The sequence below is a fragment of the Haliotis rufescens genome, unplaced genomic scaffold, assembly GCF_023055435.1.
Source record: "Haliotis rufescens isolate VD_foot unplaced genomic scaffold, xgHalRufe1.0.p SCAF_17, whole genome shotgun sequence".
NCBI lineage: Eukaryota > Metazoa > Mollusca > Gastropoda > Lepetellida > Haliotidae > Haliotis > Haliotis rufescens.
Window position 1 is genome coordinate 8,415,978 of NW_025963857.1, and position 72,089 is coordinate 8,488,066.

General features: G+C 41.3%; 5 protein-coding genes across 10 annotated transcripts; 3 read left to right on the top strand and 2 right to left on the bottom strand.

Moving 5' to 3' along the window:
• The first annotated feature begins 2,930 nt into the window (after window positions 1–2,930).
• On the top strand, window positions 2,931–15,981 carry LOC124134430 (GLIPR1-like protein 1). Of its 2 annotated transcripts, XM_046499274.2 has the most exons (9): window positions 2,931–3,276; window positions 4,282–4,506; window positions 5,508–5,643; window positions 6,691–6,794; window positions 8,089–8,201; window positions 8,696–8,790; window positions 9,045–9,068; window positions 13,108–13,176; window positions 14,768–15,981. In XM_046499274.2, the coding sequence occupies exons 2-9, from the start codon at window positions 4,297–4,299 to the stop codon at window positions 14,875–14,877; spliced, it is 861 nt and encodes a 286-aa protein (XP_046355230.2). In that variant the 5' UTR covers window positions 2,931–3,276; window positions 4,282–4,296; the 3' UTR covers window positions 14,878–15,981. The 2 variants fall into 2 exon arrangements, with proteins under 2 accessions (XP_046355230.2, XP_046355303.2); XM_046499347.2 differs by lacking the exon at window positions 13,108–13,176 and having other exon boundaries at window positions 2,932–3,276.
• Window positions 15,982–18,170: 2,189 nt separating this feature from the next.
• Window positions 18,171–34,570, top strand: LOC124134172 (GLIPR1-like protein 1). 4 transcript variants are annotated; one of them, XM_046499071.2, is made up of 7 exons: window positions 18,171–18,377; window positions 27,369–27,594; window positions 28,332–28,461; window positions 29,645–29,748; window positions 31,982–32,100; window positions 33,108–33,202; window positions 33,635–34,570. In XM_046499071.2, exons 2-7 carry the CDS (start codon window positions 27,373–27,375, stop codon window positions 33,745–33,747), a joined length of 783 nt encoding a protein of 260 aa, XP_046355027.2. In that variant the 5' UTR covers window positions 18,171–18,377; window positions 27,369–27,372; the 3' UTR covers window positions 33,748–34,570. The 4 variants fall into 4 exon arrangements, with proteins under 4 accessions (XP_046355027.2, XP_046355106.2, XP_046354872.2 ...); XM_046499150.2 differs by lacking the exon at window positions 18,171–18,377 and adding an exon at window positions 18,846–18,987; XM_046498916.2 differs by lacking the exon at window positions 18,171–18,377 and adding an exon at window positions 24,822–24,928.
• Window positions 34,571–38,056: 3,486 nt separating this feature from the next.
• LOC124134050 lies at window positions 38,057–47,315 on the top strand. Of its 2 annotated transcripts, none has more exons than XM_046498712.2 (5): window positions 38,057–38,407; window positions 41,848–43,341; window positions 44,149–44,316; window positions 45,390–45,488; window positions 45,642–47,315. In XM_046498712.2, exons 2-5 carry the CDS (start codon window positions 42,064–42,066, stop codon window positions 45,927–45,929), a joined length of 1,833 nt encoding a protein of 610 aa, XP_046354668.2. In that variant the 5' UTR covers window positions 38,057–38,407; window positions 41,848–42,063; the 3' UTR covers window positions 45,930–47,315. The 2 variants fall into 2 exon arrangements, with proteins under 2 accessions (XP_046354668.2, XP_048253464.1); XM_048397507.1 differs by having other exon boundaries at window positions 38,057–38,403.
• Window positions 47,316–49,607: 2,292 nt separating this feature from the next.
• LOC124123057 lies at window positions 49,608–52,531 on the bottom strand. The gene is made up of 2 exons (XM_046486332.2): window positions 52,423–52,531; window positions 49,608–52,003 (listed from the first exon to the last, which is right to left on the bottom strand). Exon 2 carries the CDS (start codon window positions 51,938–51,940, stop codon window positions 50,321–50,323), a length of 1,620 nt encoding a protein of 539 aa, XP_046342288.2. The 5' UTR covers window positions 51,941–52,003; window positions 52,423–52,531; the 3' UTR covers window positions 49,608–50,320.
• A 4,902-nt stretch (window positions 52,532–57,433) lies between these two features.
• On the bottom strand, window positions 57,434–63,212 carry LOC124122967. Its single transcript, XM_046486223.2, has 2 exons — window positions 62,961–63,212; window positions 57,434–60,391 (listed from the first exon to the last, which is right to left on the bottom strand). Exon 2 carries the CDS (start codon window positions 60,369–60,371, stop codon window positions 58,413–58,415), a length of 1,959 nt encoding a protein of 652 aa, XP_046342179.2. The 5' UTR covers window positions 60,372–60,391; window positions 62,961–63,212; the 3' UTR covers window positions 57,434–58,412.
• Window positions 63,213–72,089: the final 8,877 nt, after the last annotated feature.

Genomic DNA, 72,089 nt, shown 5'->3' on the forward strand with positions numbered 1-72,089 from the left:
TGTGTTCAGGTAGATGCAAGTATACACGTGTTGTGTTCAGGTAGACGCAAATATACATGTGTTGTGTTCAGGTAGACGCAAATATACACGTGTTGTGTTCAGGTAGACGCAAGTATACACGTCTTGTGTTCAGGTAGATGCAAATATACACGTGTTGTGTTCAGGTAGACGCAAGTATACACGTGTTGTGTTCAGGTAGACGCAAATATACACGTGTTGTGTTCAGGTAGATGCAAATATACACGTGTTATGTTCAGGTAGACACAAGTATACACGTGTTGTGTTCAGGTAGACGCAAATATACACGTGTTGTGTTCAGGTAGATGCAAATATACACATGTTGTGTTCAGGTAGATGCAAATATACACGTGTTGTGTTCAGGTAGATGCAAGTTTACACGTGTTGTGTTCAGGTAGATGCAAGTTTACACGTGTTGTGTTCAGGTAGACGGAGGTATACACGTGTTGTGTTCAGGAAGATGCAAGTATACACGTGTTGTGTTCAGGTAGATGCAAATTTACACGTGTTGTGTTCAGGTAGATGCAAGTTTACACGTGTTGTGTTCAGGTAGATGCAGGTATACACGTGTTCTGTTCAGGTTGATGCAAGTTTACACGTGTTGTGTTGAGGTAGATGCAAGTATACACGTCTTGTGTTCAGGTAGATGCAAGTATACACGTGTTGTGTTCAGGTAGATGCAAGTTTACACGTGTTTTGTTCAGGTAGATGCAAATATACACGTGTTGTGTTCAGGTAGATGCTAATATACACGTGTTATGTTCAGGTAGACACAAGTATACACGTGTTGTGTTCAGGTAGACGCAAATATACACGTGTTGTGTTCAGGTAGATGCAAATATACACATGTTGTGTTCAGGTAGATGCAAATATACACGTGTTGTGTTCAGGTAGATGCAAGTTTACACGTGTTGTGTTCAGGTAGATGCAAGTATACACGTGTTGTGTTCAGGTAGACGGAGGTATACACGTGTTGTGTTCAGGAAGATGCAAGTATACACGTGTTGTGTTCAGGTAGATGCAAATTTACACGTGTTGTGTTCAGGTAGATGCAAGTTTACACGTGTTGTGTTCAGGTAGATGCAGGTATACACGTGTTGTGTTCAGGTAGATGCAAGTTTACACGTGTTGTGTTCAGGTAGATGCAAGTATACACGTGTTGTGTTCAGGTAGATGCAAGTATACACGTGTTGTGTACAGGTAGACACAGGTGTATATGTGTTGTGTTCAGGTATATGCAAGTATACACGTGCTGTGTACAGGTAGATGCAAGTATATACGTGTTGTGTTCAGGTAGATGCAAGTATACACGTGTTGTGTTCAGGTAGACACAGGTATACATGTGTTGTGTTCAGGTATATACAAGTATACACGTGCTGTGTACAGGTAGATGCAAGTATACACGTGTTGTGTTCAGGTAGATGCAAGTATACACGTGCTGTGTACAGGTAGACACAGGTGTATATGTGCTGTGTACAGGTAGATGCAAGTATACACGTGCTGTGTACAGGTAGATGCAAGTATACACGTGTTGTGTTCAGGTAGATGCAAGTATACACGTGCTGTGTACAGGTAGACACAGGTATACATGTGTTGTGTTCGGGAAGATGCAAGTATACACGTGTTGTGTTCAGGTAGACACAAGTATACACGTGTTGTGTTCAGGTAGACACAGGTATACACGTGTTGTGTTCAGGTAGATGCAAGTATACACGTGTTGTGTTCAGGTAGATGCAAGTATACACGTGTTATGTTCAGGTAGACGCAAGTATACACGTGTTGTGTTCAGGTAGATGCAAGTATACACGTGTTGTGTTCAGGTAGACACAAGTATACACGTGTTGTGTTCAGGTAGACACAGGTATACACGTGTTGTGTTCAGGTAGATGCAAGTATACACGTGCTGTGTTCAGGTAGATGCAAGTATACACGTGTTATGTTCAGGTAGATGCAAGTATACACGTGTTGTGTTCAGGTAGATGCAAGTATACACGTGTTGTGTTCAGGTAGATGCAAGTATACACGTGCTGTGTACAGGTAGACACAGGTATACATGTGTTGTGTTCAGGTAGATGCAAGTATACACGTGTTGTGTTCAGGTAGATGCAAGTATACACGTGTTGTGTTCAGGCATATGCAAGTATACACGTGCTGTGTACAGGTAGATGCAAGTATACACGTGTTGTGTTGAGGTAGATGCAAGTATACACGCGTTGAAACCTAAACACACACAAACGCCCCCCCCCCCCCCCCCCCCCCCCCCAACAAACACACACACACCGCGCGCACGCGCGCACGCACACACACACACATACACACACACACACACACATACACCACGCACACACCACACACACGCCACACACATCACATGTTGACACACACATACACACACACTTCTCACGTCTATGTAAGCGCCTGCATATACTGCACCAACCACACCTACCCCTGTGGCGACTCATCGTGACTGGTCCATGCGTTGTTGCCGACATGCACTCTATGACGTAGTCACGGCCTTATTTTACAGGGCCGTCATGGCCAGTGGCGACGAGGTATGCTGAATGATTTACGTTTCATTGCGAAACATCTTCACGCGGCATGTTACAACTGTATTTAAACTTGTCAACACATTCAAGAGATTAGAGACTTAGGCGATAAGATATTTCTTATTTGACTCATTTAATCACAAAAATACATCAAACCAAAATTAATCGGTAAATAATATTCATTTCTGTCAATTCGAATTATTCCGGGTACTTATTTAAAACCCAATATACCGCAGGTAATCCTTTCCCACGCTTTCGGCGTTCTAAAATATATATTAAAAAGGCTTACACCCTGACACGACTGACCCATTTACAAATATTGTGAATACGGCGGTAATAACACCAGCCAGGGACAGACAAGCTGGTTAGTCACCGACTCACACTCGGCCCGGCCCGCACAAACACTTCCTTTGTACGAGGACATTAGCTTTCACTGCGGTACTGCTTCAAGTCGCGGCCTATTCATCAGCACAAGTACATTTTGGTTTGGTCTGAGAGATCCTGTTGTATGATATATTTAATTTTTTTGTCCCCGAACAGGTTTTGATTTCAATTTGAAGGATCTGTGAAAGACTGACACCCCGTTCGCGACTCGCATATTGTTGTTGAACTGTAAGGAGTTTACCTTTCGGTGATGTCAGGAGCTGGTTTCAGGGTGGGATGACATTTCCTTGAAGGGAGATTGTTTTGAGTGAACTCTGGATAGATCAAGGTATGTTGTTTTGAGTACAATGAATAGTTGATGATGTACATAGTGTTACTGTCTAGTTCAGAGCTGTATCTGAATTACATTATTCAAATCTCTAAGTATTTGCATTGCAGTCATAGAGAGACGTCTGATTCATATAACGATGGTATTGCTTTACTAATATCTTGTTGTGTTCATCTGATGAGACCTACAACACTGTCATGTTGATGAAATACTTAAAGTCAGTGATAAAGCCAAGCAAAGGTTTGTTTCTGCTGGGATAATTATTGTATCATCGTGTGTTTTGGTTTCATTGTGATATATGTGACATATTGAAGCTTGTCACAAACAAATTCCAGTCTAAACCAACTTAACAGAGCTTACGCTGTGATTTTACGTATGCTTTTATCAGTATCATAGCTAGAGTTGTGTCCCCTACCATCACATGAACGCGGAATAAGCATTTGGTTGTATACTCCCCAGGGAGCTCAGAACGCAATTGGAATGCGTACTGATCCAGAATAATCATGTAATGCTCTGAACATGCGAAATCATATATATCATATAATTCTCTGTCGCTTTTGATAAGATTCGGGAAACAAATATGCGTGCATGTACGTCTATGTGTGTGTGTGGCCGCTTGTAATAGTCCGGACTAATGTCGATTGTATAGTGCTAGCCCACTTAGATACCAGGTCCACTGATACCAGACTGATACCAGACACAGACACTCCGAGCCAACCAGTCCTTGTTTTTTAGCCCCTTAATGCTGAGCGCAAGACAGGGTAACAACAAGTACCACCTTTAAACATATTTTGGTATGACGCGGCCGGGGATCGAACCCCGGATCTTCCGGCCTCCGAGCGGACGTCCTACCACTAGACCACGAAGGCGGTCAATAATAATAATAATAATAATTTTTTTAAATAATAATGACAATGTTAATGAGGAGGATGACGACGGTGATTATGATGATGATGACGTTATGCACATCAGTGGCATGCTTATTACTATTGTTATCGCAATCAGAAGCAGACCAGGACAATGCGGACTGAGACAGCGTTGTGTTTTATGCTGGTTCTCCTGACCGTGGTTGACAGCGTCAGCTTCAGACGTCAGCAGCATGGCAGAGAGAAACGACAGCAGCAGCAGCAGCAGCAGGACTTTGAGGTTACAGCTATGCGGATACAGAACATCCTTGATGCTCACAACAAACTACGGAGGATGGAGATTTCCACAGACATGAACATGCTGGTGGGTGCTTAGACAGCCTGTAAGAACGTGGGGTTCTGGGGCGTGATAGATCGCGAGTAATGAATCTCTGGTGTAAGGGCATTCTTCACCACTCTCCCCTTTCTGTAACCTGCAAAAAGACGCGCCCCCCTACCGATGAATGGTATGTGCCAGAATACAACAAACCAATCAGAATGCGCGTATGACTTAAAGTACTTCGATCAAAGAATCGATCAAAGAATCCATCAAAAATAATTTTTGATTTTGCATATGTGCTTGCATCCAAAACTATATCCAAGATATAGGTATATGTGTTCAATCATACTGTACAGTACCGTAAGTCCCAATGTATTTTAATAGCAATTGGAATACTTATGACATATGGGGAAATATACGTGAATCATTGCGCAACGGGTTGACAATCCATTTAGCTATGCCCGTTTGCGCTTAGACGGAACCCAGTCGCAACAATGGCCACGAGTAGGGCACGAGTGACTATTCGGCTTGTCCCGGAATGACATGAGTTGGTCACGAATGGGAGTAAGGGTCTACTGAATGGGATCGGGTGGTGGGGCTCGGTGATCATGACGTGTCTCAATGCGCGTCTTCGTATCCTGACGGCTTGGACCGTTACTCGTGCTTTCAGTCACTGGTTTGTGCAACCCAGACACTATTATTGGCTGTATAGCTGTGATATTACTGACTGTGGAGTTAAACACTCACTCACTCACTCAGACCGGCTTTTGATAGTGAGATTGGTTTGATGCCGAATTATGCATTATTGTCGATGCTGTTGGGTCCGAGGCAGGAATCCACTGGGCATTCTGAATGTTCAATATATAAAGTACTTTTAGTATTAGACAATACGTGGCATTCCTGAGCAACTCGTTCTTTTCGGGGACAAGCCAAATTCTTTTTAGGTCACGGGAAGATGCGAATGGGTACGAATGAATACGTGGGTGTATTCGGGGGCAGTATATGGAGCACGGAAAGTGACGAAGATTCCCGAATGATTATTTCAGACATGGCACACTGGCATGGCAGCGGAGGCACAGAAGATGGTGGAGGACTGTTTTTGGGCGCAGAGGCCCCGGTCAGAGATGAAGGACTTGGTGGAAGGGTTTACACGGGTTGCCCAGAATATCTACATGTCTCCAAGTACGATAACATTCCTAGTCGAATGAGTGTGTGCGTTAGTTTACTGAACTCCACTTTGAGCAGTGTTTCAGTTATATCACGGCGTGTAAGCTTGGGGTGAAAGGAGGTGAGGTGAAATAGGGTTTAACGTCGCGTCCAGGATTATTGCACTTATATACCGACGTGCATGCACGTGTGTGTGTGTGTGGCTGCTTGTACTAGTCCTGTCTGATACCGATTAATAGTGCTAGCTCACTGAGATACCATGCCGCAGTTTAGCATGAATACCCCACTCAGACACAGTATACTGACTCCGAGCCGACCAGTCCCTGAATTAACCCCTTAATGCCGAGCGCCAGACAGGGTAACAAGTACCATCTTTTACGTCTTTTGGTATGACGCGGCCGGGGATTAAACCCCGGACCTGCCGCTCTCCGGGCGGACGCTCTTCCACTAGACCACGGAGGCGGTCTGAGGTGGAAGGAAAGCCTAAACTGACCCAGCTCTCAGACGTTTACCATTTCAGTGAAACCCACAAGCACCAGAACGGTGCTGACAAACCAGGCATTGTTATTTGGGATTCGAACTCGAGAAAATTTCCAGTGGACATACATGATCTCGATTGTACCTCAACCTTCCTATTGCCTATTCCTCATTCTGAATGACTTTCTAAATTGAGATTGCTATAGCTTATTTATACAATTAACTATATCAGTGTAATTAAAATGGTGGATCCGCCCTTGGTTTCAATAGCTCCCCCTATTCTACCTTTTTACTTCAGATTTTGTTTGTTTTTTGTTTGTTTGTTTAACGCCGCACTCAGCAATATTCCAGCTATATGACGGCGGTCTGTAAATAATCGAGTCTGGACCAGACAATCCAGTGATTAATATCATGAGCATCGATCTAGGCAATTGGGATCGATGACATGCATCAACCAAGTCAGCGAGCCTGACCACCCGATCCTGTTAGTCGCCTTTTACGTCAAGCATAGTCACCTTTTACGGCAAGCATGGGATGCTGAAGACCTATTCTACCCCGGAATCTTCACGGGTCTCTTTACTTCAGACTTGACCAGCATGGAGGCTGTTGCAGCTACGTGGGCCGGTGAGAAACACCATTACCAGTACCAGACGGGTCTGTGCAACAAGATGTGCTGGAACTACAAACAGGTACGTCTTCCCCTGTAGAGTGAGTGGTTGAGTGAGTGGTTGAGTGAGTGGTTGAGTGAGTGAGTGGTTGAGTGAGTAAGTGGTTGAGTGAGTGAGTGAGTGAGTGGGCGGTTGGGTGAGTGAGTGAGTGAGTGAGTGATTGAGTGAGTGAGAGAGTGAGATGAGTTTAACGTCGCTTTGACGTATTCCAGTGTCAGCTTAAGGTTAGGGGAAAGCCCGAATTGATACAGGTCTCAGACGTTGACCACTTTGGTGAAACCCACAAGCATGGGTATGGCGCTGACAGTTTCTTTTGTACAGAGTTCTCGAGTCCACCGTGAACGGCTGACTAGGAGAGTGCACGTGGTTAAAGCGTTCTCTCGTCAGGGGTTCGATTCCCTGAGTACAATGTGAGAATGTCCACAGATGGCGTGTGCAGCTGTAATATAGCTATATCCTGCTTAAATCTGCGAAAACCCATACTCACAGTTACTCACTGTTTTATCAAAGTCGGACGACAGATAAAACGAACCAAAATTATTATGTATTTATATACGAATTCGAAGATAGTGAATTCGAACTATAGGCATCCGGTGCTCATGGGACGATGCGTAAATTTTAACCTCACTTTCCCGAGTTCCATACACCTTGACACAGACGCATGATCAGGTTTATACATCATCCGCTGGTTTAAGTCCAGTTGTATTTCCGGGTTAGAGTAGTATTGTTCCCTAGCAACCAATGATTGCCATAAAAGGTGACCGAATGGTAATAGATCGGGTGGTCGGGCTCGGTGACCCTGTTGACTCAGCACGTGTCATCGTACCCCGACGGCGTGTGTTGTTGTTCATGATATCAATCACTGGATTGCCTGGCAGAGGGTTAGCCTAATGGTTAAGGTGTTCGCTCGTAATGTGTACAGTGTGTGAAGGCCATTTCAAGGTGTCCCACGCTTTGATATTGCTGGAATATTGCTAAAAGTGGCGTAAAACCATACCCACTCACTATGGTAATGGGTTCAGTGTGTTAAGCCCATTTCTGGTGTCCCCCGTTGTGAAATTGCTGGAATATTGCTAAAAGCGGCGTAAAACCATACTCACTCACTCACATAATAGGTACAGTGTGTGAAGGCCATTTCCGGTGTCCCCCGCTGTGATATTGCTGGAATATTGCTAAAAGTGGCGTAAAACCATACCCACTCACTAAGGTAATGGGTTCAGTGTGTTAACCCCATTTCTGGTGTCCTCCGTTGTGATATTCCTGGAACACTGCTAAAAACGGCGTAAAAAAATAATCACTCCACTTTCTGTTGTAGGTAGTCTGGGCAAAGACACATTCCCTGGGGTGCGGCATCCGGTACTGCTCCGACCTCAAGAACGTACAACCTAAACAGGGGGGTTACCTCATTGCCTGTATGTACGGCCCAGCGTAAGTACCCGACCTTGAACTTTGACAGACGCTGACTGTCCATCATCAATGGTATTTTTGGGTAATGTTTTTAATTAAATAATGTTTACACAACGGCGACCAGGTTCTGTAAATCTTTCCTGTGAACCTTGATCAATTGTAATTATTTCGAAAAAAGTCCATTTGACACAGTTCAGTGTATGTTTCACTGTTATAATTATACAAATGCATATCCCGTTCCTTTACACATAATACACATAATCACCTGGTTGTTATCCCGTTCCTTTACACATAATACACATAATCACCTGGTTGTTATCCCGTTCCTTTACACATAATACACATAATCACCTGGTTGTTATCCCGTTCCTTTACACATAATACACATAATCACCTGGTTGTTATCCCGTTCCTTTACACATAATACACATAATCACCTGGTTGTTATCCCGTTCCTTTACACATAATACACATAATCACCTGGTTGTTGTCCTACCCATTCTGTTCCATAACAGTGGCAACATAGGCAACAGAAGGCCTTACACTCACGGGGACGTCCCCTGCAACAACTGCACCAGCGACTTCCCGTACTGCTACGACGGCCTCTGCAGTGAGTATGCACACCCTATTCCGTGTAGTATTTCCGCTATTATCCCGTGAAGTATTTCAATATAGCGGGGATAGGGAGAAGGGGTGTGTGATATAAAGCATATAGTGTAATGTACAAGTTCTATATCACCCTCGTGTTGTATACCATTTAATTACTATTTTAAAGTCATAGTTTTATATTTATGTACTGGTTAAATGTTTTCACCATGTTGAATGTCATTGAATGGTTAACTGAAAGAATGTTGTTGTTTACAGGTAAGGTTGAGCCACCCCCCGAACGTAAGTAAACACAGTCAATAACGTTAGGCAGCAACAACTTGATTATTGGTTCTCCGGATATCATTTGTCCACAGTGTTGAGTTGATGCAGTAACTGTTATTTTTTTCCACAAAAAAAAAGAAATGTTCATGAAAACGAAATTTTATAGTCAGTTGAAGTGTGTATCTTATGTGTACGGTTCATAATAAAACAGAATTCTATAATCGGTATTTAAGCCAGTTGACGGGTACATCTTATGTGTACAGTTCATAATAAAAACACAATTTTAAAGTCAGTATTTAAGCCAGTTGGCGTGTGTATCTTATGTGTACCGTTCATAATAAAAACAGAATTTTAAAGTCAGTATTTAAGCCAGTTGACGTGTGTATCTTATGTGTACGGTTCATAATAAAAACAGAATTCTATAATCGGTATTTAAGCCAGATGACGTGTGCATCTTATGTGTACGGTTCATAATAAAAACAGAATTCTATAATCGGTATTTAAGCCAGTTGACGTGTGCATCTTATGTGTACGGTTCATAATAAAAACAGAATTTTAAAGTCGCGGTATTTAAGCCAGTTGAAGTGTCCATCTTATGTGTACTGTTCATAATAAAAACAGAATTCTATAATCGGTATTTAAGCCAGTTGACGTGTGCATCTTATGTGTACGGTTCATAATAAAAACAGAATTTTAAAGTCGGTATTTAAGCCAGTTGAAGTGTGCATCTTATGTGTACTGTTCATAATAAAAACAGAATTCTATAATCGGTATTTAAGCCAGTTGACGTGTGCATCTTATGTGTACGGTTTATAATAAAAACAGAATTTTAAAGTCGCGGTATTTAAGCCAGTTGACGTGTGCATCTTATGTGTACGGTTCATAATAAAAACAGAATTTTAAAGTCGGTATTTAAGCCAGTTGACGTGTGTATCTTATGTGTACGGTTCATAATAAAAACAGAATTCTATAATCGGTATTTAAGCCAGTTGACGTGTACATCTTATGTATACGGTTCATAATAAAAACAGAATTTTATAGTCGCGGTAATTAAGCCAGTTGAAGTGTGTATCTTATGTGTACGGTTCATAATAAAAACAGAATTTTAAAGTCGGTATTTAAGCCGGTTGGCGTGTGTATCTTATGTGTACTGTTCATAATAAAAACAGAATTCTATAATCGGTATTTAAGCCAGTTGACGTGTACATCTTATGTATACGGTTCATAATAACAACAGAATTTTATAGTCGCGGTAATTAAGCCAATTGAAGTGTGTATCTTATGTGTACGGTTCATAATAAAAACAGAATTCTATAATCGGTATTTAAGCCAGTTGACGTGTGTATCTTATGTGTACGGTTTATAATAAAAACTGAATTTTAAAGTCGCGGTATTTAAGCCAGTTAAAATGTGCATCTTATGTATACGGTTCATAATAAAAACAGAATTTTAAAGTCGCGGTATTTAAGCCAGTTGACGTGTGCATCTTATGTGTACAGTTCATAATAAAAACAGAATTTTAAAGTCAGTATTTAAGCCAGTTGACGTGTGCATCTTATGTGTACGGTTCATAATAAAAACAGAATTTTAAAGTCAGTATTTAAGCCAGTTGACGTGTGTATCTTATGTGTACGGTTCATAATAAAAACAGAATTCTATAATCGGTATTTAAGCCAGTTGACGTGTGCATCTTATGTGTACGGTTCATAATAAAAACAGAATTTTAAAGTCGCGGTATTTAAGCCAGTTGAAGTGTCCATCTTATGTGTACTGTTCATAATAAAAACAGAATTCTATAATCGGTATTTAAGCCAGTTGACGTGTGCATCTTATGTGTACGGTTCATAATAAAAACAGAATTTTAAAGTCGGTATTTAAGCCAGTTGAAGTGTGCATCTTATGTGTACTGTTCATAATAAAAACAGAATTCTATAATCGGTATTTAAGCCAGTTGACGTGTGCATCTTATGTGTACGGTTTATAATAAAAACAGAATTTTAAAGTCGCGGTATTTAAGCCAGTTGACGTGTGCATCTTATGTGTACGGTTCATAATAAAAACAGAATTTTAAAGTCGGTATTTAAGCCAGTTGACGTGTGTATCTTATGTGTACTGTTCATAATAAAAACAGAATTCTATAATCGGTATTTAAGCCAGTTGACGTGTACATCTTATGTATACGGTTCATAATAAAAACAGAATTTTATAGTCGCGGTAATTAAGCCAGTTGAAGTGTGTATCTTATGTGTACGGTTCATAATAAAAACAGAATTTTAAAGTCGGTATTTAAGCCAGTTGGCGTGTGTATCTTATGTGTACTGTTCATAATAAAAACAGAATTCTATAATCGGTATTTAAGCCAGTTGACGTGTACATCTTATGTATACGGTTCATAATAAAAACAGAATTTTATAGTCGCGGTAATTAAGCCAGTTGAAGTGTGTATCTTATGTGTACGGTTCATAATAAAAACAGAATTTTATAATCGGTATTTAAGCCAGTTGACGTGTGCATCTTATGTGTACGGTTTATAATAAAAACAGAATTTTAAAGTCGCGGTATTTAAGCCAGTTAAAATGTGCATCTTATGTGTACGGTTCATAATAAAAACAGAATTTTAAAGTCGCGGTATTTAAGCCAGTTGACGTGTGCATCTTATGTATACGGTTCATAATAAAAACAGAATTTTATAGTCGCGGTAATTAAGCCAGTTGAAGTGTGTATCTTATGTGTACGGTTCATAATAAAAACAGAATTTTAAAGTCGGCATTTAAGCCAGTTGGCGTGTGTATCTTATGTGTACGGTTCATAATAAAAACAGAATTTTAAAGTCGCGGTATTTAAGCCAGTTGACGTGTACATCTTATGTATACGGTTCATAATAAAAACAGAATTTTATAGTCGCGGTAATTAAGCCAGTTGAAGTGTGTATCTTATGTGTACGGTTCATAATAAAAACAGAATTTTAAAGTCGGCATTTAAGCCAGTTGGCGTGTGTATCTTATGTGTACTGTTCATAATAAAAACAGAATTCTATAATCGGTATTTAAGCCAGTTGACGTGTACATCTTATGTATACGGTTCATAATAAAAACAGAATTTTATAGTCGCGGTAATTAAGCCAGTTGAAGTGTGTATCTTATGTATACGGTTCATAATAAAAACAGAATTTTATAGTCGCGGTAATTAAGCCAGTTGAAGTGTGTATCTTATGTGTACGGTTCATAATAAAAACAGAATTCTATAATCGGTATTTAAGCCAGTTGACGTGTGCATCTTATGTGTACGGTTTATAATAAAAACAGAATTTTAAAGTCGGTATTTAAGCCAGTTGGCGTGTGTATCTTATGTGTACGGTTTATAATAAAAACAGAATTTTAAAGTCAGTATTTAAGCCAGTTGACGTGTGCATCTTATGTGTACGGTTCATAATAAAAACAGAATTTTAAAGTCAGTATTTAAGCCAGTTGACGTGTGCATCTTATGTGTACGGTTCATAATAAAAACAGAATTTTAAAGTCAGTATTTAAGCCAGTTGACGTGTGTATCTTATGTGTACGGTTTATAATAAAAACAGAATTCTATAATCGGTATTTAAGCCAGTTGACGTGTGCATCTTATGTGTACGGTTCATAATAACAAGAATTCTATAATCGGTATTTAAGCCAGTTGACGTGTGCATCTTATGTGCATGGTTCAAAAACACAGAATTTAAGTCAGTCGTTAAGCCAGTTGACGATGCGGTTGGTATCGATGATGAATTTAACAATGGGTTACCATTGAATGAAACTACAGGGTTGAAAGATGCTTCGCGGATCCTTGGTCTTGAGGTCTAGATTTACGTTTGTGATACACTGCGATCGTTGGAATTTCATTATAAAAGCACCATAAAATCATTGATGAATCCGAGACACGAATAATCAAATTGTTGTGTCGTTGTTACTATGTCAGTATTAGTCGAAACACAGGTGTGAGATATTTCTTCAAATGCGTGTCTTCAAACACGTTTTTGTTGTGATTTCATATGTCCGATTTTATATGTCGCTGTTCTATCCAGCTAATACTTCGACAACGACAACGACAACGACAACGACAACTACAACGAAAACATCAACGACACAAGGGAGTGAGTGTGAAAGAAAACGCTTGAAAGTAGTTTGATAGAAAATCTTTTTTTTTTGCTGACCAGGACTAGATGATAGAATGTTTGAATTTCAGTAACAACTGCTGCTACTCCTACACCTATTACTACCACTACTACTTCTACTGCTGCTAATACTACAACTGCTGTTGTTATTGTTATTACTCATGCTGGCACTAATACTGCTATTACCACCTTCATTAATATTTCTAGACCTTTTTTCTACTACCCATTGTTGTTATTATTATTAGTATTTACAGATAAAAATAAATAAAGCAGCACAGAGGGTTTGGGTGATCCCGGCACAGACAGGCCGGTTAGGCGGATCATCAGCCCAGGGCCCTTGCCCCCTCTACACGCAGCCCAGACAGTGAATGGGACTTCTTCCAGGAAGCGCTGCCAAGTCAAACCCACCCAGAACTTTTCGGAGAATGTGAAGACTCCCCAACACTGCAGCCTTCTGCATTACCCAGATTGTCAGAGGGGCTGTATTCCTGGTAGCAAACCCGGCTACTCTCCCAATGTCAGTCAACAGATTGGGAGGTACCAAACCTAAGGCACCGAGACCAATTGGGAGTCGGACAACTTGGTACTTGGGATGCAAGCGTGACATTTCGAAAGCGAGGTCCGCATATTTGCCATGTTTTTCCTCAGTCTTGTCAATCACATTAGTGTCAAAAGGAACAGAAAATTCAATGATATTAATGATTTCATTGGATTTATATAAAAAAAGGACAAGGTCAGGTTTGTTGGCCTGGATACGTCAGAGGCTGTATACGGGCCTATTCCAAAGAATTTTGTATTTATCATTTTCCACGACGACCTTCTATATATTCCGGGTCGTACCATGGATGGACCTCACAGCCACAAGCATGGCGAAGACAGTAATAAAAGGGTCGAGCCATTCCATGATGTCGCTTGAGATACTGTGTTTGTGCCAAAGCGGGGCATCCGCTGACAATGTGTTGGACAGTGTCATTAAATCATAATCTACTTTTCATATTTACATTTTGATGCAAATTCACACAATGACGGTTTCGAGTTGGAAGTGACTGGTCCTGAGCAGCAAACAGAAAGCCTTCTGTTTCATTTTTCAGGCCAGACGACTTCATCCAAGCGAAGGACTCTGCAGGGTTGCTGTTCTTTAGTTTATCGATATTACTTCTGTTGTTACCTTGGTTACTACTACTACTACTACTACTACTACTACTACTACTACTACTACTACTACTGCTACTACTACTACCACTACTACTACAAATTTACTACTACTAACTATTCTTACTTTTGCTCCTGATGTTACTGCTACTGTTACTGCTACTACTACTACTACTACTACTAATGCTATTGTTACTACTACTACTACTACTACTACTACTACTACTACTACTACTACTACTACCACTACTACTACCACTACTACTACAACCACCACTATCATTTTCAATGTTACTTCTTTTATTGATACCACTACCACCAGTACTACTGCTAAAACGTAATATCGAAATCCGTTCTTTCAAGATTGCATTTCTAACAAAGCTCACCCATCTCACGTTTACTGTTTCTCTTACTATAGCGACTACAAGAAAGGTCACAGTAGGATCTTCCAGTCGGACCCGCCCATTCATTGTCGGCTACGTCTGCATGTTCCTCCTCGCCCGGCTTCTGTCCCGGGTTCTGGGGTGACCGCAGCCAAAGGACATAGCTACTATGGAACAAATGAACGTTGGTTTTATGTTACCATGGAAACAAAAGTTTTAGATTTTTTTCTTCTAGGACGCCGTCAACCCCCTAATAAATATCAACAGTGCAATGAATATGCCTCGTTAGCAAGTCATGGTACATAGTTATTTTGTGTCCATTCGAGAGTAAGATTTCTTTTCCGGATTTTAATACACAACAAGGGCAGGTAACTCTATTCATACGTCATAACGAAGCAATCCTATCGGTGACACCCTCGTTATCCTATAGGTATTCACGGCTCCAGGACAGGGTATCGCTGTCTGTGTGGAGCTTGATCAGTCACCTGACAACATTTGTGTCCATTCGTGACCAACTCGTGTTATTCCGGGACAAGCCGAATCTTCTTGCAGGTTACGGAAAGGGGCGAGTGGTGACGAATGCATTTGTGACGTTATGAAAAATACGTTATCGCGCAATTTGTTTCCTGTATGCAAAGAGACAGTACAAGTCTTCAGGTTTCACTCGAAGAGTTGTTTTCTCTGATTCCAAGTATCGCTATAGAAGACAGAATAAGTAAGGTTACAAAATCTTTGTTTGCATACGTTTGAGCATACACAAGTATATTAATCTTAACTGCGACATTTTTACTGTTATATAAACTGCCGGGTAACAGAAAATATTCACCTGAAAGTTGGCCAAAATATTACAAACGTCAACAAAACGTTACTTGGCTAAATGTAAGGTATCTTTGAACCTACGTAAACTGATCATGACAATACTATTACATCAGCATCGATTATTGTTTCTTGTTTGTTTCATTTTTTAACCACAATCAAACATGGATGTCTACTTTCTTTTGCCCGGCAGATTATATTCTTTTTGCGCAGCATTTACTTTTTGAGAATATTTGTAGTTTTTTATAGAAATTTTTCTACGTGGAGGACTGCCTTAAAAGATGCAGTAGTTTACATCCTCTAGTTTAAAACGTATTATATAAGTTTATTATGCCTGTATAGTTAACTAGACGAGAAATATGGATGTAGGAGAACATTTGTTTCTGTAAATATGTGCCGAAAGATGTGATATGAATAAATTATTTTTGTTATATTTCATCTTGATATTTTAATAAAACGATCCTGTAACAAAAGTCCCGTAGATCCTGTTATACAAGCACCACAGAGACGTGCTTTTATACAAGCACCGTCTGTGAGACGAACCTGTTCTACAAGACCAGCAGTCCCGTAGAGACGATTATGTTACACAAGCCCCGTAGACACGACCATGTTACACAAGCCCCGTAGACACGACCATGTTACACAAGCCCCGTAGAGACGATCATGTTACACAAGCCCCGTAGAGACGATTATGTTACACAAGCCCCGTAGAGACGATCATGTTACACTAGCCCCGTAGAGACGATCATGTAACACTAGCCCCGTAGAGACGATCATGTTACACAAGCCCCGTAGAGACGATCATGTTACACAAGAACCGTAGAGACGATCATGTTACACAAGAACCGTAGAGACGATCATGTTACACTAGCCCCGTAGAGACGATCATGTTACACTAGCCCCGTAGAGACGATCATGTTACACAAGAACCGTAGAGACGATCATGTTACACAAGCCCCGTAGAGACGATTATGTTACACAAGCCCCGTAGAGACGATCATGTTACACTAGCCCCGTAGAGACGATCATGTTACACTAGCCCCGTAGAGACGATCATGTTACACAAGCCCCGTAGAGACGATCATGTTACACAAGAACCGTAGAGACGATCATGTTACACAAGAACCGTAGAGACGATCATGTTACACAAGCCCCGTGGAGACGATCCTGTTACACAAGCCCCGCAGAGACGATTATGTTACACAAGAACCGTAGAGACGATCCTGTCACAAAAGCTCCGTAGAGACGATAGATGGATAGATACATTTGGTTGACACATCTCTGTAGTAACAGAGACACAGTGCTGGTTACCTGGCAACAAATAAACCGATCATATAAGGCTGCCAAGATTTTTTTAGAAAACGTAAACTTTGTAACTTAACTGCACTAAAACCGAGTTTAAGGTTTAAGATTTAAGGTTGGAATATATTATTCCTGATAAAAAAAAATAGTTTCAGATACAATTTTTGCCGATTCTTGCATTAAAATCCTGTATAGTTATATCATTGGGTGTGTCTTGGCACTATACTCAAGAAAATACGGTATATTAGTTTGTTGTCCCTCTTGTGACTGTCATGCAATTGTACCTCGAACCTAATATCTATCTAAACCCTAACATTGAACATTGAACATGCTTTAACACAACAAATAAAAAAAATATAATTAATATTGGGAAATATTTGTATTATGCATATGAAAAAAGAATTGTTTGATAGGCATTACTTAGAAGTTGGCGGATGACAAGATAGACACAATTTTATCTATAACTTCTTTAATACTGTTAAAAGCGACATTTCGGTATAGATCCTTATACCGTTATCCCACTCATATATGCAATTGTTGTTACTGTTAATCTTCTACTGATAATCCTCCACCTACTATATATATTCTGTACTAAGTCCCTCATTCAGTCTTGCTTGACAACGGTGTAAGGATCTATACCGAAACGTCGCTTTTTACAGTTTTAAAGAAGTTGTTATCCATAAAATTGTGTCTACCTTGTCATGAAATAAGAAATCCATATTTTCCTATGGTATTACACTATGGGGACCTCCACTATGTGATTTACACACATAGATGTGATACACGCTGCTAGGGTTACAGGCCGGCAAAGCCACATTTCGAAAATAGATAGTCCAAGTACATGTGGCTCTCGCGGCAATGGTTATGGTTGCGTGAGTGTATAATGTGGCTCTCGCGGCTATGCTGTCAAAACATGCTTTGTGATTCTAGGTACTAGAGGGAGGGCAGCAACTCTTCTCACCAGCTTCTTCACCTCCTTATCTTCCTTATAGTCCATCACCAGACCTTCTTTCTGCACCCTCCTCCAGATACATTGGGTGAAGTGAAAGAAACACCCTCTAACTAATGTCCCGGGAAATGTTCAATGTTCTTGTCTGTAGTGAAGATGAGGATGTAATTTAAATGTGGGACACTCATTTAAAGGTATCGGTAATCGGATTAATTAATTACCCGCTAGAATAGGTGAAATGCTCTCAGCTGAAAATGTGGCTCTACCGGCAATAGCCATTTCTGAACTGTGGCTCTCCCGGCTAGACACCGCTGCTAGTGGGGTCGAATATCCTCATGATACCCCACTGAGTCATACTGGGGGAATCCCATTGACAGTAACAGCGCCAGCGCTCGGGATGGTGAGCGAGGTGACCCAGGCATTGTGAGAAGGACTCTATTCACACTATTCACACGGCAGGTGGAGATACCACGCTGGGATGTTTACTTAATGCTTAAGAACATATAGAGTAAAATTATTTAAGCATCCTCTAATATATGTCTTCTTTGCTCGGATTCGGCTGTGTGACTGAACCGCAGGTGAGTACGTGTTAATTAGTACGTGACAACGTTATAATGAGGCATGGGCGTAGAGTAAAGCGGTGGATTATTACGTTCTTTGACAAAAGCAACCCTAGTCACGATGGCTGTTGGTCACATCACTGAATAAGCCCTGTGTGGGGTTGTGTGTCGTCGAGTATTGTGAAACTGAAATTAGATCGACTCGTATATATAATGCACTCGATGTACATATATCAAACATGGCGTCAGTATAACATTAATTTTGTACCCAACTTTAACAAATCCAGCTTTCGTACTCAGTCATCATTACTTCTATATGTCACATAAAACAGTCACGACACCTTTTGAAATTCGCGACAAAGGGTATGTGGTAACGCATGTCAATATCGGATATTGCCCGCCGTGATCAACCTGGGCGAACTCCCGTTCCACATTTCAGTGTCAACGAAGCGTGGAAATCAACAAGGTCACGTGACATTTTCATAGCATAAACAAAACTCACTGGACCGTATCAATTCCACGTGAGTTATGAATACCTTACGATCTACATAAAGTATGACACCCTGATTGACAAGGGTATCTGTGGAGGGAAGGTTGTTCATTACGGGTGCCCATGCGTGTTGAACAGGTAGGTGTTTTTGGTTGGTGGTAGAGGCTCTATATGCATAAAAATTATTATATATAATTTATTACTTGCCCGTGATAGTCAGTTGGCCACCAGCGGAAAAGAGGCTTAGTTTAGATTTTCGTTCCCACATTTTCCTGTATACCTTAAACCTTTTCTATTGCATAAAGCAGGTATCTGTACACAACTTTCATTGGGTAGTAAGCTTGCAAGTGTGTGCAGGAATTTTCAGGGGGTCAAAATTGCATAAATTGAAGGAAAAATGCATAATTTGACGAAATTGGCTGTAACAATGTTATTAAGTCATTAAACTATCCAAATTATGTCTTTGATTACAGGTAATATGTTCGGTTATCTGAATTAGGCAAACATTTTGTTTTATTTAACTGTTATTCTAATTCTCACTGGAAACATTGGTAAAAATCATGTTGTTTTACTTCATTTTCAAATCTTGTGAGTAGGTAAAACACTAATTCCATTGAATTGTGACAATAAAACCACTATAACTGGGTATTAAAATCTGCCTTAACCATTGTACTATCCTATACAAAAAACAAAATGAAAATATATTACATAGGGGTTGAGATATTGTATACAATGTTACCCCAATCCCCCAAAACCAATTTTGACGAAAATTGCTTATTGAGATATGGTGGTGGATGATGTTGTTGTAGTGGATGAGTGGGATAATTTCAACAATGCTTAAAAACACAAAAATAGTAAACTCATAAAGAAAAATGATGTTTCAAGTTTTTCTGTGTGCATTTATGGTGGCCATCTTGAATTTCAAGATGGCTGCCATTTTGACCTGTTTTCAAAATCAAGATCTTATATAGTTCTTCAACATGGTCATGTAATATATCATATGAAAGAATTTTACATTGTCTTTTCAATGATGTACACTATTCACTGACTCCTGTGGTAAATTGATCCCCAACAATGAAAAAAGGAAGCATTGAAAGCTAACGACTTCAAACCATACCCAAATTTAGATTTCAATTAAAATGGACATATTTTCACTCAAAATTGTAGATATACAGCACTTTTGTCTGAGCATTTCACTAGTTTATAATTTGAGGTAAGAAACAAACATGAGAATACTTGTAGTATTATGAAGTATTAAAAATAAAATGTGAAATAATGTCATCTCTAGTCACCGTCAGAGAGGTAGGTAATTTAAATTGTTTCTGTTTAGGCATTATACATAGCACAACTGCATCCAAGGGAACATCCCATGATGTTCTTGGCGCAGCTACACCTGATTGAGGAGCATCTGCCTGTTGTGCATTTGCAGGTGAGCAATTCTAGACACAGTGCTGGCAATCATTCCTGGGTCATTGGGGTGGGTTCTATGACATCGTTTGTCCACCTATACCCTTCTGGTGGTGGAATGTCAGCCTTTCCTTTGTGTGCAGAACACCATGTGATGCACTGGTGCTGACATCTGAGTAGAGGTTGTGTGGTGGGAGTTCCTCTAGGTCTCCAACTCTGTGGAACATGTCAGCTGTAAGTGTATTAATGCTAGTTGCAGTCGATGCTGGATTGTACACTTTGATGACAAGTGAGTCTGTCTCTTTCATGTTGAAGACACCAGTTTCTTCTGTTGGTTGCAACAAATATGGTTGTGTGATAAATATGTTCCAGGTCCACAACCTGTGACCGCATGGAATGATGGTAGAGCTGCTTCAACATCTGAGAGAATGAGAGATTGATGTAAATCATCAACTGATATGCACCCATTCATATCTGAGCAGAAAACCGATGTTTATGTTTCAGCTGTACTAACACATCAGTGTTTCGGCTGTGAATGACTCTGTGGTCGTATCCATTGCAGGAGGCATCCATGACATTGATCATCATTCGTGTAGCTGCCTCTTTATGTGTTGACAGTAGATTTGGCATTGCTTCAGACTGATCTGTGGAAGATACTGCTGTATCTGGGCTGCTTAATCCACCTGCAATGATGATGATTTGATGATTATGATGGAGATGCTGTGCCTATGTGTGCAATTCTGTGGTCAAGAATTGTATCAAATTTTGCTTGTTCATTTCAATAAAACTGGACAATGAAGCCAGCAGAAGGATGTCTCATTTATCTATTATTCTTCAAATTTTCTTTGATCGATCACCTCTTTTTGTCCGAGTTGCAGATTTTACTGACTTTGCAACATATTGGTCAAAGCCATCATCGACTTAAGTACAAGTTTCACTGAAGTTCTTCAGCACATTCCAATTGAAAACATCAGCGAAATCTCCAAAGGTCCTAGCTTTGCTTGGTTTGCCTATAGCCTGTACAAGAGCCATGCCAGAGATAACAATGCATGTTGTGTCATCAGTTGATGGTAGCATGAGAATCTGCTAGCAAATGTGATAATGCAGCTTTGTTGTACAAAGCAGGCCATCTGTTGTTGCCAGGGAAGGTGGGGTCTGGGACAGCTCATGTGTTAGAAGATGTGGTACGTTTACTTCTCTTTCACTGTTGGTGGCACTCAGCAACCTTCTGAAAAGTTTTCTTCCTTGCTTAAAGGTATAGGTTTGAGTTGACTTCTTTGATACCTGCATGGTGTACAGTGCGGAACATGTACTGTTGGAAATATTTTCTGATATTTTGTCATGAATACTCTAAGCATTATCCGCCAATCGATTGTCAATGAACTCTGACAAAAGCTTGTCACCTCGATTCATACCATGATGATGTAATATCTTCCTTAGATCAATCTGCAGCAATACCAAATCTACCAAATCAGATATAGATGGGTGCAGGTACTGCAAAGGACCCTCTATTCATACAAGTTCATGATGTACATCAATCTCTCACTCAAGATGTTGTAGCAACTCTACCAGCATTCCATGCGGTCATGGTTGTGACACAACAAGCCAGTTCAGTGGTTATGGCAAGAAGTCGACCTGGAACATATTTATCGCACAACCAGATTTGTTGCAACCAACAGAAGAAACTGGTGCCATCAACATGAAAAAGACAGAAACATTTGTCGTCAAAGTGTACAATCCAGCATCGACTGCATCTAGCACTAATTTTAATACACTTACAGCTGACATGTTCCACAGAGTTGGAGACCTAGAGGAACTCCCACCACACAACCTCTACTCAGATGTCAGCATCAGTGCATCACGTGGTGTTCTGCACACAAAGGAAAGGCTGACATTCCACCACCAGAAGAGAATAGGCGGTCTTCTACTGAGGATGTCATAGAACCCACCCCAATGACCCAGAAACGAATGCCAGCACTGTGTCTAGAATTGCTCACCTGTAAATGCACAACAGGCAGATGCTCCTCATCCAGGTGTAGCGCCAAGAACAAATGGTATGTTCCCTTGGATGCAGTTGTGCTATGTCATGCCTAAACAGAACAACTTACCTACCTTTCCAGAAGAGATGGACTCTGACGGTGACTAGAGATGACATTATTTCACAGCCCTTGACTCTGTGATTTAATTTTTAATACTTCATAATACTACAAGTATTCTCATGTTTTTTTCACTCAAACGATAAACTAGTGAAATGTTCAGACAAAAGTGCAGTATATCTACATTTTTGAGTGAAACAATGTCCATTTTATTAAAATACGACTTTGGAGGTTGGTTAGTGTTGCCAGAGAAATTAGCTTTCAATATATCATTTGTTATATTATTGGGGGATTACCACAGAAGTCAGTGAAAAGACAATGTAATAAAGCTTTCATATGATATATTACATGACCGTGTTGAAGAACTAAAGTGCAGTATATCTACAATTTTGAATGAAAATATGTCCATTTCAATTAATATCTAAATTTGGGTATGGGTTGAAGACATGAGAGAAATTGGATTTCAATATTTCCTTTTTTCATTGTTTGGGGTCAATTTACCACAGGAGTCAGTGAATAATGTACATCATTGAAAAGACAATGTAAAAATCTTTCATATGATATATTACATGACCATGTTGAAGAACTATATAAGATCTTGATTTTGAAAACAGGTCAAAATGGCAGCCATCTTGAAATTCAAGATGGCCACCATAAATGCACACAGAAAAACTTGAAACATCATTTTTCTTTATGTGTTTACTATTTTTGTGTTTTTAAGCATAGTTGCAATTATCCCCCTCATCCACTACAGCAACATCATCTACCACCATATCTCAATAAGCAATTTTCGTCAAAATTGGTTTTGGGGGATTGGGGTAACATTGTATACAATATCTCAACCCCTATGTAATATATTTTCATTTTGTTTTTTGTATAGGATAGTACAATGGTTAAGGCAGATTTTAATACCCAGTTATAGTGGTTTTATTGTCACAATTCAATGGAATTAGTGTTTTACCTACTCACAAGATTTGAAAATGAAGTAAAACAACATGATTTTTACCAATGTTCCCACTGAGAATTAGAATAACAGTTAAATAAAACAAAATGTTTGTCTAATTCAGATATCCGAACATATTACCTGTAATAAAAGACATAATTTGGATAGTTTAATGACTTAATAAAATTGTTACAGCCAATTTCGTCAAATTATGCATTTTTCCTTCAATTTATGCAATTTTGACCCCCTGAATATTCCTGCACACACTTGCAATCTTACTACCCAATGAAAATTGTGTACAGATACCTGCTTTATGCAATAGAAAAGGTTTAAGGTATACAGGAAAATGTGGGAACGAAAATCTTGTTTTTCACCCCTGGCCAACTGACTATGAAGAGATCACCCGTTTAATAAACGTACAGCTGTATTACACATTGTGTAATACCAAAACGCGTGCTTATGTACTCTCGGAACACGTTTCACGAACAAATATTGAAAGCTCTCAACATCCCTTGGCTTATTCAACGACATTGCGTGTAGAGTTGATAGATCACTGAGAGGAGCTTATGCACACTCGATGACCCCAGCAACTTTGTTTCTAGGCTGACGTCACATGGCATTGTTTCGCCGATGGATCTTGCAACAAAATTCCACAATTTACGTCATCGGGTATTGTGACGTGATTGTAAACTTTGAGGTGCAAGGCCCGTTCCACAAGGCGATCGTATTATAGCGCAACGACAGTCGTTAGGCTAAGTTAAAGTATGTGAGTTGCGATAGTCTTAGCCCTACGATAATTTTGTTGAACGGACACCTGAATTCTAAAGGTGGGCCGTTGTATGGTATTAAATTCATACGTTTCAACTACGTGTTTAAAGTATTATTCTGTTAAACTCAATTGGACTATGCCGTGGATCGTGTAGGTGTCAGCCTGTTCATACCCAACAGTAAAATTCTAAAAACGTTATAAATGGCAAGTAATAAATAAAATACTAAACTCGCTCCCGTGTAAAACCAATTTTATGAAACTCGTGATAGTTGTGATATCTGATCTCGCTTTCGCTCGTCAGATACCACAACTATTCACTCGTTTCATAAATTAGTATTACACGGGAGCTCGTTTAGTATTCTATATATCTCCCGGTTAGTGAGTGAATGTGAATTTACGCCGCTGTCAACTCAATCCAGCTCTATCACGGCGGCCTGTAAAATTTCAACTTGGTGTCAGAACAAACCCGTTATTAACTGAACGAGAATCTAGATATTCTGTCAGGGCACATTGTCACACAACCAGCAGGCTGCACAATGGATATACCCCTGATTCACAGCGTATATAAATCAAATATACCTCCCCCCCCCCCCCCCCCCCCCCCCCCCCCCCACACACACACACACACACACACACACACACACACACACTCCCTTCCCACCGACCTCTACTTGATACACGTCACTGCGTTGTAACTATTGTCCTGTATCCTAGGTTTCCGGTGACTGGAAGCTAATTAGTCACACATACATCTACATGTAAACACATATAGACGAGAAGACGAGATCCCAGCTGACAACATGTCGGAGTCATTATCCTAGAGAAACAGAAGCTGTGGTGTAATTATAGAGATATTTTTTTCATGTAAGTCACATGCAGTCAAACTCATGTGATGAACACCTCTCAACCATTTCCGGGTTTGTAATTAGATGCCTGGTACATATGGGCGTGTTGTCGATAACATTGTGTGCAAATACAGACACGGATATATAATCGCCAGTGTGCAGGGATAAACAGAACTGTTTATATAATCAAATACGATCTAACATGAGATCTTAATGGCTATGTACAAGTGACGTATGGAACACGGAAGATAGTTTGGAGCATCACCCGGGAGTTTAACCCCCAGGTTGACAGGTTGACAGGTTGACAGTGACGTGAGTATACATCCCTCGGTGTGTGTGTGTGTGTGTCAAAAATACAATTTGAAACAAATGAAACAAATCATCATCCTATATTCATTAATACCCTTACCACTGACGACGTTGATAATACCACCCTTCTAGACCTATGGTCAGCATGTATGTCTTTGTTGTTTTACGTCATATGTAAATATTCGATTATCGACCGGACAAGCCATGCCAGTTATTGATATTATGAAGTGAGGTGATGTGAAATTGGGTTCAACGTCGCGTCCAAGATTATTGCACTGATATTGCGACGTGTGTGTGTGTGTGTGGCTGATGCCGATTTATAGTGCTAGCCCACTGAGATACCATGCCGCATTTTATCATGAATACCCCACTCAGACACAGTATACTGACTCCAAGCCGACCAGTCCTTGTTTTAGCCCCTAATGCCGAGCGTAACAACAAGTACCATCTTTTAACGTCTTTTGGTGTGACGCGGCCGGGGACCGAACCCCGGACCTTCGGCTCTCCGGGCGGACGCTCTACCACTAGACCACGGAGGCGGTCTGATATTATGACACGCAATTATACGCGTCACCGGGTCTGACCGCCCTATCCATTACGTGGACTAGTTTCTGAGGGCCTAGTCTAACCCGGAATCACCAGGGAGTGAACGTGTACAAGATTTAACGGAGTGAGTGAGTGAATGAGTGATTGAGATGGAGTTACACTGCTTTGAACAGCATTTCAGTTATATCACGACGTGTCGGTTTAATATTGGAGGTGCAGGTCTCAGACGGTTACTACCTTGATTCATCCCACGAGCAAGCACTGACAAACCTAGAAACATAATCGGGGCGAACCCGCGATCACAGATTTCTGGAGAGTCCAAGGGACGCAACTCCGCACAGCTTAATGGAGAGGAACAGTTACTCCATATATAGTTGGCTGGCCTAGTGTGTCACCCCGATGTCTGCTGACCATGCCAACTTATTCTCTGTCTCATTACATAACAGATGGGGGTGGTCTGGTGGTTAAGGCGCTCGTGCGCCCCAAGCGAAGATCCGGGTTCTTTACCTCACATCATCTTCTTTCCACTGGACTTTTATAGTCAGTTAGTGAGTTACCTCCCCTGCCCTTGTCCCACACGGATACAACGTCAATCGTCGTTACGCTGTCGGATATTGTTAAAAACGGCGTTAAACTATACCCAACATCCTCGACCATCCAGTGTGTTATATCCCCATTCCATTATGACTACAAACCCTGGACACAGTCTCCACCGCAGCTTCGTATGTTGACTGGAATCACACAAGGCTAAATCACACCGCTCTTTCACGGTTAAAGGCGATATCATCAGCACTCGACATGTGCATGCCATGTCTAATACAACCGACACATTTTGAAGGGAAAGGATTTCCCTCCAGCTGTCGCCGTATACTCTTCACCCAGGAAAACATCTTTAAACGCTAAAACTTCAATAATAACAACATTTTTCAGATTAGATCAACTGTATCGAGGGCATGCTTGGACTTGGAATCAAGTCGTGATTTTGAATGTAGATCTGTACTCGCGTTCAGAAGCAGCATTTTGATTGGTCGTTGATTTCAAGTTTTTGAGTGAGTGAGGACAGAGTGAGTATGGATTTACGCCGCTTTTAGCAATATTCCAGCAATAGCAAGGCGGCGGACACATGAAATGGTCTTCACGCATTGTACCCATGTCCGGAATCGAACCCGGGTCTTCGGCGTGACGAGCGAACGCTTTAACCACTAGGCTACCCGACTGATCTCATGTTCATGAGCAAGACCAAGAAAAAGATTATGCCGATATGTTAATAAAAGCAGATGTGCGATTCCCACAAAAGCATAAGCACGTGTTTATGAATCACTATCACAGAATGATGATACCAGGTGTTTTTAAAAAGGTGAGACTTTCCTGTCCGACCGTTGGGACAAACACACGAAAAGGCAAGTCAATTTATCACCTAAAAAACCCATCAAAATAGGGAACTGCATCGGACATAATCATTTTTGTCGCTGATGCGTGAAATTTGGAAATAAACAAATTAACATAAGCTGGTAGAGGTAAAATATCTTTTGCTCAAAAAAACAATTCCGGTCAGATTCTCAGTACTGTTATAATCATAAATCAGTCAATGTATGTATTTGCAGGGGGATGGCAACACTAGTGCTCATCGTTGTCGTCCTGACGTGTGTAGTCGGCGTGATGTGCGTCGGAGATGTAGTTGACGTCCCAGAGCAGAGATGGGACACACTATTCAGAAGCAAGAGAAACAGACCTGATAAACGTGGGTTCGACTTGGACGAGAAGATGGCCATTGTAGACCTGCACAACCGCTACAGGAGGAAGGTGCGGGCCACGGACATGACGCTCATGGTGAGGGAAGGGAGGTAACCCGCGCGGCTCTCGTACTTCTATAGATTGGCCTACAAGGGTTAATATTGACAATGGTCGGTTAACGGTTTCCCCCTAAACGGGATTAGTTTAAGGTGAAGGGGTTGATATCATTGGCGATGACTAAATCACCTGTGGTTATGAATACCTTACGGCCTATTTAAAGTAAGATATCGGGATTGACAAGGGTATATTTTCACGTTGGGTGGAAGGTAGTTCTTTACGGGTTTCTATGCTTGTTGAACAGGTAGATGTTTTGCCTATGAGGCAATTTGTAAAATCTATACTGATATTGGCTGCATATATACTAACGCGGAATGCTACTTCTGTACTGGGCACGTGAAGATGATCCGGGTTAGAATAGGTCTTCAGCAACCCATGCTTGCCGTAAGGGGCGACTATGCTTGTTGTAAGAGGCAACTAACGGGATCGGGTGGTCAGGCTCGCTGACTTGTTTGGTGGATCGATGCTAATGATGCCAATCACTGGATTGTCTGGTCCGGACTCAATTATTTACAGACCACCGTTATATAGCTGGAATATTGCTAAGTGCGGCGTTAAACAACAAACAAACAAACAAGCTTCTGTACTGATGCTTGCTTCATCAATATTGATGCGGTTTGTTGCATGAGCTAGATGTAGCTTGATATACTTATACTGGTCTTATTTCCTATATACGAGCGTGTATGGGTTTATACATGAGCTGTGGTGTTACCCAGGTTTGGGACGAGAGCCTGGTCCAGATGGCCCAGGGATGGGCAGACAGGTGCGTGTGGGAACATAGCAAATCCCGCAAGAACATTCTACCTCAGTTTGACTATATAGGAGAGAACCTATATGCTGCAACAGGTAATTCAATTTCAATTCAATTCATTATTGTATAAAAGGCCACAGGCCCATATACAACGGAGTTACATAATATATTTTATAAGATACAAAGTCAAGGTAACAATTCACTTCGTAACAAAAACACATGATGTACGTACAGTGCCAGTAGATGTTGTATTGGAAGATCCTTGCAAGACAATGTTATAGCATTAAAATGAGATAAAGACCATCGCGGTAAGTACTTGTTTCTTAGATTTTCGTATATAGGGCAAATAAACATAAAATGGTATCCATCTTCGACAACAATGTCACAGAATGGGCATGACCTTAGGGACTTCTCAATAGATGAAAATCTCCCTGTGTTAATTTTTAGGTCATTCAGGCCAAGTCTAAAACGAATAATGATGTTACGAAAATTCCTGTACCGTAAGTTTGATAAATAAGGTAGGTCAATATAAATCGATATTTGAGTGCGTGAATGTTTTTACACCGCAGTAAGAAATATCCCAGCCATATATCAACCAGTCGTCGATAACAAGAGCAACATCACGATCCATGTGGGCACAATGACTCAGTAAGCAGGTGATACATTATGACCACCTGTCTTCATTAGGCGGCTTTCTAAAAAAGCATCTTGTCGTGGGGACCTTTTTTGCCTGTCAATGCTTTCAGGGAGCTCCGTTAGCTTCACTTCCTCTTGGCATAATTATACATAGTAACCAGATATAATTCATTTTATGTGTGTAGTCGTATTAAAATAAGGGGCACGGGTAAACACGTTGTTTTATGCGATATAATTCGTTGTGTAGAGTGTGCCCCTTAGTTACCAGAATCCGATGTTTGGTTGGAATCTCCCCAGGGAGCTGAGAATGAATGTTGAGTGCACACTGATCCACTGACCGGGGTAAAAATGCGCTAAGAGCATGCTTATGCATGGAGTACAGCGCCATATAAGCGATTATCATCGTCGTCGTCATCATCATCATCATCATCATCATCATCATCATCATCATCATCATCATCTCAGATTCGCCCTGATTATCAGCCATGTTTTGTCAGCACCATGCCTGTGCTCATGGGTTTCACCAAAGTGGTAATCGTCTGAGATCTGTGCTCCTTCGGATTTCTTCACACATTAAGCTGATTCCGTGACCTAACTTAAATATACAATTATTAATGACAACCCACGTTGCTATGGTTACAGATCTACCTTCAGCTGAAAAGGCAATAGGGAACTGGGCGGACGAGGTCAAGTATTACACGTTTTCCAGCGGATATTGCTCAAAAGTCTGTGGTCACTACACCCAGGTACACAATTAACCTCGATAATACGCACTGTTCGCTTTCTGTAAAAAAATGTCTGTATCTAACGTAGGCCGGATAAACGAACCGTGAAGAAATCTCCGATGAACCAGTTCGTTCCAATACCACGATGTGAGGCTTATTGCAATTAATAGGGTCTGTTTACAATTGATTGGGTCTGTTTACAATTAATAGGGTCTGTTAACAATTGATAGGATATGTTTACAATTGAGAGGGTCTGTTTACAATTGATAGGGTCTGTTTACAATTGATAGGATATGTTTACAATTGATAGGGTCTGTTTACAATTGATAGGGTCTGTTTACAATTGATTGGGTCTGTTTACAATTAATAGGGTCTGTTAACAATTGATAGGATATGTTTACAATTGATAGGGTCCGTTTACAATTGATAGGGTCTGTTTACAATTGATAGGATATGTTTACAATTGAAAGGGGTCTGTTTACAATTGATAGGGTCTGTTTACAATTGATAGGATATGTTAAAATTGATAGGATATGTTTACAATTGATAAGATATGTTTACAATTGATAGGGTCTGTTTACAATTGATAGGGTCTGTTTACAATTGATAGGATATGTTTACAATTGATGGGGTCTGTTTGCAATTAAAAGGATCTGTTTACAATTGATAGGGTCTGTTTACAATTATAGGGTCTTTTTACAATTAATAGGGTCTATTTACAGTTAATAAGGTCTGTTTACATTTGATAGGGTCTGTTTGCAATTGAAAGGATATGTTTACAATTGATAGGGTCTGTTAACAATTGATAGGATATGTTTGCAATTAATAGGGTCTGTTAACAATTGATAGGGTCGGTTTGTCATAGAACACAGAACATCACAAAGTTAAGAGTATGGGTCATTGAACACAGAACATTACATAGTTAAGAGTATGGGTCATTGAACACAGAACATTACAAAGTTAAGAGTATGGGTCATTGAACACAGAACATTACATAGTTAAGAGTATGGGTCATTGAACACAGAACATTACAAAGTTAAGAGTATGGGTCATTGAACACAGAACATTACATAGTTAAGAGTATGGGTCATTGAACACAGAACATTACAAAGTTAAGAGTATGGGTCATTGTACACAGAACATTACAAAGTTAAGAGTATGGGTCATTGAACACAGAACATTACAAAGTTATGAGTATGGGTCATTGAACACAGAACATTACAAAGTTAAGAGTATGGGTCATTGAACACAGAACATTACATAGATAAGTGTATGGGTCATTGAACATAGAACATTACAAAGTTAAGTGTATGGGTTATTGAACACAGAACATTACAAAGTTAAGTGTATGGGTCATTGAACACAGAACATTACAAAGTTAAGAGTATGGGTCATTGAACACAGAACATTACAAAGTTAAGAGTATGGGTCATTGAACACAGAACATTACAAAGTTAAGAGTATGGGTCATTGAACACAGAACATTACAAAGTTAAGTGTATGGGTCATTGAACACAGAACATTACAAAGTTAAGAGTATGGGTCATTGAACACAGAACATTACAAAGTTAAGAGTATGGGTCATTGAACACAGAACATTACAAAGTTAAGAGTATGGGTCATTGAACACAGAACATTACAAAGTTATGAGTATGGGTCATTGAACACAGAACATTACATAGTTAAGAGTATGAGTCATTGAACACAGAACATTACAAAGTTAAGAGTATGGGTCATTGAACACAGAACATAACAAAGTTAAGAGTATGTGTCATTGAACACAGAACATTACAAAGTTAAGAGTATGGGTCATTGAACACAGAACATTACAAAGTTAAGAGTATGAGTCATTGAACACAGAACATTACAAAGTTAAGAGTATGGGTCATTGAACACAGAACATTACAAAGTTAAGAGTATGGTTCATTGAACACAGAACATTACAAAGTTATGAGTATGGGTCATTGAACACAGAACATTACAAAGTTAAGAGTATGAGTCATGGAACACTGAACATAAAAAAAGTTAATAGTGTAGGTCACTGAAATGTAAATATAAAAAAATAAATAAAATTAAAACACTAAACACTGGGCAGTACAAGGTTAAAAGTGTAGGTTACTGAACACTGAACATGAAACCATTTGATTGCAAGGCTCTTACGAGAAACAAAGCAACAATGTGATGTCCGTCTCTCACTTTGTTCACATATGAGCCTTTTCATCAAGGTGATAGTGAAAGTAATTGTTGTTTCCAGGTGGTTTGGGCGAAGTCCTATGCTGTGGGATGCGGCATCAGGCATTGCTCTAGCCCACGAGGTCTGGACTGGGATCAATATGGAGGCGGGTATATCGTTGTCTGCAACTACGGGCCTGGGTAAGTCTGTGGTGAAAGAAGCGTCCCATAAAGGACCCTATGTTGGTCATGTAGTTGAAGCGAGACATGAGTAAATGTGTTGGTAGCCCACATTTTGTACGGAGGTCTATTGCTGAAATGAAAGTTTTTCATATATACCTATATATCGTTATATTCAATTTGCAAGGTTTAATGATCGAGATACTAAGTTTATTTTCAAGACACTGAGATGATTTCTCAGAATAATATTTTGATTGTATGTATGTATGTATGTATGTGTGTGTGTGTGTGTGTGTGTGTGTGTGTGTGTGTGTGTGTGTGTGTGTGTGTGGTGTGCTTGCGTGTGTATGTGTGTGTGCGTGCGTGTATTTTTAAATGTGTGGTGTGCTTGCGTGTGTAAGCGTGCGTGCGTGCGTGCGTGTGTTTGTATGTGTGGGTTGTGCCTGCGTGTGCGCGTGTGTGCTTGTGTGCTTGTGTGAAAATTCGTTTTGAAAAAACGTGGATAAAAGCTCAAAGAAGACCACGTTCACCCAACGATGTCTTATCCCAGGACAGCATCGGAACACTAGCTTCCATTGTTACAGTCAGGAATATAGTATATATTCTATAGAATGGACTATAATTTCAATTGTTATGTATGTTAAACAAGGCCTTACAACTTAACAGACCGCGTTAAGCGATATGGAATCCTGCACATGAAACTCACACGTAAGATCTTAGTCATAATTAAGTGAAATTACAATACAAGTGAGGCGGTCTCGGGCTTGACAGCTCACGGATGCTAGGATAGCCTAGTGGTTAAGTCGCTAGCTCGTCACGCCCAAGACCGTGGTTCGAATCCACTCATGGGTACAATGTCTGAAACCGTACTTTGAGGTCCTGCAGTGACATTGTTGGCATATTACTGAAAGTGGCGTAAAGACATTCTCGTTAACACTCTTACTCGAAACAAGTGTTGATAAAGTGTTGCAAGATATTCTTTTAACGTAAGTTCTCTAACCCGTTCCATCCCTCCGTGTTCCCTACAGAGGAAACATTGTTGGACGTCAACCCTACAAGAGAGGAGGCCCCGCTTGCTCCAAATGCCCCGAGGGATTCAAGTATTGTATAGACGGACTCTGCAGTAAGTAAACAATCTAATTAACAAACAAATAAACAAACAAACACGTCAAGGACGACGGAATATGTACCTAGATCCGAGCGCGATCGAAGGATATTCTGGTCGTGATCTGGCCGCGATCGGGTCGCGTTCAACTGCTGCGACCGGATCGCGACACTTCTTTAATATTTACTCTCACAGTATCAAAAGCATCCATTACTTAAATGCTAAGTGCATCGCATGTATGTAACATTTACATGCTATTCAGCTTTTCAACATTGGTACAGCTTGACTTTAATTCAATAACGATACATTTCTGAAGTACATTTCTTATGAGAATAATTCATGTCCGTCTGTAATACGTTTTGATAAATCAAAGCGTTAGTTTCTGGAGATCGGCAAGTTTAAACTATTTTATCATCTCTGTGGTGTCGTTAACTGATTTCTATTTTTCAGGCAGAACAGAGGTTGCCCCTTTTCCATCCCCATCGACAGCGTCACGTCATCTCCCGTGGTTCCTGTTCATCGCTACGGCGTTCTTGTCGTTGTGGTTAAACGACTCACACTAGGGGTTAAACATCAGAGAACATGTACTTTACATGGTCATATCCAGAACATGACATTGCTAGCTATCCGCTGATTCACATAATGCACTATAAGTGTGAGTGAGTATGGTTTTACGCCGCTTTTAGCAATATTCCAGCAATATCACGGCGGGGGACACCAGAAATGGGCTTCACACTTCACTATAAGAATTAGTCACAAATCATAATGATGATGCAGCGCATAGAGAGACGGAAACAAGTCTATATTATAATGGTTGCAGAGTGTGATATATTGATGACCTCTCTGATTTGAATGAGCTATGCCAAAAGACACAGGACAATGCTTAGAATCAATTTCCGAAAGCAAAACGGTCGTATGACCCATGGGTAGACCTGCATAAAAGCACAAATGTATCCTTTGATTAATATTTAACAGTTCGATGTAAATTGTATCGGACATATATTGCGTCCTTGGATATAATTTCGATATAGATTACCAAGACACGCCAGACAGCCGGAATCTCAGGGGTTCTTCCTTCTATACAGACTTGGAGCAAGGTCATTCCATTAGCTTCACTTAATGGCTGATACAATGTCCATGCAAAGTTAAACTTAACCTCTTAACCTGCTCATCAAAGGCTTCCAATGGTTTTGAGATGTCGTACCTGTCTACGAGTGTAACAAGATAGCTACTGTTTCAACATTCCTTAGAACAAATGTGATAATTGCAACGCCACGAAGTCGCATGGCATATTGTCAACATTTCGTCTTGTTTAATTTTAAACGCCACACCAGTGCCATAAATGATCTGTTATACATTTTAAAATAAACTTTTTATATAAATTAATATTGGTGTTGCTGTAATGTACGTCTAACACCCTCGGCTCAGTATACCCTATTGGAAGTGAGTGAGTGAGTGAGTCCGTGAGTCCGTGAGTGAGTCCGTGAGTGAGTGAGTCCGTGAGTGAGTCCGTGAGTGGGTCCGTGAGTGAGTCCGTGAGTGAGTGAGTCCGTGAGTGAGTGAGTCCGTGAGTGGGTCCGTGAGTGAGTCCGTGAGTGAGTGAGTCCGTGAGTGAGTCCATGAGTGAGTGAGTCCGTGAGTGAGTGAGTCCGTGAGTGAGTCCGTGAGTGATTGAGTCCGTGAGTGAGTCCGTGAGTGGGTCCGTGAGTGAGTCCGTGAGTGAGTGAGTCCGTGAGTGAGTCCGTGAGTGTGTCCGTGAGTGAGTGAGTCCGTGAGTGAGTCCGTGAGTGAGTCCGTGAGTGGGTCCGTGAGTGAGTCCGTGAGTGAGTCCGTGAGTGAGTCCGTGAGTGAGTCCGTGAGTGAGTCCGTGAGTGAGTGAGTCCGTGAGTGAGTCCGTGAGTGATTGAGTCCGTGAGTGATTGAGTCCGTGAGTGGGTCCGTGAGTGAGTCCGTGAGTGAGTGAGTCCGTGAGTGATTGAGTCCGTGAGTGAGTCCGTGAGTGAGTGAGTCCGTGAGTGGGTCCGTGAGTGAGTCCGTGAGTGATTGAGTCCGTGAGTGATTGAGTCCGTGAGTGAGTCCGTGAGTGAGTCCGTGAGTGAGTGAGTCCGTGAGTGTGTCCGTGAGTGATTGAGTCCGTGAGTGGGTCCGTGAGTGAGTCCGTGAGTGATTGAGTCCGTGAGTGATTGAGTCCGTGAGTGAGTCCGTGAGTGAGTCCGTGAGTGAGTGAGTCCGTGAGTGGGTCCGTGAGTGAGTGAGTCCGTGAGTGAGTGAGTCCGTGAGTGAGTCCGTGAGTGATTGAGTCCGTGAGTGGGTCCGTGAGTGTGTCCGTGAGTGAGTGAGTCCGTGAGTGAATGAGTCCGTGAGTGAGTCTGTGAGTGGGTCCGTGAGTGAGTCCGTGAGTGAGTCCGTGAGTGAGTGAGTCCGTGAGTGAGTCCGTGAGTGGGTCCGTGAGTGAGTCCGTGAGTGAGTCCGTGAGTGAGTCCGTGAGTGAGTCCGTGAGTGGGTCCGTGAGTGAGTCCGTGAGTGAGTCCGTGAGTGAGTCCGTGAGTGGGTCCGTGAGTGAGTCCGTGAGTGAGTGAGTCCGTGAGTGGGTCCGTGAGTGAGTGAGTGAGTCCGTGAGTGAGTGAGTCCGTGAGTGAGTCCGTGAGTGGGTCCGTGAGTGATTGAGTCCGTGAGTGATTGAGTCCGTGAATGAGTGGGTCCGTGAGTGGGTCCGTGAGTGGGTCCGTGAGTGAGTGAGTCCGTGAGTGAGTCCGTGAGTGAGTCCGTGAGTGAGTGAGTCCGTGAGTGAGTGAGTCCGTGAGTGGGTCCGTGAGTGGGTCCGTACGTGAGTCCGTGAGTGAGTCCGTGAGTGGGTGGATGGAAGGAGTGATTGGTGAGTGAGTGGGTGAGTGAGTTAGTCCGTGAGTCCGTGCGGGCGAGCGAGATTTTGGGGAATGGGTGATTGTGATTTTATTGAAATTGGTGTAATAATGCTTGAGGGATATACGAATAACAAACACGTGACTGACCATCTCGAAAACCGGAGACATACCCCATGTATGCATGACGGATAATAATTGTGTAAACCAGGTGTCACAATGATGGTTGACAGACGATGAGGGCACCAATCTTGAAGGCGACGTTAAACCCTTTTCAGTTATATAACCACGACCATTCTCATGTAAAGAACAGGAAGTTTTTAAGAGCCCCGCTTCCAAAGTTTGTGAAACTCGTAATCTCTAAACTCGATATATCGATGTAACTGTATATTCTCGGTTGTGTCCTCTCGGTGCTATGGCCCAGGATTCGTCACTCGATGGCTATTTAGATAAACTTGAAGGTGAAGGTCATGGTCTGTAAAAATGGAAGGACAAACTTCAGAACAAGCTTGGCATTGAAGGTTAAAAAAAAGTACCTGTCAGCTCAGAGTCAGTATACTGTGTCTGAGTGGGTGCCCATTTTAAACTGCGGCGTCGTATCTCAATGGGTTGGCACTATAAAAACCGGCATTAGTCCGGCATCAGTGGAATAATATTGAATATCGAACCCTATTTCACTTCACCTCATGCATTCAAGGGCCACGGGTGGCACAGTTGTCTAAGGCGCCGCGATTCGCTGTGCAGAGTTGCGTCCCTTGGGCACGCCAGAAACCTATGATTGTGGGTTCGAATCCCGGTTCGACCCGATTATGTTTATAGGTTTGTCAGCACTATACCGAAATGGTAAACGTCTGAGACCTGCATCACTTTGCTCTTTCCTCCCACATTAAGGTGACACGCCGTGATATAACTGGAATACTGTTAAAAGCGGCGTTAAACCTAACTCACTCACTCATGCATTTAAGATAAAGTTTCTAAGAGATCAGTTTCTAGAGTTTGAAAACCTTCGTTAACTCGACCTCAATAAACTCGACATGTATTTTAAAACTAAAATGCCGGGCTAAAGTAAGTATACACGTGAAATTTGGATTTGACCAAGAAATTACAAATGTTATCAAAACGTTACTAGTCTGAAAACAGTCGTGGAAACACTGCCAACATCAGGTCGAAACAACCACGATACCCATATCAAATACAGTAAACTACGTTTAAAACGAACACGCTTATAACGAACTGACCGATAAAGCGAACTCATTTTGTAGTCCCGGCCATTAATTGTATATATGTTACATGCTTATAACGAACTACGGTTATTACGAACTTAAATTAGTGGTCCCTTTGAGTTCGTTATAACCGTAGTTTACTGTACATCGATAACCCTTTCTTGTTTGTATCATTTCACATTACACATGGGTGTACACTCAATCTTGCCCGGCAGTTCATTAGCTGTAAAGTGTCGTTGAGTCCCCTACCTTGATCCACGTGTATCACAAAGCTTATCTCTTAACACGGAGGGGGCGGTCGGGTAGCCTAGTGGTTAAAGCGTTCGCTCGTCACGCCGAAGACCCGGGTTCGATTCCCGACATGGGTACAATGTGTGAAGCCCATTTCTGGTGTCCCCCGCCGTGATATTGCTGGAATATTGCTAAAAGCGGCGTAAAACCTACTCACTCACTCTTAACACGGAGTATCCGTGAAGAACCCATGCTTGCCGTAAAAGGCGACTATGCTTGTCGTAAGAGGAGACTAACGAGATCGGGTGGTCAGGCTAGTTGACTTGGTTGTTGCATGTCATCGTATCCCAATTGGGTGAATCGATGCTCATGATGTCAATCATTGGATTGTCTAGTCCACACTCGATTATTTACAGACCGCCGTCATATACCCGGAACATTGCTGAGTGCGGCGCTAAACATCAACAACTTCACACGGGGTGCAAAACCTATATATGCTCTGGATAGCCTTTATTATAGTGATAACAATTATTGCTTTACTCGTGAAACATTCGTGATTATTAAATTTATTGAGTAAATATTGAACGCAAAGGATTGCTCCTCGTAAGCATGACTAATCCTTGAACGCGGGCCAGATATCAACACCGGGGATCCGGCCTGACACTGCACGCCAAGGCAATAGCTAAACTGTCCTTTCACTCTCGATCTGTAGAAACCAGGTACAACGACGTCTCTACGTTGTCAACAGATCCGATCATTGTTGGATATCGAACTCAATTACACCTTAACCATGAATACCACTACTTTCTATAGCAGACAGATTTATCCGTTGTCATAAAACGCTTGACTTTGAATAGAGGATCCGCTGTAAGATATCAATATGGCGGAGAAGCATGGGACTTTGGTAGGTGAGTTTACGCTTTAATTTGTGTTGTTTGTAGCGGTTGTAGAAAGTATTTCAGAAGTGAAATATTGAATTAGTATTCGGGGATGAATCGGTTTTCTCTAAACTGTGAATTTAGTAGGGTTACTGCTGTACTATGTGTTTGATTTGTCCTTAGGAACGAACGCCGGAATGTCTTATACATTGTATATTCATGCTTATTAATGGTCGTTGGTATTCATTGGTAGATGCCCAAACCCTATTGTGGCCTAATTAGACGTCATGTTAATCAATTAACTGCATTTACCATATGAACGAATTTAGATGGAAACTTTAAAGTTTAATTTATAACTTACACAAAATAAATAAATACAGTATAGTGGTTAATGATACTGATGTTAATGATTTTCATCACAGGGGGTAAGTGGTCTCTCGTCGCGCTGAATGCCGGGTTCGACTCTCCACAGGGGTACAGCGTGTACCATTGTTTGAGTGGCCGTTATATAGCGGGATTTATCCTGAAAACGGCGTAAATCCAACTCACTCACTCATTTATACACCTGCACGCGTCTTGTATATTATGCAATTGTTCTGTTGTGTGTACGGTTGAGCCATCAAAGCCAGTGACTGAAGATACCGGTAGGGGCTTAATGTTACATTCAACGTTTGACCCTGGTACGGAAAGTTAAACGAATCCAACACCGTGAACACTCTACTCATATTTCCCAAAGTCTAGACGAGTTTAACAATGTACATTAACAACATATTTCCTTTTCTGACAGGGGATTACAGGCATACTGTAGTGAATGTCGTCATATACTCCGACAAAACTGTGTGACCTATTTCACCAGTAATGTTTACGCAACCTCATACAACGTACATGTTAAATGTTAGTCATATTTACTGCACGCTTTTGTAAAAGGCGAGTTTTCGTTGAAAATGTTCATGTAATTTGTAGTTGGGTCTCAAAGGGGAAGTTCATTTTGGTAGTATATAGACATCAACCAGAACTCATAAAGGAGGCCATCGACAGATTTCCAAAAGCTGGAAGGTCTAAAGTAACACGTGACCTCAATGCGTCATAATGTACTTCTCTTTCTGTACACCTTGTGAGATAGGCAGCACTTGAATTGGACATTCGGTGGTTACACTAACTAAAGATAAGACATACATATACATGCATCAGTTGCACAATGCAATGTCTTGACTTATCGTGGGCGGTGGGTAGCCTGGTAGTTAACGCTTCATTGTGGTCTCCCCCGAGCACCAGGGTTCCCACATCTGTACAGACTCTTTATAGAATATTGCTAAAAGCTGCGTGTAACCCATATCACTCAGTGTTCATGTTTTGTTGGCCATATTTATCTTATGAGTGAGTGAGAATTATTTTACGCCGCTTTTAGCGATATATCCAGCAATATCACGGCGGGGGACACCAAGATGGGGTTTCTGGGGGGACCCATGTGGGGAATCGAACCCGGGCCTTCGGCGTGACGGACGAACGCATTAATCACTAGGCTACCCCACCTCCCTTCCTTTATTATGAAATAGCTATTGTTACTATGCGGAATAACTTTCACTCGCATCTCCGAATGACGTAGTATCAGTGTCTAGTGAAAAATTCCAACATTGATTCACTCGAGACATATACTCTATAATGCCTTGTAGCGCACCAGTAAGTAAATGAGTATGTGAAAATATGAATGTTGTTTAACGCCGCAGTCAGCAATTGTCCTAGTACATCACGGCGTCCTGTAAATACTATTGTCTTGACGTGACAAAGCAGTGATATTACGGGCAACGTCCGTCGCCGTCAGGACACGATGACACTCAGTCCACCAAGTCTATGGTCGACTTTAGACGCCTCGAACGATAATATAGGTTACTGGGGATAATTCCAACCTCGTACCCGAGGGGTACTTCGACAAATAGTTCGTACAAAATAATCAGTTCAAGATGTACTCAAATCTAGCTACATCGTTTGAAATTATCAGTGTCCTCCACAAATTATCAGTGTTTGTAAACACTTAACATTCAACGTAACATGTTAAACCTCATGTCACCACAGCGTCACCACATCAACCCCCGCCATATTGCAGGAATATTGCTGAAAACGAAGTAAAGCCATACCACTGACTCACATCATTGTCAGGTATCGCAGGAAGCACGGATGCTGTAGAATGACCCCTGCATATGTATTCATGCATGCCCCCGTAAATAACCGGATATGACGTGCACGGAGGCCAGGTCTGAACCTGTTTCCTTTGCAATGACAACTAAAGGCGATGTCTGGTGGGAAAGTGGTTGCGAAAGGGTCGGGTTCGATTCTCCGCATGGGTACAACGTTTGAAGCCCATTTCTGGTGTATTCCTATTGCTGGAATATTGCTAAAAGAAGCATAAAACTCAACTAACTCACTCATATTGTTAAGATCACCCGGGTTATCTCCCTTAGGCAAGCGTGACTAGCCTATGTCAAAGTCTTGTTTTCCCTCTTGACATTTCAAGTCTACTTTTCTTGACAAAAATACATTCGGTTAAAAATAGAATTGATGGGATAATTTTACATTTATGTAATAACTAACTGAATATGAATTGTTATAATACGTTATTCAGACCTTAAGAATTTTTAAAGGTAGAGATAACTAGCTTTGTGTATTCCCGTATCGTCATATCATATATTATGAATACATATTTGTATTTCTATTACAATATTTATGATATTTCGGTACAAAAACACACAAGTGTAATAATCTTTCTATCTTGTCATCTTAAACTAATGGATGTTTAAGACGTAATTTCACTCAATCAAGTAGCTTTAGAAACCGCGTATGAACACAGTTTCTTAGCGAACCGCCCAATATATCATTTAGCGAAAAATGACCTACAGCCATGTTTCGGTGACACAATGGGAAACCCCTATCTCAGCATATTGGAAATGTTAGTGAATAGTTCATTGAGAAAAAACGCATCGCATTGATGTATGGGGCTTGAAAGTAGTTCTTACTACGTTGCCTCATTTGAATATTTATCGGATTGATTTATTGCATCGATAACACCATCCTGTATACATAACATCATTTATTTGTCGTATTGCAAGATAAATATATCTTAATGAACGTTGATTCACGTTCAATAGAAAAATGAAACTTTGGAATGGATGTTATTAGCAGTTAATGATTATGTTTATTATTAGTGAATAAGTGACTGAAATGAGTCTTGCGCCACAAATCTAGCCCGTCGCCGCTGCTTCATACTCGGTACTGGGGTTGACATCTGACGTAATGACGCGTTCAAGGTCGACCTCGCTACGGGTACTTCCGGTAGATCCTTACACTCGTTTCGGGAACGCCTGGTGTCATCGTTGTAAGTTATTGATTCGTGATTGTAATTGTCTATGATTTAACCACTTCTTGTCATTATTTTCATGTGACCTTTGATGTTTTCATTTCATTCCATTCTTCAGTTCAACTCCTCAAGGGTGAGAAATACACTCCACCGTTTGTCACCCAGACTTCTGAACAGGATGCAAAGATGTAACATGTTTAATGTCACACCATGAGAAACAATTCAAGCGTAGGTAACCGTATGAAGTGAAAAATATACTCTATGAAAAAACATAGAAGCTTAAATAATCAGAAGATGAGAAGCTTTTGTGTTGACAGTAAGACTCGTGTAACTGATGGCTGTGGTGCGTGGTGGGCTCATCTCCAGCCCGAAGTCTCCCTGGAGTAAAGCCGGGGATCTAGGATCAGATGCTTCCTTACCCGAGACGCTCCTCCAGACACCAGAACAAGATAAACGAGAGCCCAGTGTCATATCAGAAGACGCTAGAACAATGAGCTTACGAGGAGACTACCGCGTAACTCCTTACAGATCAAGACGAGAAAGACGAAATCAAACAGGTCCGTATTCGACTCAAAGCATCCCTGCAGTTCGCCGTTTGCAGGAGTCACGTCGGAGGCATCTGGACGACGACAGGTGGAGCAGGGCCACGGGCAGAGGGTCAGATGTCCCGCCGGCTAATTGGCTGGACAACAGAGGGCCAAGTGGACCCGAGTCAGAGGTCAGGAGGTCTCGGAGTTATGATGTCAAGCATATCGGATTTGACCCCGACACAGGGTTGGATTACGTTGAGACGAAAAGGGGGACTAGGAAATACCTTGGAGAACCTTCCAGAAGAGAACCTACTGTGCACCCTCGGTATAGTAATGCCAGAACTGGGACGGTTGCTACGGAGTGGGACTTTGTGGACGACCCTACTATTCGTAGTGAGTATCAGCAGCAGCAGAGGGAGTATAAACCGCGGAGAGAGTTCAAACCAACTCGGGTGTATGCTAGACGATTGTCAGACCCTCCAAGCGTGGCAGGAGTACCAGCCAGTTCTGTGGATAGTGTAGAGAACTTCAAAGGGTCTGATTTGGGTGCAAAAGAACCCAAGCAAGGAGAGTTCGTGCCACATTGGGGATACTACACGGAAACTCCACCTAGCCCAGGTCAGAGTGTTCTGCCTAGACAAGGTTCGGTGTTAGATCCAAATTACAGATCCAGGTCACGGGAACTAGACAGGAACCTTCTCTCGCCGAGGTCGTTGTCAAAGAGTATGGTTCCAACGCACGGATCGACTCTGACCAGTCCTTCAATGAGGGGTTCGGTGAAGGAGCTAGAGTCAGATGAAAGTGGCTTCCATGAACCTACGAGGAAGCACCAGGGTCAGGCATACCCTGGTAGCGGGAACCATGCCTCGCCCGACTACCGACCCAACCCGTATCAGAGGGGTTCCCAGGGAGGTTACCAGAGGGGTGCGGCCGGGCAAGGCTATACCCAAGGAGGAGGGTATCAGCAAGGGGGTGGTCGCACCGTCCGGTTCAACATCAGCAGAGACAAGGGAGGAGGACCAAGAAAATGTGATCCAGCCTACATTTGCACGATACTCGGAGTCCTCAAGCTTGCCGAGTTTGTAAGTGTTCAGCTATGATAGATTCTTTCGCACCTTCGTCTGAGTCACTGAGGTTCTCCGCCGTCTTAAAAATAGTCCAGCCAGATCACGACTGGGGACGCCAGAAATGAGCTTCATACATTGTACCTATGTATGGAATCGAACCCAGGTCTTTGGCTTGGTGAGCGAACGCTTTAACCACTAGACTTCTCCATATACTAATACTTAGTCAACGGCAACATGTCTTTAATATAATATTTTAAAAACTTCTTCGAAGGAACCTTTCCTCTTCTGCTGTTTTCATGTGGACTCAAGCAAACTAGACTTGGTTAGTTGGATCTAGACTTGCCTAGGCTTTTAGTAAAAGAAAATACCTAAAAAATATATATTCCACAGTCATGGTGCAGTACTAGCGACTCAATCGTCAATGATGCTCTCTTAAATACATATCACATAATGATATATCAAATACAACCTCGGTATGCATTAAATTCAAGCGTTATATTAAACGGTGGTCTGTCAGATGTATCGGGTCACACTGGAAGTCGATAACATGAGGAGTTATTGATGACACCATACCACTTGGTCACACATTTGTGACCAGTAGATTCTCTTTTCGTCGGATGTTATGACAAGCATGGGGTGCCGGGGACCTACTCTGATCCGACATCTCCACGGGCTAGGTTTTTAGGGCCGGGCATCAGCCTCAAACTCTAAGACTGTCGCAGACAAAACATTCGTTATTCACAAACATTATAAAATACGTCGTTGCAACATTGAAATATTCTCTCAAGCTTCTTAAAATATGTTTGGATTTGTTGCTTCCAGATCACAAGCGCCATTATCACTGGAGTTAGCCAAGCTGACCCAGACGTTTGGTCGTTTGATGTCTTCATCTTGTTCGTGGGTGTGAGTGGAATGGTGCTAGCTGTAGGCTCATTCATCTTCAGATTGTTTCATTGGGAAGAATCTGCACATCTCGGATGCCTTTGGTTCGTAAGTAAACACTGTATTTTCAAAATACCTAGTTGTGATCTGCACCCAATGAAAGGCAGTCTTGCCACAACTATGTCTCGTCCAAAAATGAATAGACATTGTCATTCAGAACATGAAAAGGCATTATCTCAAAGCCTCATTTTAAAACTGTTAGGGTGAGACTTACGGGGTTATGGATTGAGGTTCATTTTAAATCAAATATCCTTTAGGGTGCCATGAAGCCCTATTGATAAGATGAACAAAGTTATTTTCAATACCAACAGAACCGACTTATAATGTTGTCTGAATAGCTATGTGTGTCGTGTTATAATGATACCTTGAAGAATTAACGAATTTCATATGATCACACCCTCATCTGTTACCTTTGGTCTTTTAAGTTTTCCTCACCGTGGATTCCAGAATAGTAGCAGCTCTTGTCAAAAGTTTGTTTGAAGAACCCACTAAATTGAGGGTCGGACCCATGAAGATCCGGGTTAGAATAGGTCTTCAGCAACCGATGCTTGCCGTAAAAGGTGACTATGCTTGCCGTAAAAGGCGACTAACAGGATCGGGTGGTCAGGCTCGCTGACTTGGTTGTTGCATCTGGATAATCGTGGACACGCCTTGAAATATAAACATTCTCAACTTCCCTTTGAAAAATACCCGTAAAGATCCGGGGTAGAATAGGTCTTCAGCAACCCATGCTTGTCGTAAGAGGCGACTGACGAGATCGGTGGTCAGGGTCGCTGACTTGGTTGATGCTTGTTATCGTATCCAAATTGCGTGGATCGATGAACATGATACCAATCACTAGATTATCTGGTCCAGACTCGATTGTTTACATACCGCCGTCATATAGTTGGAATATTGCTGCGGCGTTAAACAACAAACAAACAAATTGAGGATCGGGTGGTCACAATGAGTGACCTGGTTCATTGTGTGTCATCGTGGCCCATGCGAATCTACCGTGTATATCTGTAGAACATCTATAAGCGGTATTCATACAACAGTATGCGGCATTGAAAGAATACCTTAAAAACAATTGGGTATATGTTTCTGTGTTATTACAGCTCTACTGACCTCTGTATTTGTAGGAGTTTTCCTGTCATCTAGTTGTGGCTATCTTAATGTTCGTGGCAGCCATCCTGTCAACGTTGTCAGCCAGTCTTGCAAGCTCCATCGTTGCACTAACGGTAAGAATGATCTTATGCTCCCACTCTACTGCACATGAATCAATGCTTGCTTGTTAACAATATTTGATCCGTTTTATCCTTGATATATGATATTGTTGTCTATTCATGCCCCACTAATGAAAATCAAACATATCTTTGACATTTTTTTTACAGTTTTTCTGTTTCCTTGGAGCCGGATTGTTCTCTGTGGACACATTCATCCTTGGGTCCGCCGTTGCCAAACAGGGAAGAGAATCAATGGACGGCCAAGGTCAAGGTCGAAACCAAGGGCAACAACCCAGGGGCGGTGGGTACCCGGGGCAACAGCAGCAGGGTGGTCCACAAAGGGGTGGATATCCAGGCCAGGGTGGTCCTCAAGGAGGTGGATATCCAGGGCAGGGTGGTCCCCAAGGGGGTGGTTACCCGGGAGGGCCAAACAAACCTTACCCTCAACGTCGTTGACGACATGACAAGATAGGTTTATGATATTTCTTGACGTATGGAGGGCGGATTGTGTTGCCTAGGTGATTTAGCTCAGTTATTAAGAGTGTTTTCCTCAGTTAACTCAGTGATTAACAATGTTGTACCGAGAGAACACCATAGAGATCACTGATACAGTGAGAAGACTATCAAAGCTTTCTGGCCTTACAGAAAGTATAGATACAGTTGGGGAGAATATGTTTTGAAGCATTGGAGAGAATACGCATTGAAACAGTAGGGGGACTACGTATGGAAACATTCGGGAGTGTACGTATTGATCCATTGGGAAGAATACGTATTAAAGCTTTGGGAGAATACGTATTGAAGCATTGGAGAGAATACGAATTGAAGCATTGGAGAGAATACGTATTGAAACACTGGAGAGACTACGTATTGAAACACTGGAGAGACTACGTATTGAAGCATTCGGGAGAGTACATAGTGTGCATTGGGAAGAATACGTATTGAAGCATTCGGGAGTGTACGTATTGATTCATTGGGAAGTATACGTATTAACGCGTAGAGCATTTCATGGAAGCATTGCTTGCTATATAGAAGCATATATATGTGTATATGGAGGCACTGTGAACTATTAGGAAACTACAAATATATGCTGCTATTGAGCATACATAGGACTGATTATGAACACATAAGTAGGATCTTGACATTGTCAAACATGGCCATTTATTGGAAGAGGCGTGGCTGAAGAGCAACGTAATTACCTATCAAACTGTCACTAAAGAATCATTTCTGATGTGTGTAGTTAATATTCCATTAGTCGCACCCTACATGCCAGGCGTCCCTAAGTCGTGTCAGGATCCGGTGATTATGGATTCGAATCCCAGATTCGCCCCGATTATGATCCTTGGATTGTAATCAACATCCCCATGCTCGTGGGTTTCACCAAAGTGGTAAACGTCTAAGGCTTTCCATCCACATCGATCTGACAGGCCATGGCATAACTGGTATACTGTCCAAAGCGGTGTTCAACAAGACACGCGCACTCTAGACAAGTTGCGCTCAAATACCCATTTAGGTGCCGTTTCTAAAATTGGCTCGAAAAGGTATGATGTACATTTCAACACACCTTTTACGCTCGTCGACTTGACTTGTCATGAAATGCCGGTAAATTCTGGCAATTTACCAACAGTGTGAACATTCCCGTTATTTGTGAATTGTCTCTGTGTCCGTTTATGTTAAAAAGCATTGACGTGTGAGGTGTGTGTGTCTTTATCGACTTCAACTGACATAACCTTATAGTGTCAAGGTAGACATGTAAAGGTGTGTGTATCTTTATCGACTTCAACTGACATAACCTTATAGTGTCAAGGTGTTATTATTTCTGTGATGAATAATTGAAATAAATGTGTGTGAACATAAATGTTTCTTTTTATATGTTCATCGTTGTCTACCCAAGCATCAACATTTACAACCCCTCCCTACAATCTGGATAATCGTGGACACGCCTAGAAATATAAACATTCTCTACTACCCTTTGAAAAATACCCGTGAAGATCCGGGTTAGAATAGGTCTTCAGCAACCGATGCTTGTCATAAGAGGCGACTAACAGGATCGGGTGGTCAGGCTTGCTGACTTGGTTGATGCATGTCATCGTTTCCCAATTGCGTGGGTCGATGCTCATTGTGTCAATCACTGGATTGCCTGGTCCAGACTCGATTATTTACAGAAGGCCGACAAATAGCTGGCATAATGCTAAGTGCGGCGTTTAACAACAAACAAACAAATAAACAAACAAACAAACAAACCCTTTAAAAGATAGCTTGACATATGCATGCACACAACTAGACATACGAATATACCCAACCTATCATGGGCACGCATATTCAAGTTTGAAAAATCAGTGACACAAATGGTGTCCCATGCAATTCTTTATGATCTCCCCGTGTTATTTAGGTGAACAATGGACTTGTCTTTGCATGTGTTTATGACGGGTGCTCACCTTTTCTCGAACACCTGGTATCCTCACTATTTGATAGTGATGCATAAACACATGCTTATGTCATAGTCGGAGATGTAGAATCGACTGCTTTTAGCATGGATATCTTGTGATTATGGAATGGGTGCTTTAATTCATACAGATAGAGCACATAGTCTTCAGGGACCTTCTTTGATATCTGTCATGGCACGTGCATCTATTCAAATAAAGTATATGAACGGTCTCCGATCACCAACTGCTGTCAGATATAATGTTTGGGCACGGGTAGCCCAATGGTCCATTTCGATTTGCAGAGTTGCGCCCCTTGGGCACGCCGGTAACCTATGAGAGTGGGTTTGAATCCCAGCTCGCCGCGATCATGTTTCTAGGTTTCTCAGCACCATACCTCTGCTCGTGGGTTTCACCGAAGTGGTTAACGTCTGAGACCTACAACACTTCGGGCTTTCCTCCCACATTAAGCTGAGACGCCGTGATATAAATCGAATACTGTTCAAAGAGGCGTTAAAACCCAACTCACTCACATATAATGTACCAACACATGTACATAAAGTTAGGGACTTACCTCAGTATCTATCTTCTGCTCGTCTGCTCAGAGCACCTGCCACGGGAGATAACTCGCGTGCTGTTTTCCTACCTCCCTAAGGGAAAGAGCTACAATCGTAATATCTTCACGGGCGTGTAAGGTAGCCGCGGTTACGCCAGTTTTAGTAAACGTAAACGATGCGCAAATATGGCGTAAACTCAAAGAGCGTGTAAATTTACGACTGCTTTGTGAAACGTACCCAGGATGTTCAGCCAACTGATTCAATTGTATCGCTACTTAACGTGACATTAGGGAACACAATGTGACAGAAAGCGTGACACCCACTGAAATGCTGCTCCGCATTAAATTGCATACCTAAAATCTATTGACAAAAAAACCCTTTCTCAATAACGGTCGTCGTGTTGTAGGAGCTTTATGCAGAGGGATCGGTCGGTATGCCGGTTACTCGGACCTCATGTAGAACTCGATTGTTGCACAAGGTATTATGAAAGTAACAGAATATGCCGAGAGGAACCGAATGCACTGACTTTAGTCCATGTGCGTCTTTCGTTGCAGCTTCTTGATGAATGAGAACCAGAGCTCACACTGTGTGTACGAGCCCACTCGAATTGGTCACGTGGGATGCTGAGGGGTGAGTGAGTGAGTGAGTTGGGTTCAATGTCACGCTCAACAGTATTTCAGTTATATAAGGGTGTGCCACCATAGTTACCACTTTGTTGAAATTCAGAACAAATCTTGGTTTCGATCCCACGATTACAGGATATTATAGGATTCTGACACGCCTAGGGGACGCAACTCTTGTTCATATCACTGAGATTGTGTGTTAACTGCCGAGTAAAAGAAAGTATACACTTGAAAATTGGATTTGACCAAACAGCCGCCTAAACACAACAAACTTAAGCTCCAAAACACTAGGATATCCGTATAAAATACATCACTATCGAATAACAATTTCCTGTTTGTTTCATTTTTAACCACCATCAAACGTTGGTGAAAAGCTCTTTTGTTCGGTTTATTGAAAAGAAATTTGCATTTTGTCTGGACGTTTGACGTGAAGCTGTATGCCTCTCATTCCTTGTGTCGACTGTCAATATGACACCAATGGAATGGGAAAAAACTCCACTATTGTAATATTAAAAGACAAAGAAAAATAACGCCTGAAAATCAGATTCCTTTATACAGCAGATACCTGCAATGAGTCACATGTCCACAGAATCGCAAGTTCGTAAATCATATACAATAGGATGCATTTATTTTAACCGTCATAATTTTACACTTAATGGTGACTTTAGCTTAGAGTGAGTGAGTATTGTTTTACGCCGCTTTTAGCAATATTCCAGCAATATCACGGCAGGGAACACCAGAAATGGGCTTCACCCAGTGTACCCATGTGAGGAATGGAACCCGGGTCTTCGGTACGAGCGAACGCTTTAACCACTAGGCTACCCCACCGCCCTATAGCTCAGAGAATATCATGGCATACAGTCAACTCATACTGAAGACGGTGTAACGTGTACATGACCAGTATTGTTCATTCGAATAGCTAAACTTTCCACTGTGTCGATGAGTTCGTTATACCCGATGGTCATCGTGTACAGTGAAACCACCTTAAATCGGAAACCCCAACTTCCGGACGAATGCAACTTGAACGCTGGTATACAAAGTGACTTCACATAACTGTACCCCTGTTTCGTTAATTCTGTCGATTTGACAGGGAATACCATTGTCCGGATTAAAGGAGTTCCACTATATACAGTGTGTTCTTGTATACTGAATCGCAATACATATCATCAAATGCATGTTCAAAAGACTCTGGATATACAAATACTCCGGCACTGAAAAAGGTTTTAACACGTATGTTCCACTGGTCACTAGGTGTTGCCTAGCCAGTTGGCTACATTCCCTACTTGATGGTTGGCTTGTGGTTTCTTGTACCTCCAGTTGTCGTTAACCTGCCAGTTGGGTTTATAGTCGTATCTTCTCTCAGAACGAGCGTTTAGAGGAGTCCATGGACCTAATCTCATTCTCTCCTTCTTCGCAGCCCTCTGAGAAACACTAGTAAAGTCAGAATCATTGTCAACAAGCCTATGCCTATGCCTGTCCTTGTAATCTCTTCTTCTAAGTATGTCCTGATCGTGTAAATACTTCAGGCGCTCATTTTCACTCATGTGCCAATCAGGTCCCAGATCGGAGCCCCCCATCGGTAAAAGACTTCCTCTGGTGAGGAGATGGTCCCTTCGCATTCCAAAATGGCGTTCCCGCTCCCTCTGGCGGAGAATTTCTTTTTCCCTTTGCAGCCAATTCGGATGGTCAGTGTGGTCAGGAAAGGTACCGTAGTTCTTATTGAGCCATTTGGACGTGTCCATGATGGCAGGATCAGTGCGACGATGACGACGATAGCGGTTGTGCTGTTCTAAGACTTCGCTGTCGACGTCGTTGTACAGGAGGTAGTCGTCATATTGCCTGTCCCAGCGATCTCTGTCAGTCAGTCGGGGTACATGACCTATATACCTCCTCTTCCCCAACGGAGTTTCAAGGAAGTCCCGGTTTAGATGCTCATCACGTTGGATGCTAAATGGCCAAGCTCCTGGATTCCTTGGCGCAGCATGGTTCTGGATCCACACTGCTGTCTGAACCTTTCCCGGATCACTTACATGTCCCAGATGTGTTTTTGGCTTTCGAATAATTCGCGGAGGTCGAATCGGCTCCGTGTATGAATACCTCCGTCTCGGCTCGTCGGGAGGGTAGGAGAAGTATGGGTAGTGGCCACTCGGAAGATCATACGGGTAATGACCTTCATACTCATCTTCATCCTCTCTCAGAGGATTCCTGGAATAGTGTCCGTTGTACGCGTTATAGGGGTAGCGGTCTCTCAGAGGATCCTTTGAATATTCCGCGACAGGTGGTTCGTAAAAATCAAAGTCTCTCGTGATGGTTCTTGTGGCTAGAGTTTGGTTCCCCTGTGATAAAGGCGCTAATCTCTGAGTCGGGAACTCGTAGGGCAGGTCTCGTCTACCGTAATCAGCTTCACGACTCCACGGTACAAAAAGCCCACGCACTTGACCAACGCTATGCCCGGGGGAGCCAGGAGGGTGGTAACGGTTGATACGGGAGGGTGTGTGGAGGTTAACAAGGTCTCCGACCGTCCGAGGCTTCTGTCCCTGCCTCGTAGTGATCGGCCCTGGGGTGTGAGCCAGGATGATGTCAGTTCTTGGAGTTCCCCTTCTGTCAATGATCGGGGCATTCACGGTGGTTATCTGTGTACCATCGTCGTCAACGGGTTCTATCAGCTCTGTCCGGTTGTCCTCATCTCTGTTCCGGGTAGGTGGACCTGATCCTGCCGCCATATTGGTTCGAGAAGGTGGATTGGATGCCCTCGCCATATTGGTTCGTGAAGGTGGATTGGATTCTCTCGCCATATTGGTTCGTGAAGGTGCTTTGGATGCTGTTGCCATATTGGTTCGCGAAGGTGCTTTGGATCCTGTTGCCATCTTGGATGGTCAGATTTTAAATTTACTATTTCGAATAAGCAGACGGTGTCACCTTGTTCAGAACTGAAATGATTAGGAAATATTGATATATCAGGAATGTAATTGAAAAATAGTAATTTCTCGGTCTGTGTATAACAGACCATTAAATACGTGTGAAGAAGGATGCATTGGAGATTATCAATAGGCATTATATGACGTCATATGTTGTTATTACCTCAATATAATATTATCGGAAGCTATACAAAAAAACTACTGTAGTCAGGACCAAGTAATAAAATACATAAAAAAAATGCCACGATACTATAACGCGGCCAATGTGGACTTAAATTTTACCTGGAAACGTAGTGTAAATATGGAGGAAGGAAGGACTGTGGTGAGGAAGGCTATCTTGCTGATATCCTTTTTGACCAATTACATTAAGCTGTGTGAAGCACATACATTTATAACAAGAAACGAAAATCAAATCAAACTGTAATTCCCACCTTTTATTCTCATGATGCTAGTATACAGCTGTGAAGATCTACCCAAACGGTACTAGTTCCTCTGCTGCCATTTTGGATCTTGAATCATGGGTGACCGAATTGTCTCCGTTGACAACAAGAGTTTTTCTCGCTGGGACAAGATAGGTCAAAGGTATTAAAGACGGGCATGTACGTATCTTGTCGAGAGTAAACGCTTGTCTATTGAATGCTATTTCTGGAAGAGTGTATGGATACTTCGGAACACCATGCCGTATATATTGCAATAGCAAACGTCGCTGTGTCTCGCTATGTGGTTTGAATGGAGTAACATTCCGCTTTGGGAACAGATCATTTTGTTCTTCGGCGGAACAGTAATAAATCTGTAGAAGTCAATGCACCGACTGTGATCTATATGGTATTGAATGATAGGCGTTGAGATTCGCTGAATAAGTTCAGATAAGTTACATTGAGGCATTGCTTGGATACCGGCGTGGTATTGACACAGCTTTGTAGCTTGTTTGTGTGGGTGTTTGTAAGTGTCTATGTGTGCACGTGTGTTTGAACATAACCATCAGCAAAATAATCCAGGCATGTTATCGTATCATACATTTTAATCCTGATTTGCTGAAGGATTGCTGATTTAAATTATTAATTCATAAACTGTCGGGGCAAAAAGGATACACTTAAAAAATGAGAGTTTGCCAAAACATTACAAACGTTATGAAACCGTTTTTAAGCTGAAAACGGTCGCCAAAACACAACCATGATACACATATCAAATACTATCGAATAACCATTTTTTTGTTTGTTTCATTTTTAACCACCATCAAACATTGGTGTATACTTTCTTTTGCCCGGCAATTTGAACACATTTTGTTTCGATGATGCTGCTCTAGTATATTGGGAATGGTTTTGTTGTACCAGGGTGTGATTCCTAACTTTGTGACGTGTGTTTTTGTATCTTATCCCTTAATTCGGAATTACTATGACCATGGATTTGTCTACCCATTGAACAATCCCGCCCCTTCCATCCAGATCTCCATCTTCATCCGTACACTCCATGATACTGATGTTATAGGAGACCAGTCGTCTAAGGTGCCACAATTCGCTGGACAGAGTCAGAATCCTATGATCGTGGGTTCGAATCCGTCATTCACACTTATGATTCTTATTGCCATACCAGTCCATGAATACCAGGACACGGGGCTGTGATGAATGTCCCTAAATACTAGTATAAGGTGCTGAACTCTATGTCCATGAACCAGTGAATGTGTGTGTTGTTTTACGCCGCAGTGTGAAGCTTTATTATGCTTGCTTGTAAAATGATCAGGACTGGGCCAGTAGCTGACTGGGAGAGAAACGAGGGATTCGAACGCACATTCACAACGAGACAATGTCCTTTCTAGGATTCCATACATGACACGCAATCACCCAGGTTACCGAGCCTGACCCCCGATCCATCACGAGCCCCCAGGAGTCCCCGGAATTCCTCACCGGAATTCCTAAAGGGTCAGTTAATCCGTCTTCACAAGAATATCTTGTGACATGCACGTGGTTCTACTTGAAGACAAAATATCGAATTCGTATCACAGAACAACAAATAAGTTTATTGCATGTACATGTTTGGCATCGATGGAACAACACAGCACCTAGCATCAGGTATACGGTGGTGAGGGATCGAGCTGAACCTACAGCGCTGACAAATTAATCCACACATAGCATATACACCGATAATATGTTGCGATCAGTCGTGATATTGCGTTAGGAGAGCTTTTCTTAATGAATATCCTGCAACATGGGTTGCCATCAGAAGAACGGAGAAATACCGTATATGTTGGTTAATATGTGAAGAAGTACTTATATTCAAGAGATATATGATTTGTTTGATGCACAAACGAACATACTGTTACGCTGTGTGAATCAACGCTCATGAACGCATCACATTTGACGTCATAGATCCATGACTCAAGATTGCACCATTTATCTCATGCAGGATTAGCGTGTAAAGTTTGGAAATCACATGCAGCATATCGTGATAAGAATAAAGACACTCTGTGGTAACACTTGACTGATTGGTAGTTTTGTCATAAAGTGGTACAGATTGGAAATATCTCTTCTAACCGTACATGCTTATATATGTTTCTATGGTTCGCGTTTCTTTTTGCGGTGAGTATATATTTTTGTTCTGTAAATAGGTTGTCTGTTTGCGCAAGACAGGAATCGTTAATTATTGATGCGGTGCAAATTAATAATCACTCAATCTCTGTTCCGAGAAATCATATGATGTGTTTCGTAAATAATAATTCGGGAGGGGAACTATTACTTCTTTTAGTATATCATGTAGTTTAGCTAATAACCATAATGATTATGTATTACTGAATTAACAGTGGAGGATACCAGATTTTAACGGTTAGATTTAGGGCAAAAAGATATTCATGATAGCAAGTCACATGGTAACCATTCTTGGCAAAGTAAACCTACACGGCAATTGTCATTTTTAGACAATATTGTCCCCGCCCCTCAACATAATGTTGATATTGTGATCATAGTTTTCTATTACCTGCTTTGCAATTTAATATAGCGCTTACCTCGAATTAATACTCTTTATATCGGTGAATAAAATAGCAATTTAGCTTCACAAACACTTCTTTGATAGCCTCTTTTATACATTAGCTCACAAGAACAAGATTTCCAAAAGCCTCTTAAGTGGTTACGCGTATAGCCATAGACAACAAAAACGTGTTTATGCATTTGTGTTTTTTCCAGTAAACAATTTATGAGCGTTATGCGTAAGAAGTAAATAACTATCAAATCCTTCTATATGTTTTAAAGTGGAATACGCTTCTACTTATTCGCTAGTGCTTAAATGCATTCCTCATACCGGATTGTATATAAGGTAAGCGCTGTCATGCGGGGATACACGAGAAATACACAGGGAACATATTACAACATTAAACACACTAATGATAATAACTGTCACATCTATATAGTCCATGTGTAAACATGTTTTTGTGACTCTGACAACGTTGACAATGAATTTATTTGAAGCTATCTGCGCCTATCGAAAATAACAATACACACGTAATTGGATTTACTTTATCACAGTAAATGACAGCTGTATATTCTTAGATGACATGCTATTCACTGTAACTTGAGGTGATCAAAGACTTTTCCACCAATGTTGGAATAAGACCTCTTCCTGAGGCAAGAGAGTTAACTGTCCAGTCCAGTTTCCACCCTTGCCGAACTAGGCTGGAATTACTGGGCTCGATCGTAGCGCTATTACCAGTTATGTACCTTCTATGCCCCTCCTATTGACCAATCAGATTTCACATCTCGTATCACTTGCATTTGCTTCAAACAAAATGGCGGCGCCCAGTCAAGACGATCTGATCGATAATCAAGATCTATATTATGATAAAAGGGGTCTTACATCGCGAAATGCATCAAATCACGTGAGCGCCTTGATTAAAAACATGAAAAGATTTGGAAAATATCTGCTGTTGGTGGTACACATCAACCGACCGAAATCTGGACGACAGTTTACGAACCGGATTTCGATTTCGTTACGCGATTTTGATTGGACTATGCATAGACTCGTTAGTCCAGCCAAAATGTAACTCCATAATACCAGCCTAGTTTGGCAAGGATTGAAACTGGACTTTTGTATCAGTTCACTCTCTTGCCTCGGGAAGATGGAAGAAGATGTCCCTCCATAGTTAATGTCATTGTAATCCAACACTCGGCTCTCCTCAACCCCATATGTCATCCCGCCCAGCATTGGGCGCAATCCTAGTTGGAACAGAATTGCTAGTTTCACAAGTTCACGTGACTATTACATTACAATCAGCATTAATATTGACTGTACCCAGAGACAGTCATTCACACGACAGCTTAATAACAAAGACACCTGAGTAAAGTGAAGTATCGTTAATTATAAGAAAATATATTAAAGTTGTTCGAGACAAGTGGAATGCAAATAAAACGACCACAGTGCCGATAAGGATTGTGCTGGGGTCATCGGTGCGTCTTACAAGGAAAGTTGAGTTACTGGAATTTGAGTTAACCATGCCTCGACTTCCAAACCATTCTCCGTGTCAGAATAGGGTTCAATGTTCTCACAGAGCCTTATCACAGGTTTAAATCACGATCACGATCTACGATCAGACATGTGATACATGGTTTTCACAACCTCATAACGTCGTTGAATATAGCCATTGTAATTACGACATAGTCTGACTCATGTTTCTCTCCTCTGTTGAAAGAATTCATCCTGACAACAAGCAAAGTCTGTGAGGTGGGAACTATGTCAGTCCCCGTGCCAAGGGTCATTCCACCCACAGCAGCTGATATCTCTGGTTGTCTGGATCTACACCTGTGTCGAACCATGTGACTAAAACATCTGGGTATCCTGCCACACATCTCGAGTCGATATTGATGTCTACATACTCATTTATATCATAACCACGGGGAGTATAACATACACATACACATGACATATCACTGTTATACTATATACACAGAATATATCATAGTTTACACATACATACATGTCACGGTTATCACATATATACACAGAGTATATCAGCTATCATATGTACACATGGTATACAATAGTTATCACATACATACATACATAGGAAATATCAGTTATCATATGTAAACATGGTATACAATAGTTATCACATACATACACAGGATATATCAGTTATCATATTTACACATGGTATACAATAGTTATCACTTACATACACCGGATATATCACGGCTATCACATATATACACAGGATGTATCACAGTATCATATGCACACAGGGTACATCATAGTTATCACATACATATGAAAGATCACAGTTATCATATATACACAGGATATATCATAGTTATCACATACATTCACAAGGTATATCATAGCAATCATATATACATATGATAGATCACAGTTATCATATATACACAGGATATATCACAGTTATCACATACATTCACAAGGTATATCATAGCAATCATATATACATATGAAAGATCACAGTTATCATATATACACAGGATATATCACAGTTATCACATACATTCACAAGGTATATCATAGCAATCATATATACATATGATAGATCACAGTTATCATATATACACAGGATATATCACAGTTATCACATACATTCACAAGGTATATCATAGTTATCATATATACATATGGTAGGTCACAGTTATCATATATACACAGGATATATCACAGTTATCACATACATTCACAAGGTATATCATAGTTATCATATATACATATGGTAGGTCACAGTTATCATATATACACAGGATATATCACAGTTATCACATACATTCACAAGGTATATCATAGCAATCATATATACATATGATAGATCACAGTTATCATATATACACGGGATATATTATAGTTATCACATACACACAGGATATATGACAGTGACAGTCTCATGTCATTCACAGAAGTAATATATCCATTGTGGAAACAAGTTCTTGAAGACACAAGGCACGGTATCTTGACCTTGACATTTGCCAGGTGTTCCTAATATCACAAACACCAAACAGCACCACTTCCATTGAAGTGGGTCATTTGTAATGGATTAATTGTTGTTTTCTGACTTTGTTTACACGTGGCTTGATTCAGTTGATAAACCGATGGTGTTACATTTCAAACACACACACACACACACACACACACACACACACACACACACACACACACACACACACACACACACACACACACACACACACACACACACACACATACACATATCAATGCCATGTGCTATGACAAGAACATAACGAAAACAGGGGACTTCTTCTTCAAAAAGTACCAAAGTACCAAGATTTATACACATCCCGTGTATATTATGTAGTAATATTCCACCAATATCATGGCGCTGACACCAGCAATGGGCGCGATGTCATATCCATGCTGGGATCCCGGTACTTCGGCGTGACGAATGAACGCTTTAATCACAAGGCTACCACACCGCCCGCCCTTATCTAATACTCAGCCACCTGTGCACATTATCCCGACCTGGAAGCGCCGAGGGTCCCATCTCGTCCATTTCCTTCCCGTAATCCTTGTATCTATCCCAGCCAGGGTCCCTGGTTGGCTCTTTAGGTCTGTAGTGATTGTAAGACTTGGCAGACACCCTCGAGAACCCACTCTCGTCGTCCCCATGTCGGTCATAGCGATCTGGGGGGATCTCTGGCGACAGCCTACCTACAAACGATCCCTGCCTGGGTTTGACGCTCTCGGGAGAATCATACGTGCGTCTGTGTTTCCGATTGAGGTTTCTATACATGTCTTTTTCCCTCAGTGCTTGTTTGTGGTCGTGGTGTCGCTGCTCCCTGTATCCAGGATCTGAACCATCTAGACTGTCATGTATAGGAATCAAGCGTTTAGGGTGATCTCTTCCAGGTTCATAGTTCCGATGTCGTCTTCTTTCCCTCTCCAATAGAATAGGATCTGAACTAAAGTTCTTATTCACCCATCTGGACGTACTGTGAGCTTTGTCGTTGTACAGAATTGGGTTTGTGGGGTAGTAATCTCTATGCGGGTGGTACTCCGTGTGTTGATCAGCCTCCAAGTACCTTCTGTCGTACTGGTAATATCTCCCATCGTAGTACGGCGTGTCTAACCAATCTCTGCTGTCTCCAAAGTTCCGCTCGACCCATCGTGAAGTATTTGTAGCTTCCGGTTCCTGTCCAATGAAGCGTCTAGGTCCTAATGGTGTCTGGAGTATGTCTGAATCCGTCTCAACATCATACCCGAGCCACATTGGCCGGCTTGAATACTCTGCAGCGTAACCTGAATGTCTGCCCACCCAGGCGGCAGTGTTGCTCACTTGAGGGTCAGCTACGAGTCTTTTCTCTGACCATGGGGGCGCAATGAGGGAACCCCTTCTTGGCACTTTACTCCAGCTTGTTTTGGGAGGTTTTGGTGTGGCGTCATACCTCCTCAGCTGTTCCTGGGGAAAGGTTCTGAAGGTGTGATTGCTAGGAGCACGGACGTTGTACCTTGGGAAGCTCCATCGAGAAGACACTGGCGTCCTCAGCACGTCGTCTTCATGGACCACTGTCCTGGTAAACCTGCTGACCACAGACCCTGGTACGGGCATCATGCTTCTGTCCGAGATCACCGAGTCCTTGTAGTCTCTGGGCAGTGACATCATGGACCCCTGGTCTGGGTTCTCACTCCAAGGAGTGGGCGGGGGAGAGTCGATGAGATCTCTCCTCCTCAGGCCCCGTCGGGGGGTCCTCGGTAACTCTCTCCGTCGGCGTCGGTGACGGGAGGGCGTCGGAGGCTTCCACAAATTCTTGATACGCCTCGGGGTTCTCTCCCTTGGGAACATAGGACCTGGGGGTGGGAGGTCAGGGGTCACCACGACTGTCCCGGGCGAGTATCTGTCCGGGGGTGGGGTCAGGCCTCGGGGGTGGCCAGGAATGACCACAACAGTTGCATTTCCTCGACTAGGGGCTCGCTTTGGTCTCGGGCCCTCATCATGGACAACTGGTTTTGGTTGGTAGGATGGCCTTGGCTCTTGCCTTGGTTCTTGCCTTGGCACTTGCCTTGGTTCTTGCCTTGGTCTATTTTCGGGAGGAGGTTTTCTCTCCGGAGTCAGCTTCCTCGGCTTAGGTTCAGGTTTGGCTTCTTTTATAGGCTTAGGTTCTGGAGGTTTTTGTTTCGGTTTTGGCTTGGGTTCATCAGCAGGTTTACTTTTATCATACATTGGTTTATTATTGTCATACATTTTCTGTTTATCACCGGGTTTGCTTTTTTCGTACATAGGTCTGTCATTGTCGTAAAGTCCCTTGTTAGCATTTTTGCTTTTGTCATACATATCGGCCCCCTTTGTTTTGTCATACATGGAAGCGCCCTTTGTTTTATCATACATAGGTTTGTCGTCATACATGGGCTTATCAGCGGAGTATAATCTCTTGCTGGTCGCCATGGTGATGTTTTAAGCTGCACCTGAAACAAAAAGATTTGGTTCAACCACAGAACAAGTGAACACTAGCATCTTTTACACGAACACTGGGTGATGTTTCACTGAATCGCGTATAGTGGTGGTGGTGTGTGGGGTGCTTGTGGGTGGTAGTGTGGTGGTGGTGGAGGGTGTGTGTGTGTGTGGAGGGGTGGGGTGGGGTGGGGGGTACGGTGTTGGTTGGGGGTGGTGGTTGTGATGATGATGTGTAGGGGTCGGGGTGGGGAAGGGTTGGGTAGGGGGGGGTGGGGGGTGGGGGGGTTGCCTCTATCTAAAAAATCTGACTGGGTTTTATTTTTCGTTGCATGTCTGCTGGGGTACAGGTTTATTCTTTTTCAGGGCATGACCCAAGATATGTAGTTGCTTGACTACTTACAACTGTGGCGTTAATATTTCATAGAGTTTCAGTTTGGCAAAACACCAGGTTTAGTTCGGTTTCCGTATTGTGTGGATTCTGGTGGAGTCAAAACACTGACCAAACACCTCTAGATATCAACGGGGTTCATATGGTAAACATATGGTTCTATTTGTCTTCTGTTTAACGCCGCGCTCAGCACTGTCCCGGCTATATAACGGCTGCCACAACATACTGGAGTCTAGACCAGACAGACTGATGATTGTCGTTGTGAACGCCCCATGGATGGGTAGGAGGACACGCAATGGCCCAAGTCACCCAGGGTGGCCACTCTGTCTACTGAGTTGCCTCGTGGGAGAAGATAGAACCAAACACTACACATGTGGGATATCATGCCAAACACTACACATGTGGGATATCATTCCAAACAACGCACATGTGGGATATCATGTCAAACACTACACATGTGGGATATCATGTCAGACACTACACATGTGGGATATCATTCCAAACACTACACATGTGGGATATTATGTCAAACAACACACATGTGGGATATCATGTCAGACACGACACATGTGGGATATCATGTCAAACACTACACATGTGGGATATCATGTCAAACATGACACATGTGGGATATCATTCCAAACAACACACATGTGGGATATCATGTCAGACACTACACATGTGCGATATCTTGTCAAACACGACACATGTGGGATATCATGTCAGACACTACACATGTGGGATATCATGTCAGACACGACACATGTGGGATATCATGTCAAACACTACACATGTGGGATATCATGTCAAACACTACACATGTGGGATATCATGTCAAACATGACACATGTGGGATATCATTCCAAACAACACACATGTGGGATATCATGTCAGACACTACACATGTGCGATATCTTGTCAAACACGACACATGTGGGATATCATGTCAGACACTACACATGTGGGATATCATGTCAGACACGACACATGTGGGATATCATGTCAAACACTACACATGTGGGATATCATGTCAAACACTACACATGTGGGATATCATGTCAGACACGACACATGTGAGATATCTTGTCAAACACTACACATGTGGGATATCATGTCAAACACGACACATGTGGGATATCATGTCAGACACTACACATGTGGGATATCATTCCAAACAACACACATGTGGGATATCATGTCAAACACTACACATGTGGGATATCATGTCAGACACTACACATGTGGGATATCATGTCAGACACGACACATGTGGGATATCATGTCAGACACGACACATGTGGGATATCATGTCAAACAACACACATGTGGGATATCATGTCAAACACTACACATGTGGGATATCTTGTCAAACACTACACATGTGGGATATCATTCCAAACACTACACATGTGGGATATCATTCCAAACACTACACATGTGGGATATCATGCCAAACACTACACATGTGGGATATCATTCCAAACACTACACATGTGGGATATCATGCCAAACACTACACATGTGGGATATCATGTCAAACAACACACATGTGGGATATCTTGTCAAACACTACACATGTGGGATATCTTGTCAAACACGACACATGTGGGATATCATGTCAAACAACACACATGTGGGATATCATGTCAGACACGACACATGTGGGATATCATGTCAAACAACACACATGTGGGATATCATGTCAAACAACACACATGTGGGATATCATGTCAAACAACACACATGTGGGATATCATTCCAAACACTACACATGTGGGATATCATTCCAAACACTTCACATGTGGTATATCATGCCAAACAAAAATAAATTCCCCCAATATGTTTCCTTGTTACTTTTTATTAATCTACACGCCACAATAAATCCTGACTTAGAAGTTTCAGTCAGAGATAATATGTTAAATTTGTTATTCATGTATGTAACAAATATTATTTCATGAAGTTCAAGATATGACGAAAGTGAATCCTAACTGAGGCTTCCACGAATCAGTTTCAAAGGTCTTTAAGCTATTATAATTTTATTTTTACATGAATGGAGCGTATCTTCAAACAAATGACGGGCGTGATTGTGCACCTACGTACTACGGATATAACGAACAAATTCCAAAGGTTTCTTGGAGTTCGTTATAACCATATTTTACTGTATTATAAACTTGATAAACAAAGGACCGTACCTCCTTGTGCCACCAATCACTGATCCAGATAGTCTTCAATGCAAGCCTACAGGGTACTCTTCATTCTGGTACAATTCTGACACAGTCGGGTTCAAAAGTCATTCCCCATTCATTCTCCAAGGTGGGGTCCCAACAACAAGATATGCTACCTGTTCACATGAAAAGTGAATATCGAATTCAGTTTCCAGAATTCATGAAGCTGTTCAACAAACACCGTCGTCCTCCAGCGACGCCGACAACAAGCTGTACATTACAGTCCGATTCGTAGACTTCTGTGAATGCGCAAAAGGCCAGTCATATCTCATTCTGATTATGAATATGATCTATTACCACTCGGGGTTTCTGTTGAATGTTTGAATACTTCCTTTATTTGTGTGGAACTATACCAAAGCACCCAGGACAGGCACGTTTCAATAGGCTTTTAAAACGATCTCTCCCTCACTGAATAGACCGTTTCAATTACAACTATATATGTGTGCTATTCATGTGGTGTTTGAGGGGGGCGTTTATCTAAATACATGTATAAACGTCTATCGAATACGATATAAAAGAGGTACAATATCACTGGATAGGACGCGTATGTTTGAACAATCCGAGTGAACGATAGTCATTAAAAATACAATTGATGGGGGTCAGCTTGGTTATATTTATTTCAGATAAATGTTTTTGATATGTATCTCTTTATAGCAAAATAGTTGAGGATTAAATTTGGAAAATGTGTTTCAATTCATTTAGAAAATATATCTGTTTTTACTTGATTGGAGAGGATAATATTAAAATATTATCTGTATTCTCTCCCAATTGATGAATGCATAATCTATCCTCACTTGTTTAAGGTACAGGTTTTCTACAAATTTTATAAACCTATTCATTGGGATCGCTATTAAGTAAGAGACTTCTTTCTATAGGCATTAAAATCTATTGTGAGCTTTTACTTTCCAGTCGGGTTAAATCTCATAAACAGGGACGTTGTAATGTCCCTGGTATTTTATATAATGTCCTGGGTATTTTATTAATATATCAGATTGTAACATGTAATGAAATGTAAAATCAAATGACAAATGTTTTCTTTATAATCCCGAAGATCGAACTCGCAACCTTCATATATGTAGCCCAGTGAGTGCACCACGAGGCTACAGAGGTGTTGATGAGCCTCACTGGTTTTTAGAATGTCCTTTTCAAGATCCGTACGCCAGCAACAGATATTTTACGCGCGTTTCCTCACGTTCATTGAAAGTATGTTCGAAACATAAAAATGTTGATAAATGTTGTTTTAAGTTTCTTTTTTCGGTTTATAAGTATGGAAAAACCCTTTCCCTCGGTTTTGGTAGACAGAGCATGCCCTGGGAATCGGGAAAAACCAAGGGGGCTTCGCTCTGCTCTGTCTACCAAAACCTCGAAAGCGTGTTTTCTCCAATACATAACCAAACGTTTTCCCATAGACTTCTATAGTAACGTTATATTTATTTTTCAAATGCTAGACAGTCAACAGCTCTCACATGTACATGTGTGCAGTTTGGCCTTAAAGCAGCAATAAATACAATAAACTTGACAAGTTTGGCTAGTTGCTTTGTCGAGTACAGGAGGCTAAACATACCACCCCCACCCCCACCAAATTTCACTTGCTTGTAAATATCTGTGGTCACACAAGTCATAAGACAGCACTAAATATTAAATATAGATTGTCAATGCAAGAGAATAACAAGTCAATATTATGCGACGAAACATTACAACATGGCCAGTTTTAGTTACAGGGTGGACGTACATTATAAAAAACGTTAAAATCTTACACAAAATCATACAATCACAGTAGAAAGATGTCTCAATCAGCACTGAACGACTGATTCTAATGTTGTGTTGTAGAACCTGCAGCGGGTGGGGTGAAATGAGGTTTAACGTCGCGTCCAAGATTATTGCACTTATGTAGCGACGTGCATGCGTGCATGCGTGTGCGTGTGCGTGCAAGTGCGCGTGCGTGCGTGTGTGTGTGTGTGTGTGTGTGTGTGTGTGTGTGTGCTTGTACTAGACCGGACTGATGCCGATTTATAGTGCTAGCTCACTGAGATACCATGCCGCAGTTTAACATGAATACCCCACTCAGGCACAGTATACTGACTCCGAGCCGACCAGTCCTTGTGTTAGCCCCTTAATGCCGAACGTCTTTTTGTATGACGCGGCCGGGGATCGAACTCCGGACCTTCCGCTCTCCGGGCGGACGCTCTACCACTAGACCACGGAGGCGGTCAGAACCTGCAGCAATGCCTCTCTTATCATGATCGGTTTCAAGCTCCTTCCCATAGTGTGCACCTTCGTTAGACTCATGTTTTAGAGTATAGTATACAGTGAGTGAGTTGGGTTTTACACCGCTTTTTCTTACATTCCAGCAACATCACGATGATGGACACCGGAAATGGGCTTCACACATTCTGCCCATGTGGGGAATCGAACCCGGGCCTTCGGTGTGACGATCGAACGCTATAACCACTAGGCTAGCCAACCGCCCATGGTACAGACAGCTCCACGAACTGTCCATTGCTGGGAGGAACTTGGATCTGTTAACTGTCTGCTCACATTCTGATGATGTCCTCATGGTGGTTCATTGTATATCATCACCATGCCCTGCTCCTATGGGTAAACGAAGGGGTAACTGTCTAGGTCCTGGGTTGTCTCTAGGGTTCAACGTAGGGGTAAGTGTCTAGGTCCTGGGCTGTTTCTAGGGTTCAACGTAGGGGTAACTGTCTAGGCCCTGTGTTGTCTCAAGGGTTAAACGAAGGGGTAACAGTCTAGGTCCTGGGTTGTCTCTAGGGTTCAACGTAGAGGTAGCTGTCTAGGTCCTGGGTTGCCTCTAGGATTCAACAAAGGGGTAGCTGTCTAGGTCCTGGGTTGCCTCTAGGCTTCAATGTAGGGGTAACTGCCTAGGTCCTGGGTTCAACGTAGGGGTAACTGTCTAGGTCCTGGGTTGCCTCTAGGATTCAACAAAGGGGTAGCTGTCTAGGTCCTGGGTTGCCTCTAGGCTTCAATGTAGGGGTAACTGCCTAGGTCCTGGGTTGTCTCTAGGGTTCAACGAAGGGGTAACTGTCTAGGTCCTGGGTTGTCTCTAGGGTTCAACGAAGGGGTAACTGTCTAGGTCCTGGGTTGCCTCTAGGATTCAACGAAGGGGTAGCTGTCTAGGTCCTGGGTTGCCTCTAGGCTTCAATGTAGGGGTAGCTGTCTAGGTCCTGGGTTGTCTCTAGGGTTCAACGAAGGGGTAACTGTCTAGGTCCTGGGTTGTCTCTAGGGTTCAACGAAGGGGTAACTGTCTAGGCCCTGGGTTGTCTCTAGGATTCAACGTAGGGGTAACTGCCTAGTTCCTGGGTTGTGTCTAGGGTTCAACGTAGGGGTAACTGTCTAGTTCCTGGGTTGTGTCTAAGATTTAAAGCAAAACTGTCTAAGTCAGTACCATACTTATCAGTTTAACAGTGAAAAGCATCAAAACATTTCTACCAACATTGAACTGATAGCTGTGACAGGACAGAAGCAAGTCCTTCCCCGACTCAGGAACGGGGCCAACACCACTGGGACACGGACTGGTGCAGTCTCAAGATATATTGGCACATACACAAAGTCTCTAATCAACTTGAAGAAATAAAATGCAACAAAAAAACTGAAGCATTCATTCCAGACAAATCACAGAGGTTTACATACATTTTGCATTCACAACACACCAGTGTAGAGTAATAAATATATCTTGAATATTTTATTTTACTTCAATTCATATTAGAAAAAGAGACTGCTTCCAGTCTAGGAGACACAGTGACAAACCTATGTTTTTTATATTATTTCACAATAAATGCATCTGTATATTAAAAGACAATATTCTAAGTCTGATAATGCAAAACATATCTAGAAAGAATTGCCTGATGTTAACATCTAGACTGTTTGATGGCACCGGTGAAGATCCTGGTTAAGAATTGGTCTTCAGCAATCCATGATTGTCACAAGAGGCGAGAGATGGGATAGGGTAGTCAGGATCATTGACTTGATTGATGTGTGTCATTGTATCCCAGGTAGAATAGGTCTTCAGCAACCCATGCTTGCCGTAAAAGGCGACTATGCTTGTTGTAAGAGTCAACTAACTCGCTGACTTGGTTCATGTATGTTATCGTACCCCAATCGTGTGGATCGATGCTCATGGTGTCAATTACTGGACTGTCTTGTCCAGATTCGATTTTTAACAGACTGCCGTCATATAGCTAGAATATTGCTGAGTTTGTGCTAAACAACAAACAAACAATATATGGGAAGCAGGCTCTCTACAGTCCGGGTGCCATTGTACAAAGCGATCTTAGCGCTTAGGTGATCGTAACTTCCTTACCATACCATAGACTTACGATAGTCGTAGGGCTAAGGTTGTTTTGTACAACGGCACCCTGGTAAAGGACAAGGGGGCACACAGACTGTAAAATAAGTTGACAACAAGAGACATTGAGTGTAATTTTATTGTTTATTTACTGAATCCCTTTATATGATTTACATGCAAAAAAATAATATCACTGATAAATGACCTTAAATGACTGAAAAGAGATTTGAACTATAAAGGTTTTGTAAGTGAAAGCAAATCTTCACATAAAGTTGCTTCTCAGAACTAACAATCCATGATACTCATCATTCTAAAACATTTGTTAAAAACGCCCACAAAAATTTAACTCCAAGCATAACACTAATTAAATATTCAAACCACACTTTTAATAATCACTAGTTTGCTTTCACTCAAATTTCAAAACATGGAACCTGAAATGTTCTCTTCTTCCCACCTGTCATCTTTTACATAAACCACTTGAATGAATCCAAACATGTTTCATCACGTAAATTGAAATTGAGGCAACTCAGAAAGTGTGGTTTCAAAAATAAAAAAAATCAGTGCAATATGCAACTATTACAGCGAATACAAGTGTGAAATTCATTAACTAGCACCCTCTGAAACTGGTTAGGAATTAATTATTGACAAATTAGACACAAAAAGTAATAAAATATCAAAACTATATAATATATATTTAGGATGAAGTACACAGACATCAAGTGATAAACATGGATATAAATGTCTAAAGTACACACTACAGGGAAAACCTACCCTGGTCTCTAGGGTCAGCATAGCAACATATATAGTCAGATGCCTCCATTCACCCACATCTTGATGACTATAATTTTATAACACTGTGTCAATATCATCAAGCCACAAAAATAGTTTTAATAATTCAAAACTACAGTCATTGAGCTGGAAATAATCTTGAAAATATACATACCAGTGAGGTAACATTTTAAAACTTAAAATTAATATTCATTAAACATATTTGATCTCAAAAAATATTTTTGTCAGTGACTTCTATATTGAGCACCACCTAGAAACACTATGGCAAAACCAGCAAAATTAGAGTTACCTCCCCTTAATAGTACTGGTCCCTTTCTATTTCTACAGATTTATTTATTTAGAGAAATGAGCGAATGAACACTGGTATGTTCATCCAACTACTTGAAGCCAAATTGACAGTTCATACAGTGTTTAGAAAATAGCCATCAAGAATTGCATTATCATAATTGTAAGAACACACTATACATCAACAGCATGTATGATAACAATCCAAACAGAACAAGCAAGTGTGCAGAAGCCTGTACAAGGGAAAGCTCAAACATCATATATAGATTCATCAAGATAACTGAACTTAACTTTACAACACTTTTTCCCAAATGCCCTGAGATTATTTTTTGACTTAAAGCATAACAAAGTTCTTCATAACGTTTGATGTCCTGGAGGCTTAACTATTGAACAGGTCTTTTATTAAACTATTCGAATTACACAAGAAATGAATAATATGTCATGAAGTCAACATATTGTCATGGATCAGTATTGCTGATTTTGTTCATTAGCGTATAAATGAAACATTGAAAACACAAAAATCAGAAAGAAAATAGCAAAAATTGGCATTGAACATATAGTTATGATTGTGAAGAAAAGGAAAATATTTGTACATTCGAAAATGAAAATTGCACTGCAAAGAAAAATATTTACTTACAATCATAATTAATTTCACAATTTGACAATAGAACACTTCGTTTTGCTTCATTCATAATCAAATGTTAGCAACGGTTAGAGAACTGAAAATAAACAAGTATATTCATAAAACAAACAACTTTACAAAACAATATACAATTAACAAGAAGTAGAAGTAATAAGTATATCCTTGTTTGTAAAATCATCCAAAGTTCATGAAACAAAATTCATCCAACTTTCAATATCACATCCTAAACCATGTAAGTTACCTGTTGTACATATAAACCCAAGTCAGATCTAATAAAATATACAGCAAAGAGAGATGCGTATGGATGCTTCAGAACTCATATCCATATTTGTGCAGGCATTTCACTTAAAGATGTACACACACAAAGAAAGAAAAGACCATATATCTTCCGCCCTGATCTCAAGATGGAGGGACATTTACACTTAATGATGAAGATGACAAATTTAAACAATGATGACTTAGTCAAATTTCAATTCAGTGCACACTGGCATGACTGGTACACTGTGCTATTTACCTGGCTGTTGCAAGGCTGTAACCATGGTAACAAGAACAGGTGTAAAAGTAATAATTGGGCTGGAGATGTTACTTACTTCCATTTTAACATTATCGCCATAACTTGAACTGCAGAACAGGTACTAGTTTCATTTCTGAATAATGAAATATTTGATAATAATATTTAACCATTTGATATTTGAATGCTGATTTTGAAAAGCATGTCAATATATGACTTCATCTACAAATCTAAAAAAAGGCTTGTAATGATTATAAAAATTGTTTTTAACACTTTGTTTAATAATGAGATATAGATGCAGTGACTTGAACTCCCAAACCTGTGGAAAGTGAAACCAATTTTAATCTAGACAGTGATATTCCAAGTTAAATCATCCAAGTTGTGTCCCTTTGCATATATCCATGTTCCCAGCAAGCCCTCAACAACCCAGGGTTTCGAGGCTAAACAAAGATCCCTATGGAGGGTATTATTGTGTTCATCTTGAAACTGGTTCCAGCCCAAACACCTCAACACAACGTGCCCCCGAGTGGCCCCGTAGAGGACGTGATCGTCATCCAATGTCCCCTCCATATATACATGGTATTAAAGAATGCATAAAAGTGAAAAGATGATATGTACCAAGCTTGGCAAAATATACAACATATTCGTACAAATATGTGTCCACCGAGAAAAATAGACATTCTAAATGTTACACAAAGGTTTTGGACATCGGAACAGAATCTGGACTGACATTTTAAAGGCAAATGTTGGCTCATTGTATTAAGGCCTTTATCTTTGAAGAAAATTCTTAATTTCTTACCAAAACTGAAAATTATTATAATTTGTAAAATATTTATAAACAAAGAACTGTTGATAATAGCCTGTATAAAATATTTCTCCAGCAAAACCATGTTTTGAGTAAGAACATCCCAAAAGGCCTTTACAAGACAACAGATCATGTCACACCAATGTGACCTAACTAAATACACAAGCCATTTAGAGGGAACCAGAGTTAAACTTTTTCCAACAACGATAAGTCTTTTCCTAGTACTGCTATCCTAAAGTTAGATTATATATGTCTTGTCCTAGTACTGCTATCCTAGAGTTAGGTTACATATATGTTTTGTCCTAATACTGCTATCCTAGAGTTAGATTACAACATTCACGCAACATTGACTATCATAAGCCTGCAAATTCTAATCCTCAATTGTTCTTAGCTAAAACTTTTACAAGACACTAACACTTTCGCAGGCATTTTTAAGTTGGAAGAAAACAGATTTCTCTTATGAAAAAACTGCATAAATACTCATTTGTAACCAAAATGGTGGTGGTTTCAATCTGTTCTAAAAGTATCTCATTTCAAATTAAGTTCTTCTTGTTCCATTTTCTTTGCAAGAAAAATGAAATATGCCTGTGTGGGAATGTCAACCGCCATACCCTTGTCGTCGAGTTCTTTCTGTAAGAAAGCTCCAAAAACAGGCTTTAGCCAAAATATGAAGTTAGCTGCTTCAATGCAAAACAAGCATCACATACCCTCATTAAAATCCTTTTCACAACCATTAAAAGAATCAGAACGGTGACAGGAGACAGAGAATGCAACATAGCAGTACAAAATCCTTTAAAAAGCTTTAAAACTTTTGAAACACACTGTTCGAGCCACAAATTAAAGTAAAACTTAACCAGTGTTTGAAATAATTTTATAACCCAACAAGACAGTGGGCAGGTGAGCCATTAAAGTCGCCAGCCCACCTCTGAAGTTACCTGCCCATATACAGATATAATAAATGTTGAAAAATCTTGAAAAAAAGAGACAAATTGCGTCTTGATTCAGTTGAAATAATGCCAACAATTACTTGAGGATCTATAAGGAGTTATAATAAAACTGAATACATAAGTTGGTTTAAAATTATCTGCCTGACAGTTGGGCAGGTAAGGAAAATTTCATGCAGTTACAAGCCACGGGTAGGCGGGCAGGCAGTTATTTCGGACACTGATCTCAAAAACATTTATTGACTATTAAAGAAGTTCCTTAAATATGGTAGTGGTTAATCACCAGGTAATGAGATCCATTACAATATTCACACACACACACACACACGCAGCAGTATCCAACTGGGCATGCGTGGTCAGACAATACCAAAGTTCCACAAATCAGAGAGAAAAGTATCCCAAAACTCCATATTCAGACTTACCATATTCGACGTAATAAGTGCCCCGCTCTAATAACCGCCCACGGCGATATTTGCTAATATATTGGCTAGTGCACAATCCCAATTAGCACCCCTTCCGACTGATCAAAGTGCACAAGACTTATTTATTCGTGTATAATACGCACTCGTTTGTTATATGCACCCTTAATCATGGGCAATTAATTCTCAGAGATTTATCTATCGTCGTGTGATAAATGCACCCTTAATTACGGGCAATTAATTCTCGGAGATATATCTATCATGTATAATACGCACTCGTGTGTTATATGCACCCTTAATTATGGGGAATTAAATTCGGCAAAATATATCTATCGTGTATAATACGCACAGGCTGTTCTTTTATATAATTTCAGGCTGTCAGCATAAACCCCCA

Coding starts and splice junctions, on each gene's coding strand:
- LOC124134430 (XM_046499274.2), top strand. CDS start 4,297: ATGCGGACTGAGACAGCGTTGTGTTTTATGCTGGTTCTCCTGACCGTG. Junction 4,507..5,507: donor CCACAGACATGAACATGCTG/GTGGGTGCTTAG, acceptor TGATTATTTCAG/ACATGGCACACTGGCATGGC. Junction 8,202..8,695: donor GCCTGTATGTACGGCCCAGC/GTAAGTACCCGA, acceptor GTTCCATAACAG/TGGCAACATAGGCAACAGAA.
- LOC124122967 (XM_046486223.2), bottom strand. CDS start 60,371: ATGGCGACCAGCAAGAGATTATACTCCGCTGATAAGCCCATGTATGAC.
- LOC124134172 (XM_046498916.2), top strand. Junction 29,749..31,981: donor TCTGTGGTCACTACACCCAG/GTACACAATTAA, acceptor TGTTGTTTCCAG/GTGGTTTGGGCGAAGTCCTA. Junction 32,101..33,107: donor GTCTGCAACTACGGGCCTGG/GTAAGTCTGTGG, acceptor TGTTCCCTACAG/AGGAAACATTGTTGGACGTC.
- LOC124123057 (XM_046486332.2), bottom strand. CDS start 51,940: ATGGCAACAGGATCCAAAGCACCTTCGCGAACCAATATGGCAACAGCA.
- LOC124134050 (XM_046498712.2), top strand. CDS start 42,064: ATGGCTGTGGTGCGTGGTGGGCTCATCTCCAGCCCGAAGTCTCCCTGG. Junction 43,342..44,148: donor TCCTCAAGCTTGCCGAGTTT/GTAAGTGTTCAG, acceptor TGTTGCTTCCAG/ATCACAAGCGCCATTATCAC. Junction 44,317..45,389: donor ATCTCGGATGCCTTTGGTTC/GTAAGTAAACAC, acceptor CTGTATTTGTAG/GAGTTTTCCTGTCATCTAGT.